The sequence below is a fragment of the Micrasema longulum genome, unplaced genomic scaffold (genome assembly GCF_059751315.1).
Source record: "Micrasema longulum isolate JH-2025_06_02 unplaced genomic scaffold, ASM5975131v1 h1tg002227l, whole genome shotgun sequence".
NCBI lineage: Eukaryota > Metazoa > Arthropoda > Insecta > Trichoptera > Brachycentridae > Micrasema > Micrasema longulum.
Window position 1 is genome coordinate 5561 of NW_028279387.1, and position 72089 is coordinate 77649.

A 72089-nucleotide genomic window follows, 5' to 3' on the forward strand; every position below is an offset into this window, starting at 1 on the left:
TGTTTTTAAAAAATATAAACAGTCTTTGATGGATTTTTACATAAATCACCAGGTGTTTATAATTCTTTTTACCACATCAAATTTCAAAATCTGTCAGAATGTTATCTAATTAAGGGTGGGTTATTAATTTCAGGTTGGGATATACGTTTACCGTCACTACCTGCACCGAAATGTGACATCGATGAACTTTGATAACCCGGTTTACAGAAAGACAACGGAAGACCAGTTCTCGTTGGAAAAGAATGGATATGCTCCCGGAAGTAAATTGTACCCGAGTACAGTTGGAGAAGAGGTAAGAGCACTCACAACAAGGGACTGTACACAACCTCATATCAGATAATTCATTAACATCATTGTTGCAAGATATTAGGTTCAAAATTTATATTTCAAATCATATTTTCAAGGATATTTCAGTATTTGTCTTTCTAGTTGTAAATGATAATATCTAATATAATTATTTCCTTTGAATTGTTGAAAATTTATTTATTCAATTTTAAAAGTTCACACTTTACAAAACGGTAAGAATGTAATTGACCTATTTAATATTACTATTATTACATAGTATAGGTAATATAAACACTCATAACTATTTCAGTTTTTATAAATATTTTAGCATAAGGTAAAATAGGTTTTTAAGTATAAATTAATAATATATTGGCATTACTAACATCCAGATCTTTGAAAAACATTATTATTATTTAATTATTTTTAACTAAGCTGCATATAAATCATTCAGTGATAATTCACACAATGCATGTCAATGTTAAAAAAAAATAGTTTGTAAGTGTTTATTATATCACTTAATTAATGGCACATTTTTATTGAATACCTTAAATCTATGAGTGTATAGAAGTAGTTTTTAATTGGTGTAAAGTAATTATGATATGACTTGTGCCAACATTTTACCTTAACAGTATTAAAATGGTAGTGATAAATATAATTACTAAATCAATAATAATCGCCAAATTTTATATAAATTGTACAATTACAGATCAAGATTTGTGTACTTTAGTGTTTTTACACTACTCCAATCTTGAGAACTTTTTATCATTGTTATTTCAATTCAAATCATTTAATAAAGTAACTAAAATATTATTTTCTTTATTAATTTTAATATATTAGAACTAATAGCGTAATGTAAATACTAAATATGAATAGCTCCGTTTGTAATTGAGTGCAAATTATAAATATTATATGCAACTTGATACAGATCAGAAATGCATAAAGTTATTGAAAATAAGTTATGTAGTTATTTTTTATGTAAAAAGACTTACAGACAAAGATCAATCTAACATTCCTAAAAAGTTTAACAATTCAAAAAAATTGATAGTACCTATCTCTATCATAAAAATTTCGGTAAACTCTGTTGTAAATTTTCAAATTGATACTAAAATAAAATTCTATGAAAATTAACCTATTGCCATGTTCAAAAGAATGAGCATTAGTGTCTTTGATTTTTGTTGAAATTAGTTCAGCCTTATAGGATATACCTTACATTAAATTTTATATTTTATTATATGAAATAAAATAAATACAGAAACATTATTTTTTAAATATAAATTTTATTCATTCTGTTTAATTACTGAAAACTACAATGAAGTTAGAATTTAATTAGTTTTACTTTGATATAAAATTTGCATAAGTTTGTACAAGTTTGTTTCCATTAAATGCAAACAAACATTTACTAATTTGAATTTAATCACATGCTATTAAATTTTTACATGCTTTTTCTATTGAGGGTTACAAATTGGTAAGTAACTGAGATAACTAATAATATTTTTAATGTGTTTAATTCTTTGTAAACAAGTTTTTTTAATAAATATTTACGAATACTTAACAGCGAATATTTTTGTTCATCTGAAAACAATTTTCTTTTTCAAGTTTCAAAAATAATAGAGATGAAGACCGTGATCTCTTAAGTCAACCAATGACAGGTCAAAAGCCTTCAAGTCTATACTTTCATATCACTTCCAGGAAGGCTTATTTTTTTAGCGATATAGTACTTATTGGTCATCCATTTATTATTAATTCATATATTTATTTATATTTATGCCCAGTGGGCATTTACAGGGATATATTTATATTATAAGGAATAACATACCTGTAATAATGATTACGCAAATAGTAATGACGCAAAAGAAAACTTAACTTTATATTGATATGAAAAAATAAATAAATAAATAAGCCATAATTCTTCCAATTGTAATTATTTTTTGACAATAAGTATTTTTATACCTATGTGCTTATTACTTTTTTTCAGGCTCAAGAACCTCTCACAACTCCCGGAACAAATGAGTTTGTATAATAAGGCTGTTATTCCTGAACATTAATTAGTGTAATGATTTCAAACAATCAGCATCGCAATAAAACTGTTGTACAGTTTGAATCGTCAAGTTAACTTTAGACATTCAACAGTTCTTATAATCTGTGCGTTACAATCAACAGATCACTTGTTTATTTATCCAACCTAGAACAATTCAAGTTTGGTAAATGTACAAAATTAGTTCAGAAATGAAAATATGATATTTGTATGCAATGTCTACCAGTGATGTTTTAGAACGATGTTCCTGTAGTACGTTTTATAGCGTGATTTTATATTTTCTTACTGCGTTTTTCATTTTGCTTGAACACGTGTATGTATTTACCAAAGGCACTGAAAATGATATTATTCTAGTGTTGGTAGCTCATTTTCTTCACTACCAAAATGGTGGAAGATGATTAATGTATATTCCTGTAATGTACATTGCATTCTTCCAATATTTAACCAATGAATAGGCAAAAGATACTCTTTATCTAATGCTCACCGCCATTACTTTCTTAAAATGCATAAAATTACTTTGTGTTGAACTACAATTACTATTTTGAAAGGTAGTTTCTACCAATCACCGAGTACTGTGATCTAACCTTAAAAATCTGTTATTATTGTTAATTTGTAGTTAATAAGTTTTTGTTTCCCGAGAACATGTTTGGCGATTTGCGTGCATTCAATACAAACTCTTTATACTTTATTTTGGGAGTAAAACTTGGTAGCAAATAATATTTAAAAGAATGCAATTCAATTCTTAAAATTTTATTTAATATTGCTCAATATTTTATAGTGCTTAATGTAGATCTCTTATTCTCTTATCCATTGATAATAATTTAATGTACTTTGCATTTTACATTGTGTACATTTGTAAATTATTTCATCTGCAACTAACGTGTCTTATTCTTTATATATCTATATTCAAAATACCTACCTTGTTTCTTAACTCATTATAAATAATATATATTTGTGATTCAAAAAGTGTATTCTCAAAATTTGTTTTTTCTCAAATAAAAAGTGAAATCTTTTAAGTGAATTACTCCAATGGAAATTAAACTTTTATTAAAATAATGTTTTTTTAATCACAACAAAAATTAAATATGATTAAATAGTGGCATATTTTCAAAAAACTATAGTAGGTAGGTATGAAAGATAAAATACTAGGTGCAAGAATAAATATTGTTTCATCTTTTTTTTTAATGAATTTCTAAATTGAATTGAACATGATTTTAAAATAACAATATTAAAAGTAAGTAGCTTCCGTTGATATGAGCAATGGCATATGAGGCTTAATAAAAATGTACTGTAAATAAAAAATATTTTTGATCAAAACTTTAAATACATCTGACATTACTTGTTTTATTATTTATATGCTTGTGTACTTTTGTTATTTTATTATTATTTTTGTTAAAAAAATTAATATATTAAAGACATCTTTAGATAAAAAAAATATTTTAATATTGTCTACATAAAAAATGTTTTGTATTTCATGATTGTGTTAATCACATTATTCATCAGTTGTAAGATATAAAATAATTAAGTTTTTACTGAGTCTTAAGAAGAGTAAATTAATTAGGCTGTATTAGCCTTATTGTCTAGTACATACATATTATAAATAATATTATCTCACGGTTTTGAACTAAGTATTCAAAAAGGCGATTTATTATTTTGAAGAACACATTCAGAATGAGTGAAAGTTATGATGGAGTGAGAGTAAATGTGAAATAGTATGATTCTTGAACTTACATATTGTGAAAATATTAGATTTAAATTTTTTAATCCGGCCAATAGATTGTGGAATGTCTCACAATTAAACATTTGAAATATTTTTACATAATCAAGTACTGGATACTGCATGACCCCGCTACAGTTTAGATTGCTGGTATATTTATATGAATATATTATATTGGAAAAATCATTTTGTAAATATAAAAGTAAATGGTAATATTAAAAACTGTGTACTTCATTTTTTGTTTTTTATTATGTTTCCCTTCCCAAAATCCAACATAATATTATAATATAAACCTAAAGGTTTAAAAAAACTCACTCTTTTTTCTTTAATGCTTGTCCTTTCTAAGCACTACTGTTTTGTAATTGTTTAACACCAAAAAAGATAATTTATTGGAGAGATATTAAAACATTTTATAAGTTCATCAGCAAACAATTACCAACAACAATGTAAACAGTGCAAAAGGGGGTAAAATATATCTAAAAAATTTTGAACTAATGGTCAACTGACTAATGATAACTATCCATAACTTTATATAAACATGTATCCTGGCACAGTTGGTCAGGGTCAACTGTTAAACTGGCGTCATGGTTCAATTCTCGCCAGTTGCAAAAAAAAAACCAGTCAAATTATTTTTAATCATTTGGTATGGGTGAAAACAATACTTATTAGCACCGTATTTTAGTATTGTTGCGCTAGGTGGATCAAAAAATTTGGAATAAGTGAAACAAGAAAACATTTTTTTGCTCAAATAAGGTTTTATTTTTCAGCATACATTCCTTTAATACAGGGAGTGTAACAATTTTCTAAGTTTTTTATCCTGTCCAAAAAGTAGTCCTTTGGGAGCTCTCCAAAATAGGCCTCAATTTCAGCTACGAGTTTCTCATTTGAGTAATTTAATTTGAGCATTCCGGTTTGGAGACAGGTAGAAGTCGCTGGGGGCCAGGTTTGGTGAATACGGTGACCGAGAAACCTGTTAAAACCCGATTTTGAACAATTTTGCTTGTGCAAAACGATTAATGAGCAGGCACATAACGATCCAATAATGATGAATAATATGCGCCAGTTATGTATTTACCTTTTTCAAGATAGTCAATGAATATTACTCATACCAAAGTACGAAGGCGTATTTCATGTATTTCTGTAAATATCTGTCATTGGTTTTATTATCTGTAAATTTTATTTGTTATATTTTTTTTACATCCTCAATAAATAAAAAAATAAAAAGTAAATGCAGTTTTTGCTACCATTTGTGATTGCAATATGGTCACAAGGATGAATGACAATATTCGACAAAGGCCCTCCATATAATTTGCCAAACTCACAGTAAAAGCGGCATTGAAAGTAAAAAAGTTAAATTCAATTAAAATCGCGATGTATAAAAAAAAAATATTGCTTTCTTGTTTGAGTGAAACCTATAAAATAACCAACGGTCTTTAAAATCGTTTTGGGTATGTAGAGGAATGTACTTTCATGTCTTCAATTTATTTAAGACTAGCTTTGAGTTATTGTAAGTAATAGTTTTTATGTCATTTATTTAATTTGCGTTTGGAGGTACATTCAGTGATGAATTCGTTATTTAGTTTATGAATCAATTGAAGAGTCCAACAATAATAATATGGTTTTATGAATGTTTTTTGAATTTATTACATATTGCGCCATTTCATCGAGTATGACTGGTAATATAGGTAATATTTATAATATTATTTTTTGTCATTTTTAAGTACGAAACATTTCTTTTTTAGTCTGAAGTACTGGCCATTACTGGCAATAATGAATCCAAATGTCAAATCAAAGACCATAGACATCACATTACATAGATAAAGCCGGGTTAGCTCGTTATCTGAAGGTAGTCTGTGATAGTCTGTGATCTGAAGCCAGAAGCTAATGGTGGGAATAATCGAACTAAAATATTCGATTATTAAAAAGATCGAGACATTTCGAAATGCTTACAACTAATCGAGTTCACTCGTACTAATCGGAAAAATAATCAGAAATCTCAAGTCCGAATTCATATTTCGATTGTCTCGGAAAACCATTTCGAATGAATTTTCCGATTAGTACGAGTGAACTCGATCAGTTGTAAACATTTCGAAATGTCTCGATATTTTTAATAATCGATTATTTTAATTCGATTATTTCACCATTAGTCGCATTTCGCATCGGAGACGTGTCAAAATTGCGAATTTGTGGTTATACTAATCTTACTCGTACTGAATTTGTGCTTTAATCTATATATTTACCGGTTCTACCATAATACAATTAAAAAATGTGTATGTATAATTTTTTTTATGCTGTTTTGTTACGAAAGCCTTTTTAATTTATGAACAGAATCTACATCAAATTATTACAATATTATCATATCAATATTTAATATTAGTATATCTTGAACCATCGACCAATTCATTTAATACGTGATATTATTTTATGTTCCCTAACCTCACCTAATCATGATCAAGTAGCTTTTATCTTCTCAATACCCCTATCGAAAAATATATTTGAATAATAAAAATGTTTTTTTTGATATTTAATTGAACTTGCAGATCATTTTATAAAACATTTACCGCAGGATTATTTTGTAAAATGTGATTTCGATTTCCTAATTTAAATACTCAGCCACTTTTGTCATTATAATGATAGTAAACCCATTTGAAATATTGTTTTTTTTCCAGCTGTTTCAAGCGGAACATCTTTCATCCTCTCATCAATATTTGCAGTTTTAATTTTCTCAGGCATGCAAATGTACAGATCTTGGTTTTCCTCCACACAACTCCATACCATTTTAGGAGGTTACCTTGGATCAATCTTATTTCTGCTCATTTTAACTGTATCCTTTAAAAAATAATGGTGTTCGTAGTGATATCTCAGAAGAGCTTCTATGGACCATTTATTTACCCTATTGGAGGCGCTGAGAGCAAGTGACATTAGACATAATTTTAATCTGAGTAGATAGTTAAATGAAAAAAAAACTTATTTTAAGTCACACTAACTCAAGCGCCAATATTAAAGCTGGAACCCAAATAAAGAAAAAAAAATGTATTACCAAATTAAGGCTTAAAAAAACTTATGCCATAGAAACATAACTGCCAAATTAATATGAGCTGTTATACACATAATGTATTTCCTTTTAATTTATGTTAACAAAAAAATGACGCACTAACCATAGGCTTTAGTTATTTTTTGTTTAAAAATAAATAATTTTGCCAAAAACTGTTTAAATGTCGCTTGAGTCCCTTTGGTTCTCAGTGCCTTATTTGATAGTGTGCTTTTTACTCTATATATGTATTTTACGCCTATAGCTAAACATAAAATATTAACATTAAATAAATATTATATAGCGGAGCTGGGTAGAAGTAAAATAAATTGTCTCATTCGCCCAAACCAATATCAAATCACCTGCTCCACAATGTATTGTTAATCAAATATCAGTCAATTCCAAAAGAAGCTCTGGTTGTAATAATTGAAGACATGAGTGGATAAAGGTGTTATGTTGTAAATTTTTGAAAATGTACCTTTTTTACGTAAATGAAGATTTTATGTACAGTTCTTTCACATCAAGCCAACTAAACTATAAAAAATTAGCAGAAAACCAATGCTGAGGGCGAATGAAGTTATTATTTTATCTTTATATGTAATTGTACTAGAGTTCAAAACTCGATATCTGTGCTTTTTGTTTTTGTCACATAACACCTTTATCCACACATGTCTTTTATTATTTTTATGTTTCAATACAAAAACTTATGTTGACTAAAATCAATATTTCTGCAGACTTTATTCATTCACAATTGCGCTAAAATTTAAGAATTAAATAGACAGTCAGCTAAAAAATAAATACATTTAAAATGAATGTACATAATATTTGTGTTTTTCCTTGACCATTATTTGTTTACCAGGCCATAGGAAACATGGAATCATCTATGTTTGGTAAAGCATTCCAATTAAAATATCCAGAGATTGTTTTATGTCTTCTCATATCTCTGGTAGCTTCTGGAATGGTACACAGAGTCTGCGTCACAACTTGGTACGTTTCCTTAACTTATTATGTATTGTCTATTCAACGGCGTAGTTGGTTAGATTGCCAACTGGGAAACTGACGTTAGATGTTCGATTCTTGCTAGTTGCAAGAAAAACATTCAAGAAGGAACTTTTCTCAATGAGGAAGTTGTGGTTTAAAATAAAATGTTTGCTAATAGACTATCTAACTAAACCAACATTTAAAAAAATAATTTTATGTATCATATTATAATCGCTATGATTTTTTTAAATTTGAAATTACTCCACCTGTGACATCACAAGTTGTCGACGGTGAGTTGTGCTGCTATTTAGTAGAGCCCCGTAGATGGCTGCCCAGAAACCGCAAATCTATCACAAAGTTATATAATTGATTTATTGTTGTTTACAAGAACGTGTGACATTTCAAAGTAGTCAATTTTCATACATTATTGAGAAACTTCACTGTACAATCAATTTTTTTATCAAAAATTATGTCCAATTTCCTATAGCACTAAACTTTCTCATTGAATACTGTTTTTTAAAAACATGCTATTCACTGAAATTTGAGTATTTTTGTGATTTGCATCGAATTGCGTGACAATACAGGGTGTTCTTTAAACCCTGTCACATCTGAAACCACGATGATCAGTATGAGCAAGAAGACATATTGGCACATTAAAATATTTTTTTGGAACGAATAAAAATTTAAAAAATAAAATATCAAAAAAAGTAAATGGTTGCTTACTTCTGCAGGGGTGAAACGAGGTGGGGGAAGAGGGGAGTCTGACACTGCGCCGCGCTCCCCTCACTTCTCCCCTGCAGAAGTAAGCAACCATTTGTTTTTTTTTTATATTTTATTTTAAAAAGTTTTCTTTCTAAATATTTTTTAAAATATGCTAATATGTCTTCTTGCCCACACTGATCATTGTGGTTTCGGATGTAACAGGGCTTAAAGAACACCCTGTATTTATAAAAAAATAAATACACTTTATGACTAAGCCTATAGGTAATATAATTGTGTGCATATAATTTTCTTTCATATTAAATATCCATATAATAAAAGAAATTGAAATTTGGGAGAACTCGCTATACACTACTTTTATTAGTTTATCATATCTCTTTTTTTGCCTAAAAATGCATCCAATTATAATTTCATAGTTTTAAAACAAGAAGTATATTATATATACTCTGCATACAAATGAGTTGATAAATTTTAATAACATTATTTTGGTTTTATTTAATGCAAGTAAAACCTTATGCAAGTAGCCGACAAAAATAAAACACCATATTTTTGCTTTAATCTTTAAAGATTTACCATAAGTTCGAGTATGAAATGATTTATTAGATACATGAAAGCAAGAAGATCAGTCTTGCTCTTCAGGTGCCAGTCCAGAGACAATGAAATATTCTGGTGTAAAAACATCTTGATAAATAAATATTTCATATCAACCATGTCGAGAATCGAACCCAAAACTTCTTGCATGGTAGGCGAACGCGCTAACTACTTGACCATAATGGTATATTTTTTTAGTTTTTCTATATCCTCTTCTATGCTATTCACTACAAACGCTAAAATTGCAAAACAAAACAGTATGAGACGCAGGTTATAAGGATGCAATACAAAAACAATTAACACATCCGTTCCTTGCTGAACGCACTGCACTAACGGAAGTGCGTAAGAAGCTCTCATAAATTTTGTCCATGTGTAGATAGTAACTATTATATGGAATGTAATGGTGTGTCTTTTCTTGTGTCAAATGTGACCAAAACAGAGATATAATACTTTTTATCTCTAATGCAAAAAAAAAAAATATGCATCTCACTGACTAAATATTTATAAAATAAAACCCAAAATACCCCGGGAAGAACAGCGCGTTTTGAAAAAAATATCCTTAATTGGTTTGGGAGTCGTGGTGCTTCACAATTTCCTTCCATATCCAGTCTTTGCCACCTGCTGACAAGCCTCTAAAATAAAGGCTTCCTTTTAAATAAAAACCCCTCCTGGTGCAGTAGAAATAGTTTATACCCATATACAATAATTATACTTTAAGATTTAACTTTGCGCACGGTTTAGTACTCCACAAAATGCATATTCCCAGTATTCAAACCTTCTAATGAACTTAGTAGAGAGCGTACTGTGTTTAACGATTCCTTATTTCTCTTTTCAGTCTCATCTTTTCGCTTATTGGACTTTACTACGTTAACAGAATATCACAGAAAGAATATGCAACACCCGTGCAACATGTGCCACAATCCAAGAAGAAATCTCATAAATCTTAAAAACACTTTCAAATGCAAACTGTAAACTTTTATAGATTCCAATAGTTTTAAATAATCAATAAAATACACATAAACAATTGAATTGGTCACAAATAAACATAATTGTGTTGTATATTATTGTGGCATCTTGTGATGAGTTGTGCTGAGAACTAAAGGGCGTGGTTATTCTATTCCATAAAAATAATATTTTATTAGTGATTAAAGTTGTAAATATTTAACTCCAGTGTTGTAATGCTGGATAAGCAAATTTAGTGATCCCGCAACACTGAGAATGGTATAAGATAGTAAAGTGCTCCAACAAAATTAGCGAAAACAAGGAATGGAAGGGATAAGGAGATAATTTCGAAATAAATAGGAATATAAGGTTCAGCAAATGAGCAATACGCGGATGAAGTCTTATATATTTGTACTTTATAAATGATATCGACCTATTCAACTATAAATATGCAAGCCTTGAGCCAGAAGTTTTCTGTTTTAAGCTACGTACTTGAATTTAGAATAAAAATTGACAAAAGTTATACAGATTGATAGATTTTTTTCTGCATCGACATCAGTACAAAATGAAAAATTTCAATAATTAATCTAAGTGGTACAAACTGATAATTTTTCTGTCCTATCAATACTATTTTTTTCAATTAAAAAAAAATAGTAAATAAAAAATGTTTCTTTTTAATATTAGGTATTACTATAATACTATTAATACAGATAGTTTATTTTGGAAGTGCCGATTCCTGAATATTAGCAATTTTCAATTTAATTTCCGCTTCTTCCCGCATGAGAAGAGCAGTTTCTTTCTGAACAATGGCTGTTTCCAGTTGGTGTCGGGCTGCTTCAAGCTGATTACGGGCTGTTTCTAATCTGACCAGATGAATTTCTCGGTCTTGTTCCATGAGGAGATTCATCCTGTCGATTCTTGCACGAGCTTCGTTCTCAATAACTGAAAGAAAAGTCAGTAGTTAGATATTTTTTTTTTTTTAAAAGGTTGGAATTAAATCAGTTGTTAGCATTCTTATTAAAAAAAAATTAACTGTCCACTAATTGTTACCCAATTTTTAAGTCTTTTATTTAAGACCAACTGTGAAAATGTCAAAAAAATTGAAATATTAGGGTTGATCATTAGAAAGAAAATATTTTTCTTTGTTAGAAAAAGAATCAGACCCACTTGCTATCAAATAAGTAGATTTTTAAATTGGTTTCTATGAAGATAACAGTTACTATTTCATAAGATTATTTTATAAACACATTGCTTAAAATTTGAGAAACACCCTCGAAAAAAAAATCATCTTTTATAAATAATTAGTAACATAAACTGACACAAAATGATTCCAATTGCAGGTAAGTAAACTGCCTGTGATTGTTGTCCTGTTCTAATAATATTTTTGATATTCAATTTTGTCTGAAAATTTAGATAATTTTTTAAAATTTATTTTAAATGCCTCCATTGGTTTGCAAGCGATTTTGGAATTTAGAAAAGAATAAGGAAGTCCAGTGTTTTTTTTTGTTATTTGTTAACAGACTATTAAACTAATCCAAAAAAAAAATTTATATACCATATTAGTGCTATGATTTTTTTTAAATTTCTGAAATTACTCTGCCTGTGATGTCAGAGATTCTCTTCCGCCAATTCTCAGTCAGTTCTGCCGATTGGTCCGTTTACGGTAAGTAAACCGGATATCTTTTACAGCTCTCTTATCCTTGGTTCATTCATATGAACTAGTGACGCCGTTCAAAGTAGTTAGTTTTCATTAAAATATATTTTTTTGTATATTTTCAAGAAACTTTGCAGTAAAATTTAATCCTCTAATTTTTACCGCGCGCAAGAAAACATTTTTTGTTTCCAATTTCACATAGGGCTGAAGTTTCTAATTAGAATGTTATAATTTTAAAACATTGAATGCTAAAAAATATTTAATGTGATGAATTTAGGAATGAAATAAAACACATATATTATAAGTATTTGTTATTTGACTACAATAATATGCAAAGGGGAGTTTTTTTCATAGATTATGCAGTGGAGATGATGGATAAAGGAAATATACAACTTAAATGACAGCATTATTGCTGGAACAAATGACAACAAATTAATAATATAGTTTTAACAGGTGATTGGTGCACAAGGTACTCAATTGGTACTCGAATTTCAGTGTTATCTGGACCATTATATTATATAAATGTAATAAATATAATCATTGTTACTGCTTCACCAATACAGAGTTACAGTAAACAAATTATAATACATCTCATAAATAAAACAAAGACAAAAAGTATGAATACATTTATTTAAAAATAAATCAATTTTAAGGAACACATAGACTCACCTCTTCTCGGGGGTTGATTTAAACCTCTTCTAGAAATTTCCTCGATATTTATTTCTGAAATAAATATCAGCTCTATAACGTTTTTATTTCTGAATTTGCATTACATATTTATATCTACTTCATTTGAAGTTAAGTAAAAAAAATGGCGAGAGATTCTAATTAAAAAAATTACCAATATTAGTATTGGTACGGAAGGCGTATAGGGTAGAACATACTGCATAGGAAATAAAACAATACAAAAATATTAAAATTTGTTGCAACAGAGAGGGAAAATATTTTTGAGAAGGGAATGTGGGAGTCTAGGCATTTACAGGGCTTATGACCTGTTATTGGCTGGTTTAAGTGGCTACTTAACATCCAGCCAGACCGCAAGCATTTGGACATACTCAAAACATTGTTCAATACAAAAATAATTGAGATAAAATTTTAACACCCTTCAACTTTTTTTTTCTTTTTCCGTGAAATGGACAAACTTTATTATTATATCCCTAGCATGTAACAGTCGGAGATAGCGACTAGTTATCAATGAATTCCCATAATATTACGGTCATTCAAGAAACTTTCATTCAGTAAATTACGCATTTATTATCTGGACATGAGTGTGTCAATTAACTGTCGGATGCTAACTGTTATTACATTCAGGAACAATAATTACAGATCACTAGTAAAACATTCGCACATAATTTCATGCCAGTTGCCTATTCAAAGTAAAAACAGCCCTCTCTGTCCAGGGGCTAACTCTAGTGTGTTCTCCCAAGTTAGGTCCTTGTAAATTGGGGAATTGCTGTTAAAGCTCTCGGCAGTATGTTTTTTTTTATTTTTCAAGATAAGAAATATTTGCGTTCTTATGATATACCCAAATATTTAATTATGAGGGCCATTTTCAATGAGTTGTAAATAAATCACTATTAGAAAATGGGAATCAAGTTGGGGTAGAGTGGGATTCGAACCACAGACCTCTGAGTCGTGAGTCCGAGACTAGCCACGAAACCACGACCAGGTTCATTATTATAATTAGAATGCTCCTAACAGCAAAAAATTAATTGTGAGGCTGGAAGGGGTGAAATTTCAGAGTCTGAGATTCTAATTCATCGACTGAGGCCCGCAGGGCCGAAAAAGCAAAGCCCGAAGGGCTGAGTTCCCTAGAATGTAACAGTCGGCGATAGCTGACTAGTTATTAATGAATTCCCATAATATTACGGTCGTTCAAGAAACTTTCATTCAGTAAATTACGCATTTATTATCTGGACATGAGTGTGTCAATTAACTGTCAGCTGCTAACTGTCATATACATAGTACATACCTAATATATATTATAGCGATAACTTAGCAAATCGTACAACATTACATGGTTGAGCGTTTAAGCATTTGCAGCATATCTTGATCATTTAATACATAAAGGCTAGATGATTAGTCTTACGCTTAAGATCCAGTCCAATAACTATGAAATGATACAGTAATACCATTTTTTTTAAATATGTATTTCAAGCTGAACTTGACGGGAATTGAACCCGGGACCTCTATTGTTTTGGGCATAAGCTCGAAAGAACCGCAAAGCTACCTAATTTTCACACTTTTTCTTTTTCCAAGATTTTTATCTAAGAGGAGCTTTTAAGTAAAAATCATTGTTTTTAGAATTTAATATGATTAATTCATTATTGTCTACATACGTGTGACTTCCAGTGTTGAAAATAAAACATCAATTGAACGTAGTTATGCAGAAAGCAGGCAGTCCACAATTTTGAAAAAATTAGATATTTATGTTACCAAATGCAGTAAGGTCAATTCTATGTTCTGTCAAAAACAGCCAGGCTGCTTTCATACAAAAAGCTGTAATTAATTACCTGAAAATAGCGTTGATCACAAAAACGGCATTTCTCAATTTGCAGAAAACACCTACAGCACTAGAAAAATTTATGGTGCATTGAGAAGATAAGATCTGGAGGCCCAGATATCTAGTTCTATTAAATAAATTTACGTGGATAAATACACATGTATTTTAATTTTATAAATTCATTAATATAAAAAAACCTGTAGTAAAAAAACGAGTTTTAATATGGAATGTCACTCATACATTCAAAGTTTGAATGAGGTATCATTCAATATTGGATCTGGCTGTTTTCAAAATAACCTAAATTCTTCAGAGTAATAATGCGTGAACCAATTCATTATTATTATAACAAATTATTTTTTTACAATTTACAATTATTATAAATATTTTTAAAAATATTATTAATTAGAAGCATTAACTTTGTGGTCAAACATTTAATAAAAAATATGTTGAATACGTAATGACACAACATACATCAGTTTTACTAGGGCTGTCAGTTTTCTGCAAAATTCACCTTAAGTTATGAGGTCAGCCAGGCTTTAAAAATCATTTAAACTGGTCAAATACATAGATTATTTATTTTTTTTAATTTAAAGAAAAACCAATGTATGCATTATTTATTATTTGTCAAAGTAAAAAAATTCCAACTAGTGTGTAGATTGGATCATTCACTCTTTTCGTAAAAGTGCTATTATCTCTGTTTCACTTTTCTACGGCTGGCTGCTTCCTGCATAACAACATTCAATTACTCAAATTAATATTTCATTGTTGAAAATAAATGATTCATATTATTCTACTTTATTTCTGCACATTGTCTATTAGATTTTAGAAACTTATAAAAATGCAGGTTTATTTTAAGTATGTAGTCATTGCTAAATGGATTATATTTTCCATAAGAAGAGCTCTGTGTAAAAAATATATTTCTGTTGGAATTCAAAAACAGCAAAAAAATATTTTTAACATTAACTTAATAATTATATTTTTTACCCATAACAGTTGGAGGACTCAAGGAGATAGCCCTCTGTGAACCTGAAGTAGAGGGCATTATCAGCCTGGAAGCAAAAATTCATCCTGCCACATGTATAAAATTAATATTTTTATTTTAATCAGGAGGCATTTTGATAAAAATAGATACGGTGTCAAAATATAGAAAAGATGTCAAAATATTCAAGCTTATATGATATTCTACAAATATATTTACAAATATTTATAAAAAGTGTTTTACCAAAAGTACACTAACCAAAAAGGGAGCTTGTTCTTGGAATGTCTTATTTCTTATAAAGCGCACGTTGTTCAGAATTCTGAACGAAATTTTCCAATTAGATTATAATATACTAATGTGATTTTGAAATCAAATGTTAACCCTAAAAGTACAAAAAAGTAAACAACATAAATGACAGAAAAAGATACTGGTAAAATTGCACAGATACACATAAAATCCAGATGGAAAATACAAAGATTGCTGTCAAAATATGAAAAACCATCAACAATATTATTATGTAGACATAATGTGACCATAAACTAGAACGCTTTCTTATTATGGGGGTTCGTCGAGATATTCGAATAACAAGTAATGCATATTGGTAGATTCTTCAAACGTAGCAGGTTGCTGAAAAAAAGAAAGTGGAAAATTTCAAACCTTACGTAAAAAAAAATATAGAGGGGTATCGACGAATACGTGATATGTTGCTGTTGGTTATTGAATATTATATATCTAATATATTTACTTTTTTTTCAACAAAGAGGGGAAAATATATTTTTTAACATATTTATTTATTTATTATATACGGTCTAAGCCAATTACAACAGTTACTTGAAGAGACATGCATAAAAGAAATTTAACAAAAATAACATAAAACTATGTAACAAATACAAATAAGGGAAGTAAAATAATTATATACAATATATTTATAAACACGATAAAAATATCTAGCTAAAAATTTTTTTGCTAAATCATGCCAATTCATCTTCATCTCACACTGTTTTAATGGCGAAGAGATCTACAAAAAGCTGGAAGATCTATTTTAAAGAATTACAAGTTATGTGATGAATTGACTAATCTACACATTCTGCATATAAAAAAAAGTTTCTCTTAAAATATTGAATAAATAATAAATTTTTGAGATTCGTGCCGCGAGAGCCAGGAGAGCGTTTGAAATACCACCCCAGGGTCTGTATTCTAATTAGAAGTAAAAATGTATCTTCAATTTTATCTACCAAGTAAAATAAAGTTTTCTGTACTTATAAAAAATAGAATATGATTAGATTGTTTTTTTTCTAAACATGTTATCGAAAGGGATGCTTTGAATTTTCATACGAATATACACATTTTCGTACATACATAATGTAGAGTTAATACCGATATGTACCAATGAAGATAGCGTTTGTAATCGCGGCCTAGGGTTTTGACGGAAACTTTTAGAGACATCTTTGAAAACACAGCCAAACTAGAATGAAAGCTTACAATTTTTGCCGCTAGATCAACAAATCGAGAAATTTCATTTTAGGGAGTAACCCCCGCAATAGAAATAAAACAAATTTGGAAACCAGTGACCGGTTTCATCGCTTTCAGAACAAATTTATAATTAAAATAAGAGACTCAAAGATTCGAAACTCTTATTTTTATTATAAAATTAAGAGACTCGAAGATTCGAAACTCTTATTTTTATTATAAAATTGAACGTATTTAAGTATCACTCATGTTTTATTTCTGTAATAAATTACAATGAGCTTTCACTAATGAACTAAAATGTTTTAGAACACCTTTATTTAAGTTTCCAGCGGTTCTAGTACTCCTATTTTATAAATAATACGATAATTTGTATTCAATGGAGGCCTTTTTAGACATAATAAATGGTGAATGGTGACACATACCTATGTGTCTGCTTTCACGGAAAGCAAAAACTGGAAAAAATCGCACAAAAGTGGAACTTTTGAAAACATGTCATCATACTAGGTAGGTATATTATAAATATGGAACACAACAATTTTTTTTATGAATAAACATTTTATAATAATCGTAATATTTTTTAATTTTGTTATGACAATCATTTCTGTATTTTGTTTTTCTACTCCCAATCGTAAATAAAATTGTTGAAAAATATCTTGTTAAATGTATTTTTATCTAGAAATAATATTTAATGCTTAAATCAATATGGATTCCAGAAAAAAAGGGTACTACGCTTATACTTTCTAGATTTTCAAATTATATAAAAGGGGAGCTTTATGATAAAAAACATGTTTTTGTTTTAATGATAGACTTTTCAAAAGCCTTCGACACGCTAAACCATGAAACACTTGTAAAATCTCTCAAAGTTGCAGGAATAAGGGGAAGATATAGTAAAATTACGGACAATTATGTACCAAAAAAATCATTGCATGAAAGTAAAAGTTGGAGAAAATTATAGTAATGAAAGAGTTGTGTCTATGGAAACAGCTCAAGGATCAGTCTTTGGACCGATTTATTACTTAATATATTGTAATTCAATGGAAAATTATGTAAAAAATTTAAAGTTGCTTCCAATTTGCAGACGATACTGCCCTTGTAAAAAGCCATTCAAATGTAATAATTGCCCAAAAAATACTTCAAGGAGATTTTTCAAATCTCATCAAATGGCGCATGACTATGGCTCGGAAATAAATTCTAAAAAAACTAAAATTGTTCATGCATCCTCACCATATATCACTAAACGTGAATTTGAAATACAAGCCCATATAAATTTTTTGCCATCATTCAAATTCAAAAATAAGATATATGTAACTGCTCTATTATAGATGTTGTAAATAATCATAAATATTTAGGAATAATTATTGATTCTAAATTTAGCTGGGGTGTTCATATTGTTGGAATCTGCGACAGATTAAGGTACTGGCTTAAGGTGATTTATGAAATCAAAAGCATACTACCTTTCAAAACGTTAAGATACATATATACCTCGCTCATTGAATCGATTATATAAGCATGTCTGAGGTCTCACCTTCCAGTCTCATCTGGGTAAAATTTATGATATTCAGGTGCGACTGTTAAAGGGGATTGTACCGGATAGCATAATCCGTGAGGCGAAACATATGGGCGAAGGTGTATATTTTAAATTCTGTAATGTCTTGCCGGTAAAACAACTTTGTGACTACAAATTGATTGTAGATCACTTAGTTGATTCGGAATATAAAAAAAGAGTTTCCCACACTCACAACACTAGATTAAAAAGTAAGGGCTCCCTGATCGTTCCCCGAATGACAAATTATTTCGGAGAGCGAACATTAAAATGCGTTAATCCAAGGTTGTTCAATGATCTCCCACAAACCATCATTAACATGATAGATCTTAAAATGAAAAAAAAAACTGAAGAAAGATATTTCTCTAAATACTTTATAGTGCCTGTTAATAAATAAATTTGTACAATATAAATAAAACAATGTATAATAAATATGCCATAAAAAAAATGTGTCACACAGAAAAGTCTTTAGAATTAGTGGGGTAACAAATTGTTATTTGTATTTTAAATTATTAAATAAATGCTGCTATGCAGCACTGAAACTGAAAAAATTATGTTTCCGAACTACAAAAAACCTAGCAACCTTCTTCTTGTTTAATGTTTTTACAAATAGTTGCGGTATTTTAGCTAGAACTAACAACCCTGAAAATCTTAATTGCATATGTAAGGAATGTAGGTATATTGTTGGTGACAACAATATATCTACAGTCGTCTGCATACCCACACAGCTTGGCAAGTCATTCTAGATTTGTCTCTCCTAGCAAACAGTCGCTCTCTTACCACAATATAATAAGCATTTAGAATAAACCACAGTCAACTACAATAAGTCTTATTATTGAACTTCACATGCCACCATAGGGTATAACAGCATAAAAAACCAAAAGGTAAGTAAAATCATTTATTAAATTTTCAAAATATCAATAATCATAAAGTAAACCTACATAGAAATATAAAAACAATATTATTACTAAAGTTTATATAATTTTAAATATTGATCAATGAAATAACATGAAAAATTAAAGCACAATAACCCTGAATGTTACAATAACGTGATTTTGAAATAACAACAAATATAATTGAATATTAATTACTGTAGGCACTTTAAACTTTTCTAACATTCTTGGCTTAAGCATTAATTTAAATGAAATTCACTGATTACGTCAAACTTATAGTGCTTATAACATTTCTAAGTTAATTAGTACAATTTCATTTTCTTGATATATAGTAATATCCAATTTTTTTATTCAGTTATTAGTTTATTAGCATTGCAAGTAAATTTAAACACAAATAAAATAAATTACGAGATTCAATACAAAGAATCTCTGTACCATCTGCATATTGAAAAACATTTATGAGTTTTGGTCTTGATGTAGTGACGAAATTAACAAGACGAAATAATATTTCAATCTCATTAATTTGTAACATCTAGTTTATCTGAACTGATGTTATATTTGTTGTTAAGTCCTTGAAGTCTCATTCTGAAATCTGAAAAATATATACTAGTCAATTGAGTAAAGATGAATTAAATAAATATAAAGTTTGCAAAATAAAGTAAAAATGAATAAATCTGGTTTCGAGAAACGCTCAAAATTAGAAAAGCATAAATTTATCTGTAGATTGAATTAAGTTGATATTTTTGATCAGGAAACATACATGGTGCGTCTGGAAAGCCATGTCAGTAGGTTGATTACAAAGAAGTTATTGAACTTTTCATCACAACACATCAAAATTCTTCAAAATAGATGCGTTGATGTGATCGGCTCCAGCGATTTTTTCAGGCATGGAACGTGCAACGGTAGGCCCCGTCCGGAATGCTCTTTAAGGCTGCTGTACAAGCTGCTTAGATCCCCTTGATAGTCTCGAAATGCTTTCCTTGCATGGGTCCTTTCAGGCGTGGAAACAAAAAGAAGTCGAGGGGAGCCAGATCCGGACTGTAGGGGGGCTGGGTAATCATTGGAACCCCTTCTTTTTCCAGGTAGTTGGTGACGAAGAAGGCGCTGTGGGCCGGCGCGTTGTCGTGTTGCAACTACCAGTCCTCTGCGATTTTCGGCCGGACGCGTTGAGTCCCTGTATTTCAGTCATTTTAGCACTTTGACGTAAAATTTAGCTTTCACAGTTGTACCAGGTTGTACAAACTCGTGATGGACCAGTCCTTTGATATTAATTGTTCATGCCAGATTTTAAAACCAGTTGACTACATTAAATATCTAGGAATAAACACGATGAGTATCGTCTTGATTTTGGATCTGTTCATCCTGGCCTTCATGGGGCTAGGGGACGCCGACCTTTTGCTGATCTGACAAGAGCTTCTTTTTTAAAGGCTGTCTTGATCATTCGAACAGTTTCTGTGGCTTGTCCATTATCCTGTGTATTTGTGCAAGGTCCCAAAACAACTTCCGTGGAAACGCATGTCCTACACCATTCCCAAACGGTCCGCGTGCGCTCCAACGTAGTCACGTAAAAAAAAAAACACTGACATTACTTTCCAGACACACCTTGTACGTGTTGGTATACAACCATTTGCTCATCCATTTTTTTCTTTAAAACTGTATTCCTATAATCCACCCAAATGTTTACATTTTAGAGAGATTTTCAACTGTATAGTTGTAAGCAACCATAATAGAAAACGGAAATCAAATTGTGATAAAAGCAGGGTTCAAACCTCTGATCTGTGATTCCACAGCACTACCACGGAGCCACATCCCAATTTTTGTCAACTTAATGCCAGAAAATATTATGACAATATGAATGGAAGGTAAACTCCACAAATGCTAGACACCTGTTACATAACTGTTGCTAACAAATCATCTGCAATTAGATATTTTTTATATTTCTTGACATTATTCAGCAGTTATAATACCAACTTAACAAGTCTGTCATTGAAAAGATTTCCCATTTAGATATTTATAATACTAAATTTTGTGATTTAAAAAAAAACTTTTTGAAACACTCTAAAATGAAACATTTGTGAGTTTGCAATTAATTTACATATGTACCTTTTAATATGTTTACCTTATTATCGTAAGTAAATTTCAATATAAAAATCCCCCTCCTCCAATTTTTTTCCCCACTCCCAACCTTCTTTTTTAATATATCATGTTTTCCTCTTTATTATGTAATATTTCCTATCATTATATTTGTGAAATCTTTAATTGGAATATTTTTTATATAACATCTGTTGGTTTTCCTAAATAAAATACTTGAATGCATCCTCCTTATCCCTAAAGATAGGAGATGATAATTATAACTGTTAACACATGTTTTAATTCATTCCAACAAACGTATGTAATGTATTATAGACAAATAATGTGTAATTATTATATATTATTATTTATTATCAAGCACTCGTTATGTTGTTTTTTCTAAAATAAAATTAACTACACACATAACCATCTATATACTTTTTAAATGTCTTCTACATACTATATTGGACAACATACATTATTATTTTTTAAAAAAACACATGAATCACAATAAATTAATGAAACATACCCAAAATAATATTTTTAGTTGTACATTGTAAAACATCCACCACCCAGGGATAATATTCAGTTTAACAGCACTTATTGCAAACAGGTATGTATTGTTTATATTTTCTACTATATTGGAAATAAAAAATAATGTTAGGAATTCTCACATGAAAATCTTCAATTTCAACAATAATTATTACAGCAGTCAAACTGATTTTTCAAATACTTTTGACTAATTTTCATAAATAATAACATTGATAGAGGTATTAATTACTTTTATGTTCATAATTAAAATTTATTAAAATGCAAGATAAATCATATTTCTAAATGATATAAAAGACTTTTCTTTTAATAAAAACATGCTACGATGCTTTATCAGCACCAATCACATGTTAGTACATAAAACTTTCTTCAGCATAAGCTGAGGCAGGAATGATTTACGTATTTATTTATTAACTAATTTAAATAACATTTCAATTTCACTTTTAATTTAACTAAATAAATTGCCATCATAATTCTAATGCTACTACGCACATAATTGAATGCTGATGTGCTACTACTCATGTCACCATTGAATGCTGATATGCTACTAAATATGATATGATATGCTACTTGAATGTAACTTTAAAGAAGCAAGAAATTAATTTGCCGAAAGTAAATTTGTATTATCTATTGATATCTTATTTTGTAATTTACATGATACAGAAAAGTCAGCTAAAGATGGTCGATAGGTATTTGAGACCTTCATTTGGTAACTTTTGAAATGTTTTGTCAAGTAAACGGTTTCAAAATGTTAAAACCAATAGATAAATTGAAGTCAACAGATGCAGATTGTGAGCATATCTCAAATATCTATACGCGTTAAGCTGGTGTACCCGTACATAATTATAGTCTTGTTTTGTGTTATAATTTATTTGCGAGGGAAAATGGAATGGTTAATAAATATCATTTTGGCATAAAATATTGAAAAAAAAAAGTTATTAGTTCTGCTATACATATTAGACACACACAGGATTAAAGCATTATTTGTTCAGCAATGAAAGCACTTAGAGGACATAATTTTCGATATTCAACTAATATTTTGTAAAAATAAATTATGACTCGAATCATGTAATTTCAACACTTAAGATAATTGATAATAAAAATAATATGTTTAACCAGTGGCTTATAATACGGATAACATAACCCTGCATTTTTTGGGGTTTTTAATGTTTTTTAGGAATTTACGTAGGTGCCTGTTTGAAGATAGTAATCAGTCATAGACAACAATATTTTAATATTTGGAGTATTTAATTGTTTTAGATAACTACCAATTAGTCTTTTCACAATATGGCCTGCTGCCTTTCTTTTTGGCTACTCGTCTTTTTCCAGTCAAGCAATTACTCTGTACCAAACTTTAAGTCCCACTTTCAGTTCATTGAGAGTATTTGTCATGTCACTTCTATAAAACATTATCATGTCTTCAAATTATTTTATTGCAGTATCAGAAAGGTTGAGAGGAGCAATAAACTTTAAAATGAAACCATTAGTTACTTATGTTTTGAAAACCTTTTTTTCAAATTATTTATAAAAAGCAATCGGTTGGTTTTGAACTCGATCGGCGCGTGCGCTATTATTTGAAGTATGGAATTGTCGATTATGTATTTGTAAACATGAAATAAAATGCCAAAAGGTCGAGTGCATAATGAATAACATAAAATAACAATAAAAGATTCTAAATGTGTGCATATTCATTTTACTAGGTGAGTATGAACATTATTTTTTATTGATATTGTTTAAATTTCCGGGGGTTATGAGACACCACCCCCTCACCCCCTGAGTGCGCCACTGTGTATTACAATAATTAAAAGTTTTGATTAAAGCATTTTGTCACACTAATCTAGATAACAAATTTTATGTTTGACTTGAATAAATATTCTAATAAAAATATGTTTCGAAAAATTTAAACCATTACTAATAAAGAATTATATATATGTAAATTTTATTCACAAATATTTTAAAAGCCACAAAACACACCACGAAATAAAACTTGTTAATAAGTATAACATATTTGATTTATAAATGAAAATGATTTAATATTTATTTGAATGAATTGTATTCTAAAGATATATCACTTGAATAAAATGGACTATTGCTAACAATATTTAAAGATGCTATTAACACATTTCTTATCATACTTTAGTTGTCACCAAACATATTATTTTATGGGTGTAATTAATCTCTTATACCTTTCAAAAGAAGGTATTTTGAGATAAGTGGTTATATACTTAAAGTATTTCTAATTCTTTAATCTGAATTGAGTACTTACATACAAATATATGTTTAGATTATATTTTTGGATCATAAATTTAGTTCAATCATGAAAATGATACTAATTGTTTTAGATGATAACCAATTTATAAGAAAATAAAATCAGACCTTTCATATTTAACCAGCGCACTAAATTTGGTGAATGCGCATTTGTGTCAGCAGGGTCCATGGAATGGAATGCTCTTCCACAAGGAGTTTCGAAACCGTGAGACTGAAGTTATGTTTCAAAAGAAATTTAAAACTCACCTGTTCTCTAAATCATTTGAATAAATCTTTAGCATGTGGAGACAAAATAGTTTTGCTTAAATTATAAAGTTTAAGTTAAAATTAAATTGATATTCAGCGAATTATTGTGTGAAGCGCCACTGAGGAATTATATTAAGAAAATGGCGCCACATGAGTTATTATACTCTAAATAATAATAATAATTGAAAAAAAGTCATGTGTTAACAACATATTTAAATTACTTACTTACTATTGATAATGACATTCATGAAATCACGATTATGGACCCTTCACGAATCTAAGGCGCCTTAATAAGATACTTAAAATTAAGAATTTTCTACCTAAATCATTTTCCTACTTATTTGTCAATCCTACAATTATTATTGTAGTAGGTTTGTATTTAATAATTAAAAATGACATATTACAAAGATTTGACCAGTTATTGGATATAATGAAATGTTTTTTTCCAGATAAAAAATACACATTTGCGTAATATGTATTCAGTATATCTTTAAGTATGTGTAAAATACCTTTTCACCATCTTACCTGCTATATAAAAATAATATTTTCAGTCAGATCTTGCAATTAAAGAACTTATGATGCCATCAAATGTGCAAGTTTGAACATCGTTTAGAAAACTCTAGTGTAACTGTAATGAATATGATAATTTATTTATTTTTAATAATAAGATTACTTTTGGAGTAGGGGTTCTGAAGAATCCGGGGTGTAGTTTCCATGACCCTTAGCAGCAGCTCATCCAAATAGTTTTCCAAGTCTTTGACCTTTTTCTTCTGGTTGTCTACTTCATTTTGAAGACTCCAAGCCATCACAACAAGATCTTCTCGGCTCTTAGATTCGTAGTTTTGAACTATGTCCTTAGGTAATTTACTGTAAGCTGGATTCATTTTAATTTCGTCAATAATGCCTTCTTCGCCTATAATGATTCGTTCACCGAGTGGTTTTTTAGGTTTGTCTTTAGTAAACTTCTTGAAGAATTTGGGACTATCAGTTTTTGTTCTTTCAAGCAGAGGTGAGATTTTCGACACTTTTGTTTTTCTCTGATGACATTCTTTCATTTCCCAACAGAGCTTGACTTTGAAGTTTACCTTTGAGCAGCTTTTGAGACCACTCGTCTTTCTGGACAATATCAGTGGTTTTAGGAGTATGCGTAATCTCTTCTAGTCCCAGACGAACCGGTTTAGGAGGTGGAGGAGATTTTTCAGGAGCGACGATTCCTCCGCTTGTTGAGCGCCGCAGTAATTCCCCGCCCCCCAAGTTTTCTAAAGAAGCATTAGCGGGAGAAGGAATAATTTGTTAACCCTGGGAAGTGTGCTAGTATTATAGAATTGTTGACATTGAGAGAACTACCAGAACTTTTGTGAGAAAGATCATCGAAGGCAAATTCGTCTTCATCTTCCACTTATTACCCCGGGATCAGCCTGACCGATCGCTTGGCCCGACTTGGTATGGAAAGGACTTCCAGAAGGTGGCTTACCGGCATTCTGTAAACTTAAAGTACTCCCTCCTAAAGAAGAACTGTCGCCTTTCTTTTCCCTTTTGTTCAAATGCATTTTAGATCCCAGATTTTTGGCAAACTTTTTCAACCCCTTTCTTTTTCTAAACTTCCGATACTGAGAAGACTTCCACCCACATTCTGTGCGGCAAGAGATAGTTGACCCATCGAAGATTTATATTTTTCCTTTTTGCTTAAATCTGTAAGGCTTCCCTCCTTCACAGTGAAACCGATTTTCACCTCAATATCTCCTCGATTTTTTTGAACTGTCTTTTCCTGGTTTACCCTCAAGCTTGTACCATCGACTTTTAGGTCTTTCGTAAAAATCGAGTCCTGTTAAAGGTATCGCTACTTGACCTAGAAACTGATCTCCGAGAAAATTCCTGTGCAGTACGGTTAGAGTTACCTCAGCTGTATTTCCCTGAGAAGGTATCATGAGGTCACATTCTTCGTGCCATTCGACGTCTGCTAGGGACTTTTCTTTGGTGGATGTTTGAAATTTCTCCTTGCCCAACCCAATAGTGACGAAGCAATCATTTGTTCCATGTTTACCTTTTGTTGCTAAGTTTTTAGCTTTGTGTACAGTAACTTGAACGTGAGTTGGACTCCACATTTTATATATTTTTACAAACTATTTAAAACAAATAAAAAAAAGAACAACAAAAATTACACCGTGACAATAACAACGGGGCTGTCAGCTCACCAAATGTGTCATCTGTAATAAAGTGTTACCAGCTGATAAGTAGATAAAGTAGTAATGAGTAGGTAAGTAATCTTAAAACTGGGGCTATTTGTTTACTTTGTTCAAAACGATACATTCAGATTTTGTTGTCGAGATAAGAAAATTCAAGTGTAAAAGTCAATAATTTATTGTCATAAAGTAAAATAAAGATACTTAGCAAGTGGTGTTGATATTTTTTGTATCTATCAATCAATATCTGAAAAATATTCAAGTGTTAGAATCAATATTTATTGTAATTAAGTAAAAAACAAAATACTTAGCTAGCTGTGTTTGATATTTTTTTTTGTATCTATAAAAATCTATATAGATATTTGAAAAAAAGTAGCTGACTATGGGTATTCAAAAAAATGTACGATTTAATAAAAAATAAATTTATTTAAATTATTTTATTTTCAAGTCAAGGGTATATTTTTTGACAGGTTTATTTATTTTGTAAAATTGACTTTATTATACTTTTACATTTTTTTTTTTCGAAAAATCATTATGAAGAAACAGCCATCATAAGCTTAGTCTATATAAATTAAAAAATAATGTCCTGACCTTACGGACGGACTGTATATTTTTTTTTTGAAAATTAATGCACCGACCGTCAAATTTTGGAATAGCCTCTGTTTACACGTGCGAGACTGAAAGTTTTCAAATAAAATATTTTAATCTGCGTACTATTACAAACGAAATTAATACCTTTGATTGGTACACTAAGTAGTAACACGTTAATGAAGGCTATTACATATTCGAACTACTGAGTGTAGGTACAGTGTTATACAATTCAGTAGAACTCCAATTATTGGAATCAATTGGGACCGGACCCCATTCGAATAATAATAAATTAGGATAATTGAATTATTTACTGTATGCATGTCAAAAATGGGAGAAAAACTGTTTTGAAAGAAAAATAGCTTTGAATTAATCAAATGAAAAGGCAAAACTTTTACATGTTACAAGTGCTGTACATTAGTACAGTATGTACATACCGTAGGTACCTACTGTAAATGAATGTCATTGCTTGCTGAATATTTCGGTCGAAGTAAGCTGTTTGACTGTCATCATCCGTTTTCGAGCAGCCAAGTCGCGCATCCACTTGACAGTGAGAAGTTGCATGTGATCCCACTTGGGATGACGTTCCATCTACTTCAACGCAAATTTAAGGCCGGCAAATGCTTCACTAGCTGATGGTCCCGTGTCTACTTCGACATTAATGTCATCTTCTTCCTCGGAACTTTTATCTCACACACTTTCAATACCTACGTTCATCATCATTTAAAATTTGAAACCCAGGGTCTGATGAATCACACACCATCTACTCTATTATATTTTCAGCACTAACTTCTTAACATCCAGGAATTTCCAAAATAATGTTTTTTGAATGCCTAAAGTGATTCTTCTGTCTTTTCCCTTTTCTTTTCTTAAGCTTGAGAATTCTGAAAGCGATTCGGACAATCAGAGATTCGGAAAGCCAGAGTTCGGATAGTTGGAGTTCTACTGTATATACTTTTGTATCTTTTCGTATGTTTTGTAGGCTACCGGAACAACCAAATCAATGAGCCTGGAATGTTCATATTAGGAATAGTGGTCGCCAGATAAGGATACCTACGCTAACATATCTTTACCATAGTCACCATAATTATGAGTGTAGGCATCCATACCTGGTAATCATAATACCCACCCAAGTATATAGGTACATTACTGTTTTCCAAAGGATGTATTTAAAACTACACATTTTAAGACCGTGGTATACATAAGCTTAGTTTTTTAATGTTATTATAATATTTATTGTTGTGCACCAGTGTTAAATGGCTCCAAAATACCTATCGGACCTTTGTATTAGGGAAAATACATGTCAAAAAAAATCTACTCTTAGGTCAGCATTTGCGAAGATTCATTCAGGAAGAGGAAAACTTGTCGAAATGCGGCGTTCCCCAAACACTAGATTTGGAGATTGTGCTTTTGCCGCTGCTGGCTCCTCTGCCTGGAACCGATTGCCTCCAAACTTACGAATCATCGACAGTCCCAGTCAGTTCAGATCCCAACTAAAATTCCACTTCTTTAGACTATCATACCCTCAATTTTAAATCTGGAAATATAATATATCACTTTAGTTAAGTTAGATTGTAAGTTTAGGTATACAATTGTAAAGCCCCCTTGGGGTGATTTTTCACAAAAATGGCGCTATATAAATCAGCCAAATATTATTATTATTATTATGTTGGTATAATACTATAAAACAATTGTTAAAATAAAACATTAACCCAACACAACACCAATTACGTACACAACATAATATCATTTTCTGAACATGACAACAAGATGTAACGAGAATATGCATAACACGTTATTTTATTTGTGTTAGTGTTTTTATTGATGTGGATATGGAGTGGAATATGGCTTATGGAGCGATGTGTGTAAAATGCGGTGTTTATGTAGTACATATCGAGCACAATCGAAAGTTTCATTTCAATAACTGTATTTAGTTAAAATAGGATATGTACATATAGGTACATTTTTTTTTTGTTTCGGATTACATAAATTATGAGGATATGCGGTAACAAGGAATTTTGATAAATAGGTATTTGAACATTGTTTTTTGTCCCTTTCTTGCAGATGCCTTCCCGATACTGTGTGAAAAAGACAAGAAAATCGACGTTTCGTTGTCCCGTTTTTCGCACCTCAAAACTGAACCAATTTTGTTATTTTATAAAGAAAGAGTTTAAGAAAGAAAATTCCTACATTGCTATATTTTGCGTTTTTTAAAAATAGTTATCATATTCGTGTGCCGTGCGCTCGAAGACAGCAGATGGTTTTAGTTCCCATAGTAAAAAAAAACTGGAATATTCGGGAATACGTTGGTATGAAAAAAAACTCAGAGCGCGTTTCCTCTTTAGATTAAATATTATTATATATACTTACAAAACTTTATTTCATAACGATTTTACGTAACCATAGAATCAGATTCGTCGTTCTTAAATAAAACCATTGACCTATTAATGCTCATAATGCACCTTGAGCCCTCCAAAACCGTGACATTTAACTCTAGCTAGATTTTGACGCGAGCTTGACACTTAATTCGAAAACAAAATGCCCGATGCCGATTGTGTCATGAAAGCATGTAAAAACCGTTCAGATAAACATAAAAAAGATGGCGAATTTTTTCATTGGTATATTGGGCAACTGTTTAAGATTGAAATAATGTTTAAATTCTAAAACTTGGAATGATAAATTTTCTGACATAGAATTCTTTTTGCAAATGCCAAACTAACTCTCCTCTTCTCACCAACAGGGGTGTAGGAATGTGATTTTAACGTAAAAATAAATAAATGGGTCGAAATTATAAGTAATGTAAGGAAATTATCTGATTGGGATCCATAAAAAAACGAATGTGGAAAAATAACATCCTCTCAAATATTTAGTACATGCATTCTCGTTGAATGCAACCCTGGTCGGTCGATGAATAAAACATTAACGCTCCTAATTTTTTTCTGCATATTAAATGGAAGATTTTAAGTGCCATAACTATGCTCAGCGCAAAGATCATAATTTTCGGTTCAGTAGTTATTTAGTTTATCGAGGATACACATATTAACATTGCCTTTCCTATATACATATAGTAGAGTAGATTAAGTATTTTTTTGTCTTTGTTTTTTTTTATTTTTATAGTAAATATTTAGGTATAACACCACTCAAACACAGGGAAATAAAACAATTAGCTATTTGATGATTAGCAGTATTATTTATTGACAAAAAACTATGTTTATTATGATAACAATATTATAAGGAGTAGGAATGTATGTATCTTTTAATAAGAAAAATACGTATTTTTCATCGGTCAAGTATGAACCTACAATATAATGTGTAATAATAGGAGTGAGTGAGAGTATAACTACCCATAACTTTAGTTCACTTAGGTAATGGTTTGATTGGATAATCATTTAAAACTATTTATAGTTGAGAGAGAAATATTATTATTTACAGAAGACATAAGAATACGACTCCATTTGAAATGCTCCTCATCTTTTTACACAATTCAAGTACCTATTTTATTTAAAATACCTACTTCAATGAATGAATACATAAATATAGGTTTAGATTTATGTTAAATACATATTGATAAAAAATAGCCAATAATATTGGATACGAGTAGACTGGTTGTACATTAAACATATAATGCGATTTTTAGTTTGGTAGATATTAGGCAAACACTTTATGTAAATAAAACGTAGGTATAGACAGTAAATCAAATTAATCATTTGTAAAAACATTATCAAGATAAATAGTAAAAACGGGTTTTACTACATCGGTAATTTTTAAATTCATAAAATATTGATCCCAATACTATCACATCGACTTTTTAACTTTAAGACAAAATAAAAAAACAAAACCACGATGGAAATTTAGTGCTACGGGAAGTTAGATGCATAACAGGGCTGTCCAAACCAAAAAAAAAAAAATATTCGTTCCCTTGCCAATCCAAATAACTAAATATACTGAAGGGCCGCAAAAACAAACGCTTCAACTTTTTGAAGAAAAAATAAAAATACAGGAATGTCATTGTTATAATGTAATTAATTTTATCAGTTCTTTATTAATTTATTTTTGTACAATTCTGTCAATATCAACATTAAAATCAGTTGTTGCTGACAGTGAAGATCTATATTTAGATTTTATAAAATTCATAGTTGAATACGCACTCTCAGAAAGACAGATACTGCCCATCATCGACCCCATTTTTAAGCCAAGATTCGTTAGTTTGGAGAAACGCTCGCCAAGGAGCTTAAAAAATTCAATTCCAGATTTTGTTCTGCCCTTGTAGAAGGGGTCTGATTGCACGAGGCGTGTTTTTTTTAAGTAAGTCTCGCATAGATATAAAAAAAAACTGTTTAACTCAGCCAAATGCACCAAATCGTCAGTGATCATGAAGGTTCGCCCACTCCGTTCCTCGTCATGAACATTCGTTCGGCCATTTTCGAAAGCTCAGACCTATTTGCGTATCATTCCATTACTCATAATATTTTGTCCGTACACTGCACAGATTTGACAGTAAATGTCAGCTGCTTTCACGCCTTTAGCACTAAGAAAACGTATAAATGCGCGTACTTCACAGACTGCGGGATTCTCTATTGGCGGAGGCATTTAAATACGCAAAAGCAAATGTAAATGCTGTAAACACGATCGACTGATACCCCAATGGCGTCTGTGGCTTGTCAACAGACAGATGTAGGTACACAGTGCGCGTGCGCGGGACACTGACGATAATTACTTAAAAACCCGCCTCGTAGATCACATAATTCCAATTGGTAATCAATGTTTACGCTTTCAATTGCAATCGTTTATGGATGGATGAAAAGAGATATATCAAACTCTAATTCTTTAAAAACTTCGAAACGCTGCTGAAATTCAGCAATTTCTTCGTCAATGTAATTAAGGTGGTCAAAAAGTTGCATCCTTCAAAATTTTCCATCTCTATGTTATATTCTTTGCAACTAGTACATTTTCGTATTTGCGGTATATCAAAAACACGTCGCGGGCCGCACAAATATAAGACGCGGTTGTGTTTTGGACAGCCCTGATATGGCTATAAGAACGAATGTGCAGTAGGTAATGGAGGATGCTCCTAGATATGCGTGGATACACCAGCATATTGCTGCGATTGTCGACCGGGATGTCCGGGATACAAACTCATAGAAAATAATACTTGTGAAGGTAATTTGGTTTTTCACTACGAGGTATGCCTAATTTTATGTAGATAAAAATTACATATGCTAACCCGTTAAAACTGCAATAATTACCATAATAGATGTCAATTCAAATATTTTGATTTTGTGAAGTAAAAGAGCTGAAACCTTAAAGAAGAAGTTCAGTGAAGCGGGAAATTGGATTTAAAAAATGTTTTCTTACGCTCGGTAAAAAAATAGTGCATTTAATAGAACGGCGAAGTTTCTTGAAAATGTATGAAAAAAATAATAAAATTGATTAAAATGAAATACATTGAACGATGTCACTAGTTCTCCAAAATCATAGAGTGTTGTGAACCAATCATAGAGTGTTGTGAAACATTTCTTGATACCGTGAAGCCAACCCACCAATTAGGACAACTCACCGTGGAGATCGTGAGACGTCTCAGGCGGAGTAATTTCAAAATCACGAGACACGAAAAAATCATAAAAGTATTTCTAAAAAAATTGCTTAGTATGATATTAATAAATAAAAATAAAATAAATGAACACTGAACTTCCTCATCGTATGGACTTTATATTATGAAGTTACTGGTGAAATGTTACTGGATAGACAAAAAAAATATCTAACAGTTCAGTCAAATTAATTATATCCCATTTTTTGTATGGAAAATTAGTTCTCTGAACTGATACACACGTAATGTGGCTATTCCAGTAAGTATTTGATGATTTTATTCAAAAGCCTCATAATTGTTATTTAGAAATAAAATACAGTTATCCTTGGGTATTTGTACGCCAAATCAGTTAATTCTAAAGCACCTGGCTCAATAAGTGGTAATAAACCAAGCTAAAATCTAAGGATGATAAAATAGACACATTTTAAAATGTGGTACGTAGGTGGATTGTTGTTGTTTGGTTATTATTAAATATATACTTTTTGTTATTTTTGTATCTGTTTTTTTAACTGAACTTGGTGCATCAAATTGATATCCGAAATGGTGGGTTTATTGCTATAATAATTATAAGTATACCTGCTTTTGAATAAATCTGTTTTGATGCGAAAATAAAAAAATGGCGCTCATTCTAATTCTTTTCTCATTTTAATTCATTTAGCCGAAAGGTAACTTTACAAAAAATAAATGTTTTCCATAATATCATAACTATGTTAAAATCAACTCAGTATAGCTGATATTGCTAAAATGATTAACACTACGACATGGTTTATTGTATTGTATTGTGTGAATTACGGTATAAGTAGTCATATTTATAATAATCATAGATAGTTTTAATCCAAATATTTTTTCAAACTTATCTATGTAAGTGTAGGCTTAGATTTTTTCTTGTAATAAATTATTATGATTTGCAGGCATGTTTAATAACACTTAAATACACTCGCGACTTATGCGAGTATTTTCACTAGTGATTTATTTTATCAATTATGATTTGAAATTAAAAACGATTAAGAATAATAAATTTACTGATCTATTTTTGTAAAAACGAAATGAGTCACTGATAAAAAAGATATGTGAGTACATATTATGTATTTTTTTTATCTCCTGTTATCTTTGTGAATTTATTTAATTATTTAAAAATAATATTTTAGCTACTCAAGTACGTTATCTTACAGTATTTTACGATATGCAATGAATTAATTAAACGTTTTGTACGATATAAATATTCAATACAAAATAAAAATGCACATAATTTTTAAATTACGGAATTACTTTTGAAAAATATGATTGTTTTTGGATATATCTAAGGTAACCACAAATAACTAAAATACGCAAGTAAAAATACCCTTTACAGAATAATAACAGATAAACCGTGTCAGAAGTCGAGCCTGGCACCCCTTTAAGTAATACACAAGTGATTGGGTACCAGTATAAACATAGTGCGCTTATAAAAAGCGAAGAGACAAAAAATAAAATATATATCTCCCAAATATTTTATCTCCCAATATATAAGAGAGTTTGATTCGAAGATTCTTAAGAGCATTCATAAAACATCACTAAAATTACAATTTTATTTACTTTAAATAAATTAATAATATTGTGTACGTTTAATAAAGATACGTAATTCATACATATAAAACGACTATCACAAAGTCTAATTGATTCCATTGTGAAATTACTACTACTTATATTTTGATCCCGTTTCCATTTTTTCGAATATGATAAATCAAATTACATTTTTACCATAAATTATGATACATACGAGTATATGATAAACAACACTTTTACAATAGGTATGTAAGTACTAGCAAGAAAGTGATACATCACAATATATAATAATATACAAAAAGGCTAACTGCACCAAAAAAAATAAAGATATACCTATATTATATTTACAATTGGTGCGGTCGTAATGCAAAAAGGTAAGTACATAGTCGCAAAATTGGGGCTGCAGATGATATTAATTAAAAAAAAGTATAATCTGTAGTTCAAAAAAAAAAAAAATTAACAAAATTAAGTAAATTGGTAATTGTTTATAAAAAATTACTAATATAAATTTGGTGCAAACATTAGGTAAATGGAATTCCTTTTTGAATCGTACCAAATCACAGTTAAATAAATAAATTAATATAATATATTATTATATAATGTATTGTTCGTTCTTCATTCTCAATTAAGCATACTTTTTAAACGTATCTTTTAAAATAGGGAAGTAAAACATTAATTTAATATAAATCAAATAAATACTTTATACGCACTTCCTTGGTGGAAATAACAAAACTACCACGGATTTTATTGTGCAAATAAAAAAAGGAATGAAAAAAAATACTGAGTTTTCAGGTGCACAGTAAGCGCAATGAAGTCCGTGGTCACATTTCTTAAAAATGGGATATTTTATAAGTGAAAGCTGAATACTTAAAAAAAATGAAATTGTTAAATATAAAAGAGCCTATTCTTTATTTATGTTTTTTAAATCATAAAACGAATTGACATTAAAAAGATGGCCGTTGAAAACTTATAATAAATTAAAAATGTATTATTATTGCCATCGAATGTAAATTATTATAAATTATACGACTAACAGTATTATCCTCGTAGGTACACAGGTAAAATTAATGAGAATTAATAATATGAATATAGTATTGCTTTCATTTTAAAAAGTATTATGTAAATAATTATCATATATATAATAATAACTGTTGTCCAAGTAATTAAAAAAAAGGGGAAAAATTTAAGAGTCAAAAAAGCTCACTCCCCTCAGGGGGGCGCGTCCCGACAAAGTCGATTTTTAAATTTTTTTTCTTCTATTTTTGCATTAAACCGTTTGTTTGTCTGATTTGCCTAGACTATTAATATGCGTAGTGCAAAGTGATAAATTGACCCATTTTAACCGACGCCATACGCCACAATAGCCTTATTATTTAAATAATATGTTTCTAGTGAGATTTTACAAATTATTTCAAAAATTTATTATCTATGGAATATCTATCGTGAAAACAAAAAAACGGTAAATAAAAAAAAACTTTTTCAATTTCTTTGGTATCGATGAGATTAAGCATATTCAGAGTTTACCTTGAAGATGGCTCCTGCAATGGTAACCAAAACGTCGGAACGAATCCAACTTACACGAGATCACCCAAAAAAGATACATATTGGGAACAGTGACCGTTTTTTTTATTTGATTATTTATTGAAAAAAAATTGGATTCAAACGTTAGACTTAAATTGGATTCAAACGTTAGAGAGTTTTTGAAACTAGTAATTTCAGCGATTTAAATAATGCAATAATAAATCTTAAAATTCGTTTGTTATTAAAAACAATTTTATCAATAAATATGAAGCACTTTATCTTATTTTACAGTTATTGATATTGTTTTATACTAAGTATTTGGATACTACGGTAATTATCTCATATATTTTATCAATTAAATAAACGAATATTTGGTGTCTAAGATATTTATTAAGATCACTTCTAAGGATTGGTGATTTTATTTAAAGTTAATTTGGTATTTCCACAGGGACTTATTTATTTTTAAAATACCAATGGATATTATAATATACAATGTCACCTAGGGACGATGATAGGTAAATACTGATGATTTTGATGTCGTGATCATGGTACATGCATAATTATATTATATTTTTGACATTTCCTTACTTTTCATAAAACATAAAAGTACATAACATATGTATATTATGTTGGAACTACTTTTGTTGCAAAATAATTAACGTCATTTATGTGATATTACGAGTATGACTAAAAACTTTTTTTTTTGGATACAAAAATGGAGTCAAATCCATAGATGTGGTTCCTCCCAAGAATTGAGTAGAAATTTTGAGAGCAAGAAGAGGAATGAGTTATTAAATAAAAAGAAACTGCAGTCATAATTCATTGAACAATGTTTCATAATTCGATAAAGATTTGTGGATTATTGATTTGTGTTCATGCAAATACATTTTTAAATTTAAATTAAAAATAGTTTTCAGTGATAATATTTGGTTGCCTGATTCAAATATTTTTGAATCCATCGAATTCACATCTTTTTACACTGAACAAAAATGATATAACTACGCCAAGCATTTGTTTGAAACCCAAATTAGTAAAAATATTAAACGATTTTGGTTAATTATAAATTTCGAAATATTATTATATTCCATACAATAAAAATTTGCTTGAATATTTAACAAAACATTAGTAGACTTATCCTGAAAAAATTTCATTTCGTAAGTTCGTTCGATCGTTATATATCCATCTCACTCTAATGCTGTCAGAATCGTATTTCGCTCTCGTTCCCTCTCATACGATACGAATGAATTTACGAGACGAATTACTTACAAAATAAGGCCACTGGTTCTCTAGTAAAACGTTCACTGACAGTTTGTTGAACCTCGAAACGCGGACCTGCTTGGGAGGAAACACAGGAGATAGGACATAAATATTTATTATTTATTATTCTTCTCGTTAAAATTTCGCTACCACCAAATTTATCTCAGGCGGTTTGGGAACAATAAATCTTAAAATATTAATAAAAAAAACAACCAGGGTCGCGATTACGAATGCTATATTTCGATGAATTTATACCGTATCGATATGTACCGATTTACATATCGATACAGTATAAAGTAAGATCGATATTTGTGGACGAAAATGTGTATATTTGTATGACAATTTAAAGTATCTGCGTCAGTAATCTGTAATTAAACATGTTTAGAAAAACATATACACCTATACATGTTCAATTTTAGATATAGAAAGCATAATTTTACTTTGTAGATTGAAGTGAAGATAAAAATTAACTTCCCATTATAATATGGATCCTGGTACGTATTCTTAATCAGAGTACTTTAATTAATGTGTCTTTAAAGAGTAGTCTAGTGATACATTCATAAAAAAAATGTTTTAGTAACAAATTAAATGAATATTTGAATGCGTTTTTTGTTTAGTTTAGTTAGTAGACTTTTTAGAAATAACACAGTACAGAAACATTTTTTTGAACATTAATTTAACAATAAATTATACTATCCATATATATTTGGAATTCATTACATTTTTAAATCAAATTTAGGAACAATAAATAGTAATCAATTAAACATTTCTAAATACCGAAATGATTTTCGTAAAACGATACCTATTCGACATGGGTTTTTTTAAGTATCCTTTTTTACACGGTACCTACTGTGTGGAACATATCACCCGAATAAAAAGAGGTTCCGGTGTATTACGATTTTTGAAGAACGCGTTATGGATATGTCTAGAAAAGTGTAACATTTGAAGTTAAAATATCCAAGTCATTTACGAATGTAATTTAAGCACTAATTGATTTCGTCTCAATGCGCGTTTCGCACAGTAGTCTGTTAATCACAGTATTCATTGTTCAGGCATTATCTTCGGCACTTAATGAGGGTAAAAGCTGCATTTGGCCAGGAGAACGTGGCGGAGTAATTGCGCGGGTCACTCCAAGCTAGTAAACCTAAATCTATGGTTTCCTAATAGAGTGGTGCCGTCATGTAGCGGTGACAGGTAATGTAGATAACATCATTAAAACGTTTCCTGTACAAACTAGATAGCGTCACTGGTTCATATGAATCAACCAATGATAAGAGATCTGTGGAAGATATTCGGTTTGTTTACCGTAAACGGATCAATCGGCGGAACTGACAGGGTGGAAGTGAACCTTTGACATCACACGCGGAGTAATTTCAGAAATATAAAACAATACTTTGAAAAATAATAGATAAAATAAAGATATAAAAATTTAAAAAAACTTTTTTTGGCTAAGTTAAATAGTTTTTTAACGAATAAAAAATAGAAAAAATCCACTGAACTTCCCCATTGAAAAATGAAAGTTGTGTAAAAAAAAACTTTTAGCCACAAAAATCTATATGATTTTATTAACTATAATGAATATCGTAAACATGTGTAATTATCGTTTTATTTTTCAAACGAAAATAATTGTAAATAATAATTGAAGGTATCGTTGTACTGTTATAACATATGACCCTAGTGCAGCTCCCACTAAAAATCCCCACTTAAAATATTTAGCTCTCTTACAACAAAAGGTTGCCGACTCATGCCAGAGTGTTGATTGTGAGCAGGACGTCATACAGCGGTACCATCATTTTCAGGAAGGCCGTCATACCGCTGCGAATATTTTGGGAACGCTTTTACTCGTGTTGCGGTGGACATTTTGGTGTCTGAAAATGAGCGCAAAAGTGATTTGGGCAATCAAAAATGACGTTTTTTTTTATTTTGTAAAAAAATCATGAAAATTTTGAATCTTGAACTCAAACTTGAAATGCGCACAATGTAGAATGGTTTTCAGAAATCTCACTCTTTTCCAAACGATAGTTTTTGACTTCCAATGACTCCTTATCTTCCAAATATACCTACTCGTGATGCTATGTTTGTCTAGATTACTCATTTTCTACCGCAGTACGTCTCAGTTTTTTAAAAACAAGTCAATACAATTAGTTCGTAAGTTAATAAAATTAGGTGATTACGGCCCCTTGATAACGGCACCATTCTAATTAAGTTGACATCCCTGATCACCGTTGACGGCCATCTTGTTACGTCAATCGTATCACTGCATATTATGGCCGCTAAATAACGTAGCCGCTTTCTTAGGAAACCATAGCTTTAGAGATTGGGTGTGACATACAGTACAAAAGCTAGAGTGCTATTCGGCACTCGGCGACCAGCGGCAGATGACGGAGTGAATGCGTAGGCCACTGAAAGTTAAGAACACCCAGAGATCATTGGGGCGCGAAATATAACATAGGAGTCCCATATATTATCGTTAGAGCTATCTAACGGTGACTGTGTGGGTTATGTGACCCTTAGAGATACATGGGACGCGATATACAGCACAAAAGCCCCATATTCTTGATAAAGTTATGTTCGGCACTCGGCGAGGGCAAGAGCTGCCTCCGACCAGCGGTAGGTGGCGGAGTGACTGCGGGGGCCACTCCAGGCTAGGGACCCTCAGAGATAGTTGGGGCGCGACATACAGCACAACAACCCCATGTTCTTGTAAAGAGATCCTCGTCGAGCCTTGCCCGCCCAAAGAGCGTTGGCGTCATCCCCCGTTAGCGCCACATTTTTTTCTGGAAACAAAATACGAAAATAATAAGCCTGATTTTTAAAAATTTTAACATAAACAGTACTAATTTTTTCATCGTGTCCATTCAATTTCATAATTATTTGTGTCATGTTTTGTAACTGATTTTTTTATGAAGTTAAAATAAAAAGTACTGGGTTGTATTACAACAATCAGATTACCGGGTTCTACCACAATATGATTTTCATTTTAGAGCAAGTTTCTAGTTGGAAATGATTTTATAATATTTAAAAATGTGTAAATTGTGTGAAAAAAAATACGAGTAGTTTAATGAAAATGCAACAATTTTGACAAAGCTTTATAAAAAAGTGCTTGTACTGGATATTGATTTTTATGACATTTAACGTACCTAAATAATTGTGCTTTCAGTAATCAAGATGTTTGATTATGTGATATCGAATATCCGTCCGATTTTTTTTCTTTTGCAATAAATTCAAAACGAGTATTCTTGAATTTGTTATCTGTGTGAATTAAGAAATTATAAACTAAGTGTAAGATAACTTATTAACAATCGATTAGGACCTATAAGAGTAGGTTCCATCGACTTTGAACTTAGACGAATTCGATGAGGATAAACATGTAACTATACCATATATAATACTTAAAATCACACCAACGGGTAACGTTGAGAATAAACGAAGCCAATAAATGACAGTTATGCTCATACCGGTGTGCATACTCTTACCACATGGAATATTCTAGTTTGCTTGCAATGTCCATATAATCGAGGACAAACCATTACTTTGCTCGATGTAACACTTCCAGTGTTACCTTTCCCGTGCCTGTTAAAATTTTATATCGTTTTGAATCAAAATATGTCGTTACCTACGGCTTTTAGGTACAGCTGCTTTAAGTGACAAATCTTTGTGATTTCTTCTAGAACTGATGATACTTAGGCATTTAGACAAAGATGGACATTTCTCAAATTAAGTTCCCAAATATTTGTCAGTGTATTTTTTCTAACATTTACGGCAAAACTGACTTTTACAAAATTAATAATATGAACATAACATTTGGTTAAAATATTAAAAAAAAAACATATTTCACTTTTTATCCAAGATTTAGAAAAATAAATTATACCTAGTAGAAGTTTAAAACATTTTAAAACTAAACGTAAAAATCAAATTGAACAATAAAATATCATAAATGATTAATATACCAAGAAAATTATAGAGAACTGTTTTATATAATAATTATAGTAAAGGTTTAATTACCAATCACCATCTTAAAAAAGTTCAAAAGGCGTGTTATGTAGGAACAATACCCTATACTTAATATATCCGATACGCGGAAATAACTATTGCCGAATAAAGGAATTAACTGAACTGGATTTTTATAATTGTATTTATTTGGAAAACTGATTTGGCTTTATTTTATGTTTTTTTTATAATGTTGTGTATACTTTTTTGTATTGCTGTTGTTTTTCTTAATAAACAAAAAAATAAAATGAAATATTGTTGCATGTTATTATAAAATAAGTTGCCATGTTTCAGGTCATGCAATTTGTAGGCTTATTTTACTATCAGTTTTCAGGTTATCCTAAAAATGAAATCTAAAATCTCACAACTTGCCATGTGACCATTAAATAAAATTTAAATAAAATATATGAAATATCTGTTTTCTTTTATTTTCTACTCGCTATATGCACACGCGACTCCTATTTATTATAAATATACGTTTGCAATTTACTAAGTCGGCCTCGTGGTGTTATGGTCAGCGCGTTTGAATACCATGCAAGAGGTTTCGGGTTCGATTCCTTTTTTTTAAATTTAATTATCTAACATACGAATTAAAATATAAGCCAAACAGATTTAAAATGAAAAAAAATTGCAAATTTTAGTTAAATTTTAAGGAATGTCCAGATGTTCTTTTAAAGCTGAAATAAATAAGAATGTATCAATAATGAGGAGACGTTTTGAGGTGTCACCAAAGCAGTTTGCGATTCCCCGAAAGCTTAAAGCACAATGAAAGTCCTGAACTTTTAACATTTAAAATTATGAAATTTCGCTCGTTAGATAGCATAAGTTAATATTATAAAATCACTTTAACTGATAATGTCTAATATAAATAAAATGCACGTGTTATTTTATGTTTGAGTTTATCAAACAGTGAACTTTCACTGTATTCTATTCTATTTATTTATTTATTCATGTAAACACATATATACTCGTACTAGAAAGAAAAAAAAATCGTATCCCTAACTCTATGAGGCCATGAGCCTTGTGTTGAGTTGAAATAAAACACAGTGGAAAGAGGAAACATGTTCATTATTGAATAATTCTAAAAATTAAAATAAAAAGAAAAATAATATGAGCATATATTTAAATAAATATCTAAACAACTCGCGATATTTCGATAAACTTCAATAAATCTCTTTAAATTTATGAAATGATGTACAGTAAAACTACAATTATCCGGATTAATTAGTGCGATACTACCCGGATACACAGAAATACGGATGATTGGATAAACTGTTAAATTGAGACAACGTTTTGAAAAAAAACACAAAATTTATTGGAGTATCTTAGAAGATAACTTTTATATTGCTTTTGAAATAATACAGCGAATTGGAATCACATTTTGAAACTTACAAACATGTCAAGCAAAATTAATTGCTTTGACGAAGATACTCATTTACGAGTTGCGAGTTTTTTTTATTTCTTATTATAAAATCTCTTTTATTTTTTATTTCCTGATAACGACCCGGATATTTGGCAATCTGGATGATTGGAGTTCAAATGAATTAAGTTCTACTGTACCTTTATGTCTTGTCAATTAAACTCTGACATCGTTTTCTTACTGATAAAACAAACATTTTATATTATACCGCAATTACTCCTACCGGAATTCAGGGTGCGTCTTGTTCGATGGCGTCCCACGAGTGCGGTAAAATTCTATGTAGTATAGTTGTTCTTTACTATCGTTTAAAATGTTGGGAAGAAGATTACATTACAAATTATGATGCTTTACCAAAAAGTTTAAATATTGTGCAAGGAAACAAGTATAGAAACAGAGCTGCAGGGCATAAATTTGACATATAATATGTGAAGCGAATATTTGATGACATTTTGTGGGAAGACGCAGAGTACGACTTTTCGAAAAGTAATGCAGAAAAAACTGATGTCAAATCTTAAGAAACTTCAGACTGATGACGAGTACATCAATATTATGTCTATTTATCAATAATTTTTATTATGATTGAATGACTGTCTATTTATTATCTAGTTTTTTTATTAATGGTGTTTTCTTTGCTGTCAAAAAATTGTGAGTTTTATAATCGATGGAGTCTTATGCCCAATCGAGGAAACACGGTAATTAAAGAGATCAATCTGCAATATTTACCTAAATGATTTTCCTGTTGAGGCATGTATTCCTGTAAATCTTGTAATATTCTTGTTATTTCTTGCGAGTCCTTAGTAATACTGCAAAGTTCTTCTTGATTGAAGTCTGGTGTTATTGTTTTACACAATAAAATTTGACTAATTACATTTCCAAGGTTTGAAGGCCCCGCTCTATTGTCTGAAAACAAATTGAAAGGAAATGTATCAAAACTTATTAATCATTGTCATTGTCATTAATCTTGTGGCTTATAATTTACTTGTAATAATATTTTTCATTGTGTGTTATTAGCAATACGAGTACCTAAAAAAAATGGATTATTATTTAAAAAAAACACATTGTAAGATGTCACTCTTCTTTATGTACACAAGAATTCTTTTTTCCTTTTGCGTAATGGGAAACGAGAGGTAAATTGCAGTAGATATATCTAAAAACTTTTGAGGAGAGACAAATTAGTGATTTTTCAAACTTTAAACATCTTGTATTTATTAATGAGAGACTTCAAAGTATATAAATTATTTTCTAAAATATAACGATACACATTACACAAATACACATTTTTTTGGGAGTATTGGATGTTTTCTTATTGTCCTTAACCTCTAATTTGGTGTGTGAGTTACAATGAAAAATAAATAAATAATATTTGTTTTTAAAGAAATAAGGACGTTTTACTATAAACCATGTTTTAGAGGATAAAACATTTAATTTACATGTAGTAATAACTTAATTTCATCATGTGGTCAATATTTCGCATACCGAAATATGTATATTAAATCTACATAAAAAAAATGTAGAGGAAGGTATATTTAAAAAAGACAAACTAAAGTGGCGTTTTATCCTCTCTTCCTACCACTCCTGGGAACCGGCGTGATGGTTTGTTTTTTTTTAAAGTGAATATGTAAAAATCCAAACATTTAATATCAACAATGTTTTGAGTTTGTCCAAATTTTTGTAGACAAGTACTAAATAAAGGTTTCAGCTCTTTGACTTCACAAACATCAACAGATGGAAGAGTTGAAGGAATATAGATGTTTAAATATAGGTAGAATGGTGAATATTACACGGTGTGTAAAGTGGCCACTTAAACCAGCCAATGACAGGTCATAAGCCCTGTAGATGCCTAGACTTCTATATTACCTTTTCTGAAATGTTCTTCGTCTCTGTTGTAATATGTTAATTTAACATCAAAACAAAATCACGACAATTTTAAAGCTAACATGTCAAAACACGATTTTAGTTAATTCATCATCATCATCATCACCATAATTCCCTTTCTACACATCATGGTGCATAGAACACTGCATTGGTACACCAATCACAGTGTATCTTGATAACTTTTGTTAAATGAAGGTAAGATGATGATGTACCAGTCCAGGGACTATGGAATATTATAGTGTATAAACATTCCTTTAAATAAACATTTCATATCAACCATGTCGGGAATCGAACCCGAGACCTCTTACATGGTAGGCAAACGCGCTGACCATTACACCATGAGGCCGACGTAATTATTAATTATTCGTTCCTTAAATAATTGATTATGATATGACTTAATGGAAAATCAAGATAATCTTTTAATACGGGAAAAATTCAATTAACAGAATGGTGGTTGATTCCAATTACTTAATAATTGAATATTTCAATAGCCAGACATTAATTATTAAAATACTATTTCCATTAGTAGGTGAAGGTCGTAATTCAATATTCCCCAATAATCAAAAGAATATAATTGTATTGAATTAATAGAGTTCTTTGGAAAACAAATATTTGTTCATTGCGGAAATATCCAAAACTCCACCAAAACGCTAATATTTTTTTTTTCTCCAAATGATAAAGTTGACTAATGAAGATTATTGAAGGAAGAAAAAAAATGTTTATGTAAATATGAAGGAACTAGTAGAATGTTTTGTCTGTGTCCAGGCTGATACAGTACCGCGTGTGAAATAGGACAGGAATCCTGGACGAGTATTTTCGACTCCATGGCTGCTCTCAGTAGCTCAATCACAAATAACTATCGACGTGCTAATAAGTGACGTGATAACACGGTTGTTTATCATATTTGAAAATATTCCACAGCTGCTATTTTGATAAATAAGTTTATTATTTATCATACTATTTTTTGCATTTAGCCAGCGGTTGGAAGGCCAAATGTCAAGAAAAGCAGTCGCCATAGTAATTGTTATTTAATTTTCACTTTTTTGCATTAGATACTCCTTACTATTTTGAAAATGCAATATATTATATTATTATTTATAGTAAACGCCGATTTTCCGCCAACGAACTGTATTTATTTACAAAGAAAACAAAAAACAAATCGACACAAGCGTTGACTTAGAGATTACACACGCGTTGACTTATGACTGCGATAAGCACTTTCATTATTGTTCATTATGATCACCTTAATGCTAAGCATGTTTTTAAGCACGTCGATAGTTATTTGTGATTGAGCTACAGATAAAAAATCCCGAAAAAGGAAATCGAGTGGAAAAAAGTTCGCCACGTAGTGGCATAGTTGCTGTGTTCGCCTACCATGCTCGATGTCCTAGGTTCGATTCCTGGGAGGGTCGACATGAAATATAAGGGTTATTATTACTAGGGTATTAAACCAACATGCAAAACCCACTATACACCTTCACCATAGTTGTTGCACAAAAATATAAAACCGTCACGACATGCATTTTAATAAGCACATGCACTGATTAGAACAACCATGTACTAATTAGATTATGAACATATTTTATGCTGTTTGAGAAAAAGTTGAAAAAAAGGTTATAAGTTATATTTTTGTGCAACAACTATAGTAAAGGTGTATAATGGGTTTTGCATGATGGTTTAATTGGTTTCCTGACGGAAAGACAGGTACATCTCGAGTAGACACAGAACAGTCGTTAAGTTATTATATACAAATATTTAATAACATTTAGGAAATATTTTGTTTTAAGTATCAAAAGATTTTTCACTTTTTGGTATGACATTTTACACTTACTTATTTTTGAAATTGTAAATTTATGCATTTAATTGTTTAAATTGCCCAACTTTCTATTTTGGGAAAATTATTTGGGAAAAAATCCAAAATTTGGGAAAAAAACGTAAATTGAAAATTAGAATCTAAGAACATATTGGTCGTCTCAAAAATAAAAACTTCTCAGAATTTGCCAATTATCTTTTATCCGAAAACCATATTTTTAATCAAGAAACGGGCGAAAAAACAAATTTTACATATTAATAACATTGGTCATCGTCATAGACAATCTAGAAAGTTTAGAAAAAAGTGAAGCCATTAACCAAAAACCTCCCCATAATAAATGATTAATTAATTGTAATTAAGTACATGAGTAAGTTTCTTTTTTGGAAAGTGACAGTTATGGGATTACCTTAAAATATAAAAATAAATTGTAATGGAGAAAAAATGTTCAATGGTATAAAATGTTATGAAACAATATTAATTGATAATAAAAAAATTAGCTTCGAGTCCTCTTTTAAAAATATTCCCTTTACGAGTAATTCTAAGTCAGTTCATGTCTTGATTATGAGGAAGTAACCTCGAAACCGGTTGACGTATAACTCAAAAGTTAAAGTGGTTTATACAAATTGTAACGGATATTATTTGCCACTCGCCACACAAAATAATTGAAACCAATCTTTTTAATTTTGTCTGTGGCGAACGTATCTACCAATGTTTTTTTTCTTCAAATGTTTAGTCTTCTTTTGCGACATGATGTGAATAGCGTGGACGGTCGCATAGCGCTCTTCAAAGAAGAGACTACATTGAGTATAAGTGCTTTAGATTACTTTAATTTAGGCTGGTCCAATGTCTCTAGACATCCCATTAATATTTAAATATTGAGTTTTTCTACTGTCATTTCTTGGTGGAACTGCATTTTAATTATAATAATAAAATACTTTTTAATTATTTTTTTTTTGTTTAAAACATGTAAAAAATGTAAAAAAATTGTTAAAAAAAATGTTGTAAAAAATGTTGCAAAAAATGTTGAAAAAATGTGGAAAAAAATATAAAAAATAATTATAAATAAAAGTGGAATAATACTATAAAGTATTACTATAAAGTATACTTTATAGTATTTTTCCACTTTTATTTATATTTTTTTTTTTTTTTTTTCCACATTTTTTCAACATTTTTTACAACATTTTTTACAACATTTTTATTATTACCATTAATCGTTTGAAATCCATGTCAAATTAGAATTTTAATATGAAATAATTATATATATTTATATATATATATATATATATTTATATATATTTATTAGACATATTTCTATGTGACAATAAAGTCACACGACCAGAGCCACGTTATTAAGGTCAAATGCATTATATATTAATGGATCAGGAGTCAAGATTATAACGTAATCCATACATTTATTGTTGCACCTTACTAAAAAAGGCAACACATGGATTTGTCTAACCGGGAATAAAACGCATCAAGAAACTGTCATGCGGGTCAAAATGTGGATGTGTTTTGAGAATATTTCTGGGCGATGAAGTCATGGCTTTTAAATGGAGCATCAATTACTGGACCTGATGACAAATCCAACCAGATGACCCATGACTTCAAATGGAACACTCCAAATCATTCAACCAACCGACCAAGATGTCATTTTTCAAAACTCCGATATCAACGGGTTGCCATTTTTTTCATTTTTATTCATGCAAGATTTCGGTCAAATCAGTAACATTTTCAAACAAAAATACATTTTCAAGCAGAAATAGTTTTATAGTATTTTTATTGGATTCTGGAATCGGGTAGAAGTTTAGCTTCTTAGATAAATTGATTTATTTTTTGTAATTAAATTCAAATATTGTAAGGACCGGTGTTCTTATCTCAAATATTTTCTATCGAATTTATTTCTGTGATTCGTGTAATAAATTTCTAACTCATTTAGACCTGCCATGTTCTAGCGTTGTAGCCCAGCTAGTGGTGATTGATTTTGTGATCGCGGGTTTGGGAATACAAATTCTGGTAATTTCTTTGAAACTTCAACTTAGTTTTTATTTTGTATCGATCCTCCACGAGCAAATCGTTGTAATATTCATAAATCTAAATATTTGTTTAAGCTACTCGTCATGACTGGTGTTAGGAATCATTAGCTTTTCTCATACATTTTCATTTGAAGCTACTTTCCTAATGAGTTAACGATCCTTGGAATGCAGACTTACCGGGTTATTATATGAATATATTCATCATATTTCAGTATGAGGAGAATTATCGTGTTTCATGCTTCTACCCTGAAAACGTTCAAATGGTGAAAAGGACTTAAATCTGAGTTAATTGCTTGCCTGCTCATATCAAACACACAATCCTGTTCGTAGTGTGGTTATGCACGAGTACATATGAAATAATTCCGGGTAAGGTTACAATAGCTTCATTGTGCTGGAAGAAAAGCCTAATCAATTATATTTACAACAGTGTTTTGAGTGTGTCCAAATGCTCCTATTAAAACTGGTAATTTGATGGTTTAAAAAGATTGCTGAATGGAGGCAAGTTCAAAAAATGTTCTGACCAAAACTAATTTTATCAACATTTCATTTATAAAATAATATATTTGTAAAGAACGCATTTAAATCACTAACTTTGTTCCAAAGATTTTGCGGGTTAAAATACTGCTTTACAAAGAACGTTTTTATTGGTTAATTTTGTACACCAACTAGTAATTTTGAATGTTGATGTTCTGCCTTGCAACATGTTCATTTCTTTCAAAAGTGTCGTATTCCCTTAGAGTATAGTATATTATACTCTAAGCGTATATCGTGAATTATTGTTTTATGCGCTTTTAAATATTTTCAACTGAAGTTAAGAGATTTATTTTACTGTGTTTACTTTGTACCCTTGTATTTTTAATCTAATATTTCAAAGAACTGGGCATTTGTCCTATACTTAGGTGTTAAGATCAAAATTAAATCGATGGTTTTTTTGTCTTAGGATGTCACATATTATTATTTAATTTGTCGAGGAACAGAAATCTTGTAATAGTTTGAAAAGGTCTTAGAAATATTTTGGTTGACACTAAAACGGCAGTATTATTTTTTGTGGAATGCAATTGCAATAGGTTATTGGAAAGCTTATAAGAAAGTAACAAGCTTCAGTCTTCATCTTGTAGTCTGGAAGTGTGTTTGTAGAGTTGCTGACGGAAAGTCAGACCGTAGCAGGCAAGGAGTGTACGCATCAACAACTGCAATCATTATTATTTCTGTGACATTCTTTAGTGAGCCGTGAGACGATGACGGAAGGTCCTAAGTGACAGGCGAGGCTTGTACGCATTCTCGAGTGTAACGAATTACGAATGTTAGGGTGTGTTTACCCTGTGGTTTTATTCGAGTTGATTTGTGTGTTTAATGATTGTGCTGCTCAACGTTTTCAAACTGTTTTCAATTGAGATTTATGTGACATTGCAGAATTTGGATAATAAATAGTATTTTGAAGAAACTGTGTCTTTTTCCTCATTCGCATGTCACCCGAGATTGGCGAGACCATCGACGCACCGCGAGAATACTGCACCAGCTGGCGTGAACAATACATGAAATAAATAACAGAATTGCATAAATGCATTATCAGGGTATTTATACAATCCCAATAAATAAATAATGTTATTTAATTGAACGATAATTTTATGCCCGTCAGTTTTAGAAAAATTACACGCCATTTCGACTTGGCCTAACCTTTATTTATGTAACGGCCAATATATTATTATTATTGCACGGCAACGAAAATGTTTTTTTTTTCGTTTTCATAAGAAGTAATTAGGAGGAAGGTAGTAAGCCGCAATTAGATTTATCATTACGTGACCTCAAGATGAAATTTAGTCTGTTTACGGAACCCATTTTGTAAACACGAGCTTACGGTTTCGGACGCTCATTTTGAAAGATAGAAAATAAAGGTTCACACTTGGTACGAGGCTCGCATATAAAGGATATATTTTTATTTGGTATTAAAATTACTCAACGCTAAAGGGAGGTAATATTATATATCTATCTATAAAAAATGAATCGCCGTCTTCGCAAAAACTCGAAAATGGCTCGACAGATTTACCTGCGGTTTTTTGCAAAATTTTCTAATTCACGTATTTAAAGTTTACAAATAAAAACATCTTTAATATGTTGAGTGGAAAAAAAGTTAGGAGCAAATACGTGTTTTCATCAATTTTACAGGGTTGTATTCGTCTGAAATGCATAAATTAAAAAGTTTAGAGAATGTGGTTTTTTCGTTTATTAAAAAAGTTTTAATTTTAACGTTTACAAACAACAATTATTTTTAATGAATACTGAATTGATTAATTCCCTTATAATTTCTTAATTTCTACATATCAATTAATTTTAATGGATTTTTAATATTGCCTTAATAATTTTATTTGACTTTTCTTATCGGTATCTATTACATTAAAAAAAAACGGATTCTTTCACGAATTGCACCACTGTTTCTAAGTGGACCAGAGTTTGAAAGTTGCAAAAAAAAATTGTAGTTCAAAACAAAACAATTTATAGATGTTTTGGAATTCAACAATAAACAAGTACCTAAGTACGTACTTAAATTCAATATTTGAATGTTGATAATTTTTAGTTTTGGAATTAAATCATACACAAGTATCTAGGTACCTACTTATCAATGACAAGTATTTTTCTCTTTATTCGTATAGTTTTTGCACATTTTTACGACGCAATCAGGCATTTTTCTTTTCAATAGTGATTTTTGCACGATTTTGATTTGAGCACGACGAGGCTTCTTAGCCAATAACATCAAGAGATAAAAAGAAAAACTAACCCTCATTACGAATAAATAAATAGCTAAAAAAAGTCAAAAATAAATATCGTGTGTCCTTAATTGCGAAAAAACGTCTGTTCAACCAGCTAATAGTAAACAAGCCAACGTTCGGGCAGGACAACGTTTGTCGGGTTTGCTAGTACATACTAAATCTTAGTAAAACTTCATATTGTTCTATTTATAGATTTTTTTCTTTTTAATATTTAAGTTGATTGGAAGTAACATGCAGATATAAATTGTTAACTTACACAACACAATACACATTAATAACATTATTTATTATTTTAAAAATGTATTTACAATAATTTTATACTCGTACTAGTAGGCAACATAACATGTTAGGTGTACCTATGATGTGCCCTATGCACCATTAAGTGCGGAACGGATTTTTCATTTATTTTTTATTTTTTAAATAAAAACCTTTATTAGCATAAATAAACAATTGACAATACATTCAGTATAAAAATGGGCCACGTAAGGTTGAACTTGCCAAAAAAGAGTCTGGCTCTTGTGTTTGGCAAGTTTACAAAATAACATAAAAAAGAAATAAAATATGCAAAACAAAATAATAAAAGAATAAATAAAAAATTAAGCAATTTTTAAAAAATTGAGAAAATATAACACTAAAAAATATTAAAATAAAAACACAACATTTATAAATTTTTAAAAACAGGCACAATGAAATGATGATGATTTAAATTTTAAAACGTATAAGAGAGAAAATATGAAAATAAAACTAAGCATTTATATAAAATAATAGAAATAGCAACATGGGCAAAACGGAATACAGAGAGAGGAAAGGAGGAGAGATTAAGTGTGAGAAAGGAGATGTTTCTTCAGACCTGATTTGAACAGAGATACTGTAGAAACATCTTATCATAGTGAATGGGAGATTATTCTACAGACAAGCCGCATGGACACTACATGAGTTTGATAAGAAAGACGAATAATTGTAGATGGGAATTATTTTTTTCGCTTTCAAAGTGCAAATTTGTATTCAAATTCATTGATTAACAATATTTTAAATATGCCCAGATATGAGACTACTTACATTTATTTATCATCATTATTATTCCCTTTCCGTACCTAATGGTGCATAGAGCACTGCATTGGTACACCAATCACAGCGTATCTTGATAATTTTTGATACATGATGGTAAGATCATTGCTGGGACAAGTAAAATTTTATATTCCGACTCATAGGTTGAGAAACTATAAAGTACTGTTCATCAATCAGCATTGTACAAACTATGGCCTTAATTCTCTAATGGACCCGTCTTAGTCGTATTGTTAACTCAAGACAAGATCTGGACTTTTTTGGTATGAGTTTACAGCGATTTAAACAAACTCTAAATAAATAGTCCAGATTTTGTTTTATTGTAATATTTAAACCTTATAAATTGTGTAAATGGACAATGTCCGTTAATAAATAATTAAATGGTAAATAAGATGATCTGTCTTATGCTTCAGCCAAACGCGCTGACCATCACACCACGAGGCCGACAATAATATTTATTTCATGTGAAATATAATATAAATTTAGAACTTCAATTTTCAAGATGTCCTACAGTTTCATTGCTGAAGAGACAGGCCAGTATGCGATGGATGCAATTGCTATGTAGAGATAATGGTTTAATAATTAATAATTCATTATGCTTACCATAGTATCCCGTCATATCCATCGGTACAAGTTGGACCAGGCGGTGGCATTTTGCCAGTTCCCTCAAAAACAGCTGAGACATGAAGAAGAGGAGAACTAAGTGTGGATTGTCTACCGGAATACCTTCAGCCACGGTACTAAAACAATAAAAAAACAGATATTAAAAATGATACAATTACGATAGCGATGGAGAGCATACAGGTACACATATTATCAAATTTAACCAACAATGTCATAAATATGAAGCTAGGAAAAAAAAGGTAAGATTACAAATGAGGAGAAAAACAGAGTCTCAAAACTCATTGTGCAAGGGATTGAAACTGAACAATAAGTCACCTGCAGAAATAAAATAAATAGAAAACATGAAAATATTAAAAAAATACCATCTTGAGAAATTTTCATAAAAAATTGTAATTAACAAATTACAGCAGGGATGGGGAATACTTTGAAGAGGGGAATATGGAAGTCTAAGCATTTACAGGGCTTACAACCTGTCATTGGCTGGTTTAAGTAACCACTTTGCACACTGTGTAACATTCACTATTTTGCCTTTGTTTGAACATCCATATTTCTTTAATTCTTCCATTTGTTGATTTTAGTGAAGTTAAAAAGCTGAAACTTTTATTGCTGTGAAGAGATTCATCTGGCTGAAGTACTTCACATACTAGGCAACGCCTGAAAACAATGTTCCATTTTTTAAACTTTTTCTTGGACTAGTAAGTTTTATTACAATATTTAAGTTTGTCCAAATGTTTGTAGACAAAATACTGAATTTCACCCCCTCGGGTGCCATTAAGATTAACACATCACAACAGGGATGGAGATTACCTTAAAGAAGGGAATTGGAAAATTGTTTTCAGGAGTTGCCTAGTATGTGAAATAACTCAGTCAGATGAATCTCTTTACAACTATAAAAGTAACGGCTCTTTAACTTTACTAAACTCCACAAATGAAAGAATTTAAGAAATGTGGATGTTCAAACAAAGGCAAAATGGTGAATATTACAAAGTGTGTAAATTGGCCACTTAAACCAGCCAATGACAGGTCATAAGCCCTGTAAATGCCTAGACTTCGATATTCCTTTATTTAAGGTATTTTCTATCTCTGTTGTAATTTGTTAATCTTAATGACTCCCGAGGGGGTGAAATCTAGTCTTTTGTCATCAAACATTTGGACAAACTCAAATAGTGCAATAAAAATTGTAATATTGTTAAAATTTTACATAAGTTCTTAAGATGTAATGAACTAACTTAATAAATCATAAATAAATAAATGAATAATCCCAAATACATTCCTTTTTTTAGCGTTTGATATGCACGAGATATGCCATACGCTAAAATTATTCTGCTAGCCATATTTGAAGGTGGATGTCGTCATCAAGATTCTTCTCTTCAATTTTCACATAAAACTTAGTAAATTGTTAACAATCAATATTTCAAAAGAGAAACCAAAATCTGGGTGAACAAAATTAGGATTAAAAATAAATAAAAAAATTTAATGACACACTCGCATGAAATATGTAAAAAAAATAATTAAACACTGCGCGGTCTTCCAAAAATAGGTTTCCCTATTTATGAGGGCTTTTTCGTGAATAAAAAATCATATGGAAAATATTAACCTTAGTAGCATTTATTGTTGGCGATTAGTACTGATACAGCTTATCGCCAACGATAAATGCGACTAGGGAATAAATATTTTTAAAATTTACATAATTTGGATATATTTATTTATTTTACATAAACGGCATAAATTGCCTTTAATAAATATTGAACATAAATATGAAAAAAAAAATACATTTATAAAAACATAACAAAAAATTATAAAATTGCATAACTATAACAATAGTGACAAGTAGGTAAATACACATAAGCAACCAAAAATATTAACGAAATAAATACATAAATATTAAAAACCAAAAAAAAAGAAAAACATTTTTAAATATGAAGAAAAGTTTGAGAATAATATTGCGAGAGAAAAAAAGAAATCAGACTCGTTTTATAACTATCAAGTCCAGAACCAAATATATCAGCCTTGCCCTCATACTGATTGCCATATCTATGGAGCCTAGGGATAGGCGAGTGCATGTGATAATTGGGACTAGAACTTGCAGAACAAAAAGGAAATCTGTGGCGGGTATGTCGACCAGGTACACGGAAACACACCAACTTCAGCAAATCTGGACAGTCAATTAATGAGTTGATCACCTTAAAAAGTAATATAAGGTCAGTTAGGATTTTTATATATACACATAAGATAGGAAAACTTGCCCGAATAAATTTTTTCACACCCACCCAAACTGTTTTATTTAAGAAAAGATTATATACTTATTGTGTTATTAACTATTTTCTATTAGTAAAAACAATTACTCAAAATAACAAAATAAAATAAACTACAGTAATCAAAATTATCATATTTCAACAGAGATGGAGAGTTGTAAATGAGTGTAAATGCCTAGAGATCCATGTTGCCTTCTCTGAAATATCTCTATTATAACATGTAAATTTTGTTTAAATTCAGTCCCTGTCAACGAAAACTAGGACAAACTCAAAATACTGTTGATTAAATTAACATGACAGTTAACATAACAATTGACAGGCGACGTGGCGCAGTTGGTTAGACGGCTATCTGTGAAACTGGCGTTGCGGGTTCGATTCCCGCCAGTTGCAAGAAAAAAATCCAAGAAAGATTTTTTTCTCAATTGGTCTGGGTGTTGTAGTGTATTTTTCATTACCTTCTTCCATATCCCCTCTATCCCACCTGCTGACAAGCCTCGAAATAGAGGCTTAGCGGGTTATTCCTTTAAAAAAAAAAAAAAACAGTAGATTGGTCTCAGAAGTATTAAAATATTTTCAGACGTTACCCAGTAGGTGCAATAATTTAGATATATAAATCGTGCCCACATAAATAACGATTTTAGATTTTTTATTTCACAAAGGTCAACAGATGGAATAGTTGAGAAAAAAGGGAAGATCAAATATAGGCAGAATAGTAAATAAAACTCCCTGGTGAATGTTACACAGTGTGTAAAGTGGCCACTTAAACCAGCCAATGACAGGTCATAAACCCTGTTCATGCCTAGATTTCTATATTACTTTCTCATAAATGTTCTTCATCTCTGTTGTAATATGTTAAGAATGGTAAATGTTACGCAGTGTGAAAAGCGACCACATAAACCTGCCAATGACAGGTCATAAATCCTGTAAATTTCTAGTCTTAAATGTTAGCCCCTGAAAATTGTATTGTCTCTCTGTTGCAATGAATTTTAGTCTTATTTATGAATTAACTTATTATTTTCATTCGTCTCCATTGTTAGGAGTGTTTAAATATTATTTTATAATACGAGTATTATCATCTCAAATTACTAGTTACGTATTCGAGAAATCATCAAAGGAATGTAAATCACTCTTAATGAAGGGAGATATATCTACACATTATTGAATTCTATGGAAAATGAAAGCATGGCAGATTGAGACGCTTTGTTAAAGGTTTGAGGTTATAATGCATTTTAGTTCTAAAGCAACTGTCTTGAATAAAACATACAATGGTAATTGATAATTTTCTAGTAAAGGTTACTACATAATAGATAATAATAGTTTCGTAGATATTCAATTACTAAGACTGGTTTCGAAACGCAATCGATAAATTGTTCATATTATTATCTAAACAGAACATGTAACGAAATGTATTATCTTAAACCAATTTCGAACAAGACATTTAAAGGTTCTGGGTTTGTTTGACCACCATATTTTCCTCTATAAAAAATGTGATTCTGTGTTAAAGATCCCATAAAAGAATTAAAAAAATTCCGTGCATAATGTTGTATGTTTTTTTTGTTTTGTTGTTTATAAACAAAACAAACAATACCTATTACTTCTATTTATCTGTTATTACTATGTGGGTTCAGGTTTAACAAAATGTCTGAGATAATAAACGAACTTAGTATTTTCGTATCACACAATATCCAATTTTGGTAGAAAAGCTTCATTGAAGGTAGCTGATTGAAAGTTAGGTAATCTTTGTATAGAATACTCCATTATTCTATTAAATAGAATCACATACAAGCCTTACTAACCCCTGTAACGCTGTATTATTCGAGCAAATTGATATTTCGTATGATCGCTTAGTAAAACACACGAATGATTACAGTACATTTTGTGGGTAGAAATGTTGAAATCACCATTACTCGAAATTTTTATTTGTTTTTTTACAAATTAATATCATCCCCTATTTCAACTGTTTTTATCAGCTGCAATGTTTATTTGGGTTAAAGTTTGTCTTAATCTTAATCAGTGTTGGGGCGGAAATATAACTAAAAACTAATCAACTGGACGAGTGTTTTCGACTCTCTTAAGGTGAAAATCCTGAAAAATAAATACGTTGGAAATAATTCCGCCTTGTAGTGTAGTGGTTGAAGCGTTCCCTACCATGCTTGACGTCTCGTGTTTGATTCCTCGCAAGGTCGGCATAAAACATTTTCATTAAATATGATTTTACACTAAATATTTTACTATTAACAACAGGGATGGAAAACCTTTTAAAGAGGGTAATATGGAAGTCTGGGCATTTACAGGGCTTATGACCTGTCATTGGCTGGTTTGAGTGGCCAATTTACACACTGTGTATAATTCACCATTTGTCTTTGTTTGAACATCCAAATTTCTTCAATTGTTCCATCTGTTGATTTTAGTGATGTTATGGAGCTGTCATCTTTTTTGTTGGGAAGAGATTCTTCTGATTGAAATATGTATTTTACATACTAGGCAACGCCTGGAAAAAAGTTTCCAATTTTGAAAATTCTTATTCGACCATTTAGTTTAAATAGAAAAATCAAAGAAATATGGATATTCAAACATAGACAAAATTTAGAATTTACACAATGCGTAAAGTGGCCGCTCAAAACAGCTAATAAAAGGTCATAAGCCCTGTAAATGCCTAGACTTCCATATTCCCTTTCTCTAAAATGTTCTCCGTCCCTTTTGCAATTTGTCAATCTTAATGACTCCCTAGGGGGTGAAACCCAGAATTTTAACATTTAAACAAACTGAAAATATTGTAAATATTTTAATGTTTCTGGACTAGCACCTGAAGCGTAAAACTGATCACATTATCTTCATGTAACATGTGAAAGAGTAAATGGTGGTTTGGGTACGGTATGTATTTGAACTTATATATATCGTGAACGATCTATAATCTTCGATAGGTTGCTGTCTATCATAAATACAAATAGAAATACGGAAATTAAAAAAAATATGGTCGATTAGGTTTATGTATTTTTGCCCACCTGTGCTCCAAATATTTATTGTTATGATGGCATGATGGACAAAAATTGCTTGGTGGCTAATAAAGTATTGATCCAGCCTTAGGGTTTTTAACAATTCTGCTTAAAAATATTAAAACTTTCAATAAAATGTTTGGTCGATTTAATATACGAGCAGATTTATAATATGTCGAATATTTATATTATCACTGAAACATACAGTAAATTACGATAACAATATTATTTAAAAAAATGGTTATGTTTTTTTTTTAATACTGAAACTTAATAATTGAAGTATACAAATATATTTTAAAAATAGAATTGGAAGAAGGTTTTCATCGTTGTAAGTTGTAACCCTTTTCCTTCTTGCTAAAAACATCGTCGCATTATGGCGCTGTGTGGTCGATACACATGCAAAAATGAGATATTTTTAATCGGAAAAATGGAACACCCATAGTGTTAGAGTAATATTTGAGTATTCTAGAAGAAAAAACCTTCAGTGCTTCAACGGCGTTACAGCAATGTTGTGTAATCCCATAATAACCACGCTGCCGGTCAGTCCGTCTACTACGTGACCAGTTGTTTTCATTTCAGCCGCTAGGGGCACTGCGGGCACGATAGCGAAGCGTGAAATTATCTCTTTCGCTCCCGAGTATACCGTAGTATCGAGAGTGAGACGTCGATGTTTGAGACAATAGTATTATTTTACTTCATACGCCGTGACATGTGACACATCGGTAAACTTTCGAATGTATTATTAGTTTATCACCAACTTCTGATAAAATGGTTTTTCTGTGCCCCATAAATACTTGTTATTAAATAAAAAAATATTCAACTGATACGTAAAAATGTGAAACGGAGTAATACCGAAAATAATTTTTATATTCATAGAGATACTTAAATCATTGTGCATACTAGCTACACATTACCGGGAAGGAAGGGTTGTTGTAAATTGAAAACAATTTAAGGCGTAAGTATAGCCTGTGAGCTCGCCAATACATGACAGATGACATTAACATAACCATAGAAAAACATAGCAGTTGAGCTCTCAGAAGTAAAGCAACGTGAATGCAGCAATGCTTGAACTACATGTCAATAATATTCTAATAATAAATAATATTATTTGGCCATACGGAACTTTAAAGCACACCTTGGTTTAATTACTAATAGTATTTTATCGGTTAGGTAGGTGTATTTAAAAAAAATGTTGCGTACCTGAAAAAAACACAAATAATTATGTTTTTGTAAATGATGTCAGTAGCGACACTCAGAGAGTGGCTTTGTGACGTTTTGACATTTTTTATAAGAAATTCATGGCGTAGCCGAAATACTGTTATAAAAACGAGGATGTTTTTGTTGATTGACGTTAGCAGGCGCTACCCAGGGGCGACTTTGTGACGTGAGAAATTATTTAAAAAAAGAGATTCATGGCGTAGCCGAAATATTGTAATTAAAACGAGGATGTTTTTGTTGATTGACGTTAGCAGGCGCTACCCAGGGGCGACTTCATGACGTGATGAAATTATTAATTTAAATATTTTTTTTAATTTTACATAGCGTAGCCGAGATAAGAAATTGCGTGGTGTTTCGAAATTTAACCGTGTAGGTAGCCGCCTACTTACAATATTATTTTTGTATTTGTATAACTCCTGTTTTATAATGTTTATGTATTTATCGCTATAAGAATTAAACTAAAGATTGTTTTTACTTTTAATCGCTATCCGTTTTTTAAATCATGTTTGTAACACTCAGTAATATTTATTTTTCAAGTATTCAATGTTATTTTTGCATTTTAATTAATATTGTTAATATAAAGCGTATTTTTATTTATTCGAATTTACTAGACTGTTTTTATTACAAAAAATAAAAATGCATATTTCTCTATGTATTTTTCTGTTATAAACAATCTATTAAAATAATACATATCAAATTTCCATTGTCTGTTGATTTTATTTGCAATCTTCTTTTTTTTCGATGGTTAAAACTCTAGGAAATTCAAAGACAATAAAAATTTTACTGTCATATATTGGCGAGCTCACACGCTATACATAGCCCCAATTTAATATCAAACAGTACCGTAAATGCCGAATGGAATTTCATATAATGAAACCAATATCTAATCACCCGATGAAATCGCGAGCACTCCTGTTTCATATTCATATAAATATTTCAGAATAATTTACCATTAAGATAATAAAATGAATAGAGCGTACCTATGTATATTGAGTTAAACTGTTTGCAACAGTTTTGCAATGCCCTTGTAAACATTGCTCCAAAATTTAAAATCATTACTTTAAATGTGTATAGACAGACAGTCATCCACAGCACGTACGACTTGAATGTATACTATTATTCTTCCATTATTTTTTAAATACTCGTATGTAAAATGACTTTCGTCTTAAAGGTGCTTTAGTCAACAAGAATGTTTAATTAAGTGGATAAGAATAATTTAATCTTATGGGTTATCATAATTTTGCCAGTACTTACAATGTCGAATACGTGTATCTTACATTCAATAATTAACGAAACTGTATTAAAATTTTATTTATTCACGTGAATGAGACAATAGACTCCATAAAACTGATTTGATACGTGTTTTAAATAGGTTTACAAAAGCATCATGTGTAAATTGTATCGTTAACTCTAACATAAATGGGAATCTCTATTTCTTAAGTTTAAAGGCTTAAACAATAGTAACAAGTGGGTTTCGTAGGGCAAGAAATCGATATTTCTGAACCGTAAACTTATTAATTAATCTGGCAGTTACTAACGACTTAACCCTGACAATAATCCAGTTCGTTATAGAGATCAATCAGAATTCTTAAAACGCTGTCAAAATATTTATAAAGCACCCAACTCTGTTACGAATGATAAATTAAATTTCAGTTCAATTATCATTGTTCCAGAACTAATTTAATAGCTGCCCCTGAACTATAGGTCCAGTTCTTAACTTTATTTTTAAAACCAATAAGTCTTGAAAAATAAAGCCACCTAATCTTGCGAAACAAGAATGAGGAATTTTCGTGGTTATTTGTTTATTTTTGTGAATACATAAACCATTAAAAAAAACTAAAAAAAACAAATATTTTTATGTATCGTATTATCAGCGCTACGATTTTTTTAAAGTTTTGTGATTTTAAAATTACTCCATCTGTGACGCCACAAGTTCTCCCCGGTGAGTTCTGCTGATTAGGGGGTTGGTTTTATATAAACTGGAAATCTATCACAACACTCTATCATTGGTTGGTTCGGAAGTGACTAGTAGTTCATTCAAATTTTTTTTATACATTTTTGAAAAACTTTAATTTTTTTTAAATTTTCAATTTGTCATCCAAAAACCCTTAAAAGTGCCTAGTTTAATCGGCTGTCTTTAGACTGTAGATCTGATCGTGGAATGTGAATCTGATGCTCAACAGTACGAATTTTGCACTCTTTCGTCTGTTTGTCCGGACTTGGGTACCGCTTTGGGAACTCCTTAGTTGCGCGGACGCCTAGGTGGGTTAAATATGGTGGGACAGGCAACTATTCTCGTGGAATGTTGATACAGCTGGAGCTGTGCTTCTTTCCGAGCGTAACTCACACGTTCTCTTGTTTTGTCCTCTTCTTACGGGGGTGGTATTCGGATCCTCTGCCTCTGATAACCCAAGGAGTCCTTCTGTATTAAAAAACCGTTCTCCTGTTGTAAATAACCGTGTTTCAAATTATGTTCGTTATAATTTGTAATTACTCGTACCTTAATCTCGTTGAATAGCGAAATATGTTTTATTTTCATATCAATTCATGTTTTTGTATTTTTGGCTAACAGTTCAGTATTTATTTATTCAGATTTTTCTCTAACAAACTAAGGTTAATATTAAAAATAATGTGTCCTCACTGGGGTTACCCGTGCCAATATTACGCTTATTTGTTTTATATGCATTAATTTCATTTTTTTTAGAAAATTATTACCGTGTTACTTAAGTCTTTAGTCATTATTTTTGAGTAGGACTATTTATGAAAATTGTTTGTAAATTTTGTATATGGTTTAATTGTAAATAAAACAAACAGTGGCTTTGTGGGAATCCCGAGGGGAGGGGACGACGTGCTAGCCTCTGTCCATACATCTTTCTTCACCTTCAATAATCTGCATAGAATTTGTATTTCCTGGGTATATTTTTGCTAAATTTCCTCTAAGCGCAGCAGACAGAGAGTCCCTCAGGACTCTATAACAATTGCGGGATAGCGGGCCCTAGGATCCCCTCAATTTTAATTTATTTCAGAGTTTTAAAATGTATAAACGTTAATTGTTTTAGGTCCCGACTAGCTAGAAAATTCCTGTGTGTAGGCAAGACTTTTTTTTTAACAAGTGCTTTTTTCATTAAATGATGCTAAAAAAAACTCAAATAATTATAATATCAAAAAATGAAAAAAAAATAAAACTAGAAAAGATAGATATAAGCATAAATATAAAGTAAAAAACCTATCAGTGAGATAAAAAACATATCAATTCAGTGACTAAACCGCTCCATCTTGTCGGTTAACGTCCACGCGACCTTATTTCTTCGACACTTCCCAGAAGAATAGTTTACTCCAAACTATCAGAGTTCCCCTGGAAATATGTCCAAAGAACTGAAGGATTATTTTCTCGCACATGGATGCATTCGTACATCTGGTCGTCCACGGAAACCGCAACATTCGCCGCCAACATCACATTTCGAAAGCTTCGATTTTCAGTCACTCATTGTCCAACACTTCACGCCGTACATGAAAACTGAGAAAACCAAGGCTTTCACTATTTTTAAGTTAGAAGATGTTATTGTGAGGGTGACTCCTCTTTTAAAATGCGGTAAAAAATGCAAAAAAAAAATTGGACGTGAGGAGTAAATCTCACATAATACCTATTATTAGGTAGTCTTGGAATGGTAAGATGGAAAATGTTTGTAGTTGTATTGGTGTAACATTGGTGTACAACAATTTACTTTAATGGCACAAGTCCAGAATTGACATTTTTAGTTAAGTTAACAGAAAAAAAAGTATGCAGAATTCGGCCTCGTGGTGTAATGGTCAGTGTGATTGCCTACCATGCAAGAGGTCTTGGGTTCGATTCCCGACATGGTTGATATGAAATATTTATTTCAAAGGGTGTTTTTACACCAGAATATTTCATAGTCTCTGGACTGGTACCTGAACGTAAAACTGATCATCATACCTTCGTGTAACAAAAAAATTATCAAGATATGCTTCTATTGCTGTACCAATAAAATGCCTTATATTGCTGTACCAATAATGACTATGATACAAAAATAGTTTTTCCGGGTTACTAAGCCATGTGTCGTTCGTACTAATAACCGACGTTTCGGATCGCATTACAGCATCCATCATCAGAGTTGATGTTATTTGTGTAGATAGATGTGTAACGTAAAGTACATACTTAGGATTTGTACCGTGTCGCAGTCATTGCTGTCTACAGCTTGTCAATTTGAAATCTGTAGCGCTTCACAGTCAACGCTTTCATGTGATTTCTTTATAACTGGGTGGGTACCAGTTTTAAGCGCATCCCATTATTTATGTTTATATTGTCAAGATGTTTGTAAATATTGATCGCCTTTTTTGCCAATCGAGTTTGGTGAATCTTTGGTCTTCCTAAGATTATCGGCTCGAAGGAAAACTTTGAAAACTTAAATCGAATCTGAAACGTCGGTAAATAGTGCAAACAACACATGGCATAATAACTCAGAAAAGTTTATTGTGCATTCAAATGGCTGTGAAAATCTAAGAAGTTTATATTTGCAGAGTTTCCATAAATTATTTGAAATCCAATTGAAGATATTTTTTTCAAAACGAAAAGCATATATTTTTTATAAAATAAATGATTATTTTACTAGTACTTCGCCATGATAAACACATTTATATGTATCTGCTTATTTAATTCAAAATTTTGTTGATTATTTTGTACTTATACCTATAATTAACATTATTAAATTATATACTTGGTTACTTTTAGAAAAGTTAATTGCAATTTTTTTTTAACATAACTAGCCAAATTTATGGTTTTACCTTCCCATATTAACACTTTTTCTATATTTTAATCATTTTAATATAAATTTGTTCATTTTGTTTAGTTTGGAGGTTTTTGGCATTAAAATACCACGCTTGCCAGATGCGGTGAGTTTGGATTCAGCCGCCCGGCCTCCAACATAGGGAACAGACTTTATTTGTAGCCACCCACTCTGGGTCAGACGCTACTCGTGTAAATTGATGGTGACGACATATGGACTAGAAACCATGCCTGTGATATAGAAAAGTAGCCAGAAACTAAAATGCATGTCACGATCCATGGAAAGAGAGATGCTCGGTGTATGTCTAAGAGACAGAAAGAGCAATGAAGAAATAAGGTGCTGAACCGGAGTCGTAGATATCATGGATCGCAGTAAAATTAAAATGGCAGTGGTTAGGACACTTGGCGAGGCAAAATGATGGCAGGTGGCACCCAGAATAATAAAGTGGAAACCGTGGGCAAGCAAAAGAAGTGTTGGAAGGCCACAGAAAAGATGGGTCGACGACATTGTCTCTATTGCCGGTAAAACGTGGATGATGAAAGCGGGTGGTAGGAAGGAATGGAGACGTTTGGAAGAGGCCTTTATCCAGCAGAGGATAGAACAAGGTTGAAGAAGAAGAATAAAAAGTCTATACATTTATTCACTACGCAAAACAGTTAAAAAAAAAATATATGCTTTGTATTTATTTTAGAGGCTTTTCAGTAGGTGGGAAAGAGAGAAAACAGGAGTTATGAAAACCATACCACGAATGAATAAAGGTCTAATATTATTTTAATTACGTCTAATAAAAAAATACGATTTGCTCATATAAATGTGATTGGATTGGTTCAAGAGCAAAATAGAGCAAAAAATAAGTTATTATTTTTATTATTTTATGACATATTTTTATCAAAGGTACGCTCATTTAAGTAGGTATTAATAAAGAAAATCGACAGAAAAAAGGGACATAAAGGAAATAAAAAATCGAAGGAAATGTATTACAACGCTGTAAGGATTAATAAAATGATGTAATCAAATACAATCTCATTCCAATTTCAATCAAATTTAGTCGTATTAATTGAATATTGATTTTGGTAACCTTCAACTTTCGGTAACCTAACAGCAAGGAAACCAACAGTTTTTGACAGATTTGCAAATTAATCTGTATCCAGGCGGATTAAGGATACAGTTCTATGAGTGAAATGGAACATGAACCCTGGATGGGTGCTTTCGACTCGATGGCGACTTTTAGATAAAAAAAACCTGAATAAGAAAATCGAGAGATAAGTCCGCCTCGTAGTGTGGTTTTTGTCCTAGGTTCGATTTCTGGCAGGGTGGACGCGAAATACAGGTTTTGAAGGCAGACAAACACAAAATATTACTCATTAAACTTACTGGTCCAAGAAGAAGCAAAAAATAAAAAATATTTTCGGGCGTTGCCTAGCATAAATGTGAAATAATTCAGTCCGATAAATCTCACCCGAATCATTGGAGGTGTCATCTCTTTAATTTCGCAAAAATCAACAAACGGAAGAATTGAAGGGATATTGATCTAAAAAAATAGGCAGAATGGTGAATGTTACATTGTGTGAAAGTGGCCACTAAAATCAATCAACGACAGGTCATAAACTCTGTAAATGCCTAGACTTCCATACTCTCTTATCTTAAATGTTCCCCATCTCTGTTGTAACACATTTTTTTATTGTTTATTAAAAGCTTTTGAACAAAGAATGTTGGTAATTTTTTTTTAAGTAATTCATTTCAACTTATCAAAGAAAAAAAAACAAAATTTAAATTTAAATGAGCACTGGTCAAGATTTTACACAAAAGAAATATAAAAAAAAACCTTGTATTTCTTTAATTAGTTAAATATATCAAGGAAAGGTAGTACCTAATCAACTTGTATTATATGTATTGCTTTTTTTTTTCAAAATACGGTTTTGAAATTTAACATACTTAAAAAAAAAAAAAAAAACAATTTATATCATTTCGTCATTTGAATTTTAACAAAAAGGTTTCTAACTTTTTATTAAGCTCTTTATTGTACCATTTTAAATACAATTTACAAGTTTTAAGCAAATATATTATTTTCATACTTACGCACCCACACACACGCACCCTCTCCCTCTTTCATTCCCACACGCACATGTATCCTCTCCCTCATTCATTCACGCATACACACATTCACATACACATGAATACAAACGTCACACAAATACAATTACTAAACTTCTTTTCTTATATATTATGTGTCATTATATTTATAGTGGATTTTTTTAATTGGCTTTAGTATTGTTAAGATTTTTCTAATTATTTTGTTTATGTAATAGCTGTAAAAATCCCAAATAAAATGAAATAAATAAACAATTTTAAGTTTTATAAGAACAACATGAAAGACTATAAAATCTTTATACTTAGGGTTCTGAAAATACACTCTTCTAGTTTAATATTTACAGAATAGTGATTTCCTGTAAAAAATATGTTTAACACTGTGAAACAAACGATTCGAGATAAATGTGTTTATGGAAAAATCAGAAGAGTTGTTGATCATATATCTAAATGATATCGTTGAATTTCTAAATTATCATAGAATCCAACTATTTGCAGATGATGCACTAGTTTACATATCAGGAGATAATACAGTAAAAACTAAGATAAATTATGATTAAGAAAATGTTTCAAAATGGTTAGAAATGAATAAATTAAAATTATATAAAGCAAAAACGAAATATATGTATATTGGGAGATAAAATGAACTGCAATGATGAATTATTAAAATATTGATATTTATATTCGAGCCATAATTTTTGTGGAAAGAATAAAGTATCTCGGAGTGTAATTAGAATTTTTTTTGAAGATTTAAACACATTCTAAATATAAAACAATTTTTTTTAAATAATCTATGGGAATATTGAAAAATGAAATAGACATAAAGAGTAGTGTTCTTATATAAACAATAGTCAAATATCCAAACTTAAATTATTGTTCTTCGGTTCTTTTTTTATGTAATAAAGCGAAAATTAAAAATATACGAATTCTTTAAAATAAGTGAATGAGGATTATACTTTAAAAAAAATGTATTTCCTTATGTAGAAATAATGCACAAAAAATTGGCTTGCTCACAGTAAAACTAAAAAATAAAATGTCATAATATATTTTTTATACGTAAAATAATTAAGGGGATAAATAAAATAATATAACACATTAAAATTTAACCGAGAATTTCGTACATATGAAACTAGGGATAAAAAAAGATAGTATTACCAATAAGGAGAAAAGCAGAGTCTTAAAACTCACTGTACAAGGGATTAAAACTGTACAACGAGTTATCTAAAGAAATAGAAAGAATTAATATATTTTTAATTAATTAAAAAAATATGTTCTTGAGAAATTTTAATACATAAATCTAATGCTATTAATAGTTTTTAACTGAAACAAAAAAATAATAAATCAAATTACCTACGTCTCTTGGTTTAATTAGACACAAGGATAGTTCATATTTTAGTCAGTAAAATAATTTTGTATCGTGTATAAATAATAATGATATAGATTAAGGGGTTAGGTACTTTACGTCGCCGACGGTGAAGTGTTTTGGAGGATCGTTAGAAGATCCTTAACCTTTGAGTTACGCAGTTTAAATTACGAGAGCATTGTTAGCGGAATAATGATATCTAAGGGAGAGTAACTCATTACCCGTTCCGTTTTCTAATAATGGAAGTAACATTAAACATTGTTCTTTGTTTACCGTATAGATTAAGAAATTTATTACTTGTACTAAACGATGTTACTTACACCTCCTATTAATTTCTTTGATATCACAATTATTAAGTTACAACATCGTCGACCAATTCTAGGATAGAGAATATCACTTTATGTTTTATGTACTCACCTTGTTATATAAACTTTAATTTATGTGAACTTACATTTAACAAACATATAGAAAATACCATAGAAAAAGCTTACAAAATGTTAGGGTTTGTCATACGATCGACCAAACCTTTCAAAAGAACTGACGCATTAAGAAAACTTTTTTTTTCGTATGTACGTAGTGTCCTAGAGTTTGGTTCTCCGATTTAGAATCCTCAATATAATACTTTCAAAAATCGTTTTGAACATATATTTTTTTCAGTGTTTAATTTTTTGTCCCCTCTCCTCCTGCATTCATAATAAATTAATGTGAAATCTCTAATTGGTCTTCTTTTTTTAATTGTTATGTTGTACCTTGTATTGACAAAAACGGCTGTATAATTTCCTTAATAAATAAATTAATATATTGCAGTTTTTTCTGATTAAAAATGCGATTAAAGGCTGACAAATTGATTGCTGATTCAAATAAGATTTCTGGTCAGATAATGTCATTTAATTATCAGAGATATAATTTTAACTTCAATTTTCGTCTATACTCAGTAAACAATTCGTAAATTCTTAATCCAACAAGTTGGCTGTTCCGTGTTATACAGCGTTCTATTTATTTATTTATTTATTTATTTATTTATTTACGGACAAAGTCCATTATAAACATTACAATTAAAAGAAATTTTTACAAAGGAATAAAAAAATATAAGGAACAGAAATAAGCAGCAAAGACAGATGATAGATTTTTTAGATTAAGTAAAAAGCATAGGCTAACTATACAGATTCTTTAGCTGATTTGTAAAGAAAGACATCCCGTTCTATAGTTTTATCATAACAACTTTGAGGCATCCACAATTTAGAACTTGATTTTAATTTTCCTGCATAGTGTTGAGTAGCTTGTATGTAAAACAAAGCTAGAAAATTGTATAAAATGCAGAATTTTAGACGTTTCACAATTATTGCAATTACTGTGTTTCGATTAAGAAATCTTTCGAGCAATAAAATATAAAATACAAAAATATTAAATAATTTTAAATGGTTTGTGTTTATTTTTTGATAAAATTGTAAAGTTCTCATTTATTAATTATTAAGAGGGATATTTTTTAAACTAAAAAAAATCCGCATTCAAAAAAATTTACTCGAAACCGTCGGAAAATTAAATTACATATTTACGACAATCAACAATTCTGTGTTATCTTGTGGTGTAATGGTTGTCGCGTTTGCTTACCAAGCAAGATGTGTCAGGTTCGATTTCTGACAAGGGTAATATTAAATATTTATTCAAAACTGTGTTTTTACACTTTGTCCCTGGACTGGCACCTGAAGCGTAAGACGATCATCTTTCCTTCACGTAACTTAAAAGATATACGCTGCAATTTGTGAATCAACGCAAAGTTCTATGCACCATTAGGTACGAAAAGGGAATGATGATGATGATAATTCCGTGGTTTGGATCCAAAAGGTCCGATGACGAATCTTTTCAACATTTTATAGTGGGTTAATGTCAATTAAAAAAAATTGTAACTATTTTACAAGACACATGTAGAAATGTTTTTCTATGAATATTTGTTTAAAATATGTCAAACACTTTATTTTAACTCCACATAATGGCTGTAAAAGTATCATCCTGTAATATTGCGATTCGCTACATCGGTCCTTTCAGATCCAAGCCACAGAATTATAGTTTAGTATTCTTTTGGAATAATACTGTAGCTATCCATTATAAAATAATTTTGTTTTATTGATTCCATATTACGAATTTTTTTATTTATTTTATTTTGAATCTTGAAATAATAGGGCACGCATAAACATATTTTTATAAGTGTTTTAATAATAAAAATGTACTTATATTTAATTTATGAGTTATTTAACACACATTTTCATACTGTTATTTTTTTAATTGCAGAGAAATACTGAAGTGTTTCGTGCCTAAATAAACATTTTACATAATTTTGAGACATGCTTTAAATACCACAAAACACAATAAAATCATGTGAAACTTAAAATCCAAAACATTTTATTAATAAACACATATTTTGATCCATGCGCAACCTACCTCCATTATTCACTTCTTAATTGCAATTTTATAATTAGAGTACTTACTAATTGTCCTTATAGACAATGGAAGTAAGTTGTACACATTAATCTAGAAGTATACCAATGCTCTTTGACCGAAGATTGTGTTGATTTTCAATTATTTTTGGAGCATCAGGGTGGAGTGTCTAGTATTTGTGTTTCGGGTTATGGGAGGCAGTGAATAATTCTTGTATGCATGCAGTAGAAGAACTTTTACATAAATTTGTTTTAAAGACGTAACATTAAGTTTTTCATATATACCGAAGGAGCTTGTTCTAAATAGGACTTTCAGGATAATTTTCCTTCAAGTTTTTTGTTCAATTATTTTCTTGAGCAATGTATCATTTGCACATCCCCATACGATTATACCATATTCCGAAACTAATTGTCATAGCGCATACTATATTTTTATGTTTAGTTATTTTAAGTTGATCGAGTTGTGGTCCCGTGGCTAGTGTCTCGGACTCAAGGCTCAACGGTACGTAGTTCGAATCCCACTCTACCCCAACTTGATGCCTATTTTCTAATAGTTATTTACAACTCGTTGAAAACGGCCTTCAAAACTAAATATTAGGGTAAATCATAGAAATGCAAATATTTATTTTCTGCTTAATTTTTTTATTGTATTTATTTTCAGTTTTTCAATTATTTACTTAAGTATTTTGTCCCATTCTCGGCAAAGAGCAATCTTTAAGGTGTCAACCGTTTCATGTTTTTTAGCTAATACTTTGGCCTCTAAAATAGACCAAATGGAAAAGTCCATTGGGTTTAAGTCCGGGAAATATGGAGGCCACTGTTGTGATGAAAAGAAGCTGGGAACTTTTTTTAATAAAAAACGTTGGGTTTTACGGGCTTTATGGGATGGCGCCGAGTCTTGTTGAAACGTCCAATGGTTTCTACCGATTTTTTTACGTGCCTTAGGTAACAACGCATCATTTAAAATCTTTTCACGGTATATTTGCTGATTTACCTTTACGCCCTGTTCAATAAAAACGAGTGGTGAGCGTCCTGTGGCAGTTACCGCGGCCTAAACCACCACTGATGCAGGCGCTTGCTTTCGCAGAGCAATACGCTGGTCTAAATTGTCTTTTGATTTGCATTGTAACAATTCACGATCGTTTTGTTTGCTTACATATTGCTGAACCGTAAATTTTTTCATCAGAAAACTCTAAATTTTCTAGCTTGCCACCAACGTGCAAGTGTTTTAACACCTTTGCTCTTGCTAGGCAAACTGCTTTTTGTGCAGGCGTAAAATCTTGCACTTTTTGTACTTTGTAGGGCTTCAATTGTAGTTCATTTTCAATATGCGCCTTATGCTACGAGCAGACACATTGAGATTTTTCGCCAATTGAACTGCGCTTTGTCGTGGATTACGTTGAATTCTGGCCTTTATCTATCGAACCATTTCTGTCAATGTTGCTGTTTTTGGATGTCCACCGCCATGGCATTTTTTTATGCTACCAGTATTATTGTTGCGTGAAATGGTCCGATAAACAAACATTTTGTTCACATGTAAATCTCGTAGCTCATTAATGGTACGCTGGTACGGTTTTCCAGCCAAATAAAGAGCAATAACACTGTTAAGTTTGAATTCCATTTCGATAACTTTTTAAAATTGAAACGTAAAATATTATGCTTTGGTAGAATTATTAACAATATAACAGACTAACGTGTTCAAAACATGAGCGTTCTGTCATTAGCCGTTTGGTTGCTACAGCAGCGTGAAGTTGGTAACACTTCGAGCGCCTACCCCTGTATATGTTTCGCATAGTTTAAATAAGTAAATTAGTTTATTTTGAATGTGCCTGATTTGATTATTCCGTTTTTAATTTTTATCTTTATATTTAAAATACATCAAATACTTTTTTATTATTTTACCTACCGTTTATTTAATACAAAATTTGTTTGACATAAATAGACAAATAATAAAGTATTATATAAAACATATGTTTATAAAATACTGTTCTTTTATATTAATACTTTGAGCACCGGCCGAATACACATAGAATTTACCCTGTGCCCGGCCCATTTTTGTGAAATTTCATGCTTTGTGAAGGGTTTCTTAAACGTGTCATAATTTTGAAAATACTAAGTTAAATCAATTCTTACTTCTCATATTTATTTAAAACAATTTAATAAGTCATTTTTGTATGACAGTT

At 30.5% G+C, this 72089-nt stretch overlaps 6 protein-coding genes across 10 annotated transcripts in view; 2 read left to right on the top strand and 4 right to left on the bottom strand.

Moving 5' to 3' along the window:
* Nucleotides 1-4271, top strand: part of LOC148272688 (uncharacterized) — a gene marked incomplete at its 5' end in the record, with an annotated part of 9172 nt that extends 4901 nt beyond the window's left edge. Inside the window, 2 exons of the mRNA XM_088239700.1 lie at nucleotides 134-292; nucleotides 2261-4271. Of these exons, the coding sequence (XP_088095826.1) occupies nucleotides 134-292; nucleotides 2261-2305 (204 nt within the window). The remainder of the gene's footprint in view (nucleotides 1-133; nucleotides 293-2260) is intronic.
* Nucleotides 4272-5897: 1626 nt separating this feature from the next.
* LOC148272689 (dolichyl-diphosphooligosaccharide--protein glycosyltransferase subunit KCP2) lies at nucleotides 5898-10404 on the top strand. 2 transcript variants are annotated; one of them, XM_088239701.1, is made up of 5 exons: nucleotides 5898-5924; nucleotides 6185-6307; nucleotides 6707-6861; nucleotides 7928-8055; nucleotides 10196-10404. In XM_088239701.1, exons 2-5 carry the CDS (start codon nucleotides 6304-6306, stop codon nucleotides 10305-10307), a joined length of 399 nt encoding a protein of 132 aa, XP_088095827.1. In that variant the 5' UTR covers nucleotides 5898-5924; nucleotides 6185-6303; the 3' UTR covers nucleotides 10308-10404. The 2 variants fall into 2 exon arrangements, with proteins under 2 accessions (XP_088095827.1, XP_088095828.1); XM_088239702.1 differs by lacking the exons at nucleotides 5898-5924; nucleotides 10196-10404 and adding an exon at nucleotides 8781-8846 and having other exon boundaries at nucleotides 6168-6307.
* Nucleotides 10405-10690: 286 nt separating this feature from the next.
* LOC148272690 (uncharacterized) lies at nucleotides 10691-15944 on the bottom strand. 4 transcript variants are annotated; one of them, XM_088239704.1, is made up of 4 exons: nucleotides 15697-15944; nucleotides 15444-15508; nucleotides 12626-12679; nucleotides 10691-11244 (listed from the first exon to the last, which is right to left on the bottom strand). In XM_088239704.1, the coding sequence occupies exons 2-4, from the start codon at nucleotides 15499-15501 to the stop codon at nucleotides 11018-11020; spliced, it is 339 nt and encodes a 112-aa protein (XP_088095830.1). In that variant the 5' UTR covers nucleotides 15502-15508; nucleotides 15697-15944; the 3' UTR covers nucleotides 10691-11017. The 4 variants fall into 4 exon arrangements, with proteins under 4 accessions (XP_088095830.1, XP_088095831.1, XP_088095832.1 ...); XM_088239705.1 differs by having other exon boundaries at nucleotides 15444-15527; nucleotides 15697-15910; XM_088239706.1 differs by having other exon boundaries at nucleotides 15682-15910.
* Nucleotides 15945-19335: 3391 nt separating this feature from the next.
* On the bottom strand, nucleotides 19336-25605 carry LOC148272691 (rab11 family-interacting protein 1-like). The gene is made up of 2 exons (XM_088239708.1): nucleotides 25151-25605; nucleotides 19336-19936 (listed from the first exon to the last, which is right to left on the bottom strand). The coding sequence occupies exons 1-2, from the start codon at nucleotides 25530-25532 to the stop codon at nucleotides 19863-19865; spliced, it is 456 nt and encodes a 151-aa protein (XP_088095834.1). The 5' UTR covers nucleotides 25533-25605; the 3' UTR covers nucleotides 19336-19862.
* On the bottom strand, nucleotides 25503-26582 carry LOC148272692 (rab11 family-interacting protein 2-like). The gene is given in 4 exon segments (XM_088239709.1): nucleotides 25503-25873; nucleotides 25875-26077; nucleotides 26080-26234; nucleotides 26236-26582. Coding segments are annotated over 4 exon segments (831 nt in total). The 3' UTR covers nucleotides 25503-25747.
* Nucleotides 26583-35630: 9048 nt separating this feature from the next.
* On the bottom strand, nucleotides 35631-52862 carry LOC148272693 (uncharacterized; the record flags this gene model as incomplete). The annotated part of the gene is made up of 3 exons (XM_088239710.1): nucleotides 35631-39935; nucleotides 43292-43468; nucleotides 52726-52862. Coding segments are annotated over 3 exons (436 nt in total), but the record flags the coding sequence as incomplete, so codon positions are not given.
* Between the last annotated feature and the right edge of the window lie 19227 nt (nucleotides 52863-72089).

Excerpts from the sequence above, each read along its gene's own strand:
- LOC148272691 (XM_088239708.1), bottom strand. The coding sequence starts at position 25,532 with ATGAAAGAATGTCATCAGAGAAAAACAAAAGTGTCGAAAATCTCACCT. Across the intron at positions 19,937-25,150 it reads TCAGAACCCCTACTCCAAAA|ATTTCAGAATGAGACTTCAA; the intron begins GTAATCTTATTA and ends TATATTTTTCAG.
- LOC148272689 (XM_088239701.1), top strand. Across the intron at positions 6,862-7,927 it reads TATTTCTGCTCATTTTAACT|GCCATAGGAAACATGGAATC; the intron begins GTATCCTTTAAA and ends TTTGTTTACCAG. Across the intron at positions 8,056-10,195 it reads AGAGTCTGCGTCACAACTTG|TCTCATCTTTTCGCTTATTG; the intron begins GTACGTTTCCTT and ends TTCTCTTTTCAG.
- LOC148272690 (XM_088239704.1), bottom strand. The coding sequence starts at position 15,501 with ATGCCCTCTACTTCAGGTTCACAGAGGGCTATCTCCTTGAGTCCTCCA. Across the intron at positions 12,680-15,443 it reads GAGTCCTCCAACTGTTATGG|AAATAAATATCGAGGAAATT; the intron begins GTAAAAAATATA and ends TATTTATTTCAG. Across the intron at positions 11,245-12,625 it reads AAATCAACCCCCGAGAAGAG|TTATTGAGAACGAAGCTCGT; the intron begins GTGAGTCTATGT and ends CTTTTCTTTCAG.